Genomic DNA, 70,691 nt, shown 5'->3' on the forward strand with positions numbered 1-70,691 from the left:
GTCAAAATGATTCATGCATGTCCTGCAGTACGGTTTCAAAACTGGCAGTAATGCGCAAACAATTTTTTTAGTACTACCTATTGTTTGGTAGTTTGATTCTGGAAAAATCAACAATCGGATTCGGAATTTTAGATGGATCCCACATATATTTTCACTCCCCCAAAGGTTCACTTGAATCACTTAAAATGCGTGTAATTCCCATTTCTCCCATTCTATTCTGCCTACGTAAAAACGCCATACATCTTTCTTTTTCTTTTTTTTCTCTCTTCTTCTTCTTATTGACTTGACTAAGAACATCTTTGTAATTATTTGGTGTACAAGGAATCATTCGGCTTGTAGACCCATGTAATATAATAGGCACGCGTGCAAACGCTAACGATCAAACAGAAGCCTTGTCCTTGTCCTCGATTCAATTCTTCTATTTCTTTTTCCCCCTTTGTCAGCGTTTGCAATGCCTCAAATCATGCCACCAAGTGTCGAGGGGCACATGAATTGTTGAATGTTTCCATGTAATTTCAGCTTGGAATCCACTACTTCAAATAGTTTCAACTTTAGCAATTTTAGACTTGCAGTAGTTTGCATGGTATGTATTGCAGCCCTTTATGCTAAGAAATCCCCATTTGTTAAAAGATGAAAATTAGGTATGGAGTCCACTCCACATCGAACTTTAACAATCCGAACCGTCTATTTTGTAAATATCAATTCATAGATCATCCTTGCAAAAACTCAATTCAATCCAAACCTATTTACCTATTTAATTATCAAGATAAAATTTCATTGTTTCTTATATAACAAAGTATTCGTTAATTTCTTTGAACTCAATTAGATGTCTTAAACATTTCCGATTTGGCTAATATTTTGCAAGGATGATCTATGAGGTGCAACTTGAAAAATAGATGGTTCGTATCGTTAAAGTTCGATGTGGTGTGGACCCTACAACTAATCCCAATTTTTATAAAAAAAAAAAATGAGGATCCCTTCCTTTAAAGGTTTCCGTATATACTGATATATTTCCACCAAAGAGTAAAAGTACAAATTGGTTTCAAATTTGTCATTTATAAAATTTGAATTTAAGACCGTTCGCTTATAAGTAAAAAAGAATACCACTAACGTCAAAATGCTCTTAAATAATACGATTAGGATAATAAGTTTTTTTTTTTCATGTTTAAAAAATCATTTGGCTAGGCTTTCATTTAGGAGTTTAGTCAATTTCAATCTTAGCCAACAAGCCAATATATTCTTTATTTAACAAGAGAGCTACTTTAACAACCCAAAATGTTGGACTGAACAACACATTACCATTAGAGAAGTCTTATTACTCTCCTTTTTTCTTTTTTTCTGTTTTTCTTTTTTTCCATATAAAAGGGAACAACTGATGGTAAGCTACAATTATCCACCATTTTTGGGTTTGGATAGGCTATGGAAAATTTCATCTTACTCGTGACTGGAAAATTTCACCTTACTCGTGACCACAATCTAGTAGACTCACCAACTCTGAGTATGTATTATTACTCTCCTCAGTATGTAAAAGAAAGGGAAAAAACCTATTATAAAATAACTCTATTTATTAATTAACAAACCTCTTTTTTAGTTGACATTAACAAACCTTTTCTTATTGCACGTACACAAAAAAAGGAACGCGTTTTGTAGTTGAAATTGAACCCCCTTTCTTGTCGGATGATGTTGAACTTCCTTAACGACCCAACAACTTTTGCCAAAGGGTAACATCGTTTGAACTTTGAAGTCATCAACCAAATAAATTATTTTTAAAGAAAACTAATGAAAATGATTTGAAAATTTTGAGTTTTAACGATAAGGATAAAATATAGAGTAAAATGAATAGTACTATGATTGATTTTTCAGTGTAAAAATATGATTTTTCATTAAAATGAATATTACCAGAAGTTTTTTTGTTAAAGTTCCCTTATTTTTAAGCATAAAAGCTCTATGAGCAATAAATAAATGAGCTTTTATCACAAAGGATTCTTCAAATTGATACACCTTATCAAGATAGACTTTGGAATTGAAAATCAAGTAATGTAGTACTTGAAAATGGATATAACAAATCAATGTGGTCATTGCGTTACAATTTTGTCAAAAATTATGTTATGTGTTAATGTGACACAAAACTGAGTCCCACAAATCTAATTAAATATTGCCATGTAGATTAAAAATCTAATGATTTTGTTTATTAATTTTTATTTTAGGTTTAAATTATTTCTTTATTTTGAATAATTTATTCACGTAGTAATCTCTGCTAATTAATAAAAACACTCATTGTCAACCAAAACCCTATGAAATTACCAGTTTAACCCTCTAATTAAAACAGAACATGAATAAGAAATATGGGGCATAAATGCAATTTCACATAACCAAATTTTGCTGTTTTTTTTTTTTAAGTCTTATCTACATGTAATCATAACATATCTCTAATTAAAAATAAATAAATAAATAAAAAACTTCCCACTCCTACATTCTCTCTCACTCTCTTACTCTCTCACTCTCTCCTTCTATTTCAAAAAAATAAAAATAAAAAAATTTTTCACACACTTTATGTGTGCCCATATGCTAGTATTTATTAAACTTGTCAGACTCAGATATGTGCCACATTAGCATATAACATAATTTTTTGACAAAATTGTGACGTATGCACCATATTAGTGTATGACACTCATTTTCACAGATTACATTGATCGATATCCAATTTCAGAGACCATCTTAATGGAGCGAGTCAATTTCAAGACCATTTGTTATAAAAATCCTAAATAAATAATAGGAAAGATTGCACAAGAATTTAAATGCTAATAATTTGGAACTATAGATATACATAGGAGGCCTTTAAGGGAAGAGAGCCATTTTTAAAAGAAAATATGGATTAGTTGTGGGGTCCACACCACATTGAATTTTAACGATCTAAACCATCGATTTTTCAAGTTGCACCTCATAGATCATCCTTACAAAATATTTGCCAAATCAAAAATATTTGAGACATCTACTTGAGTTGAAAGGAATTGACGAATACCTTGTTCTATAAGAAACAATAAAAGTTCATGGTGATAATTAAATAGGTAAATAGTTTCAGATTGAATTAAATTTTTGCTGAATGATTTATGAATCAAGACTTATAAAATAAACAGTTCGAATCGTTGAAATTCGATGTAGAAGGTTCTATAACTAATCCTCATTTTTTGGAAAGAATTAGAATCCTTTTTCTTGAAATGCCCGTATATGCATACATGTGAATGTGCACTCCCGCTCCGAGTCCCGCTCCTGATCTTTCATTATTGTTGGTGTTAGTCAACAGACAAACCGGCTCAAAGCACTCAAGTCTCAAAGGCAAGCACATCCTTCCTTTTAAATTTACTCCAGTACTCATCTTCTTCACTGTTAAATCAGTTGACAGCCAAAAAGTTGGTGATCCGTGATCCATGCTCCTAGTCTTAGACCCCTACACTATATGTTAATACATTAAAATATATTATTATTTAAAAAATGTTGGATGGAAAAATAGGACTTGGATCCTCTCCTGAGCTAATAAAGAGGATTCTCCTCATCAATCATCCTTGGCCGTTGGATTTTTATCCAACGGCTACATACAGGGGGGTCCTTTAAAGTCATAATGATTGTAACCGTTGGATAAAAATCCAACGGCCAAGGATAATTGATGAGGAGGATCCTCTCCATTAGCTCAGGAGAGGATCCAAATCCGAGTAAACCAAACATACCAAACAGCAATGTAACATTATGTTTGAATAAAGAAAATAAAATTGAAATTGTGACAAAGTTAAAATTTATAATTTGACATCCCTTGTTTGGTTTATAAACACAGAAATTTAAAAAATTTTTGAAAAAAATAACTTGGAATTTATGACCTCTAATTCTCAAGTTTAAATTCCATGTAAATATGTATTATTTCTAAATTTCTATGAGTCAGCCTAAAAATAACAAATTTTGTATTCAAATTCCATTGTTTTTTTAGTCAACCAAACAAGAAAATTAAGAATTTTTAGAAAATAAAATTCTGTCATTTCACTTTGCGTCATTTTAAAATTCCAAAGCAATCTTAAATTTCCTCATCCAAACAGAGTGTGAGATATATGACATGAGAAAAAGTATTCAACCATACCAAAGAATGGTCATATTGATTTCTTAAATCGGCAAAACCATCTCAATCATATTTGCTTCTTCGTATGTATGGTGAAAATGAGATTGAAAATTTGTCATGACAAGAGCCAAATATCTTGATTTACTAATTCAATATGGTAGAGAACTTGAGTTTTATGTTTAAATACGTCAACTGAAACTTTGGAATCATCTCCAAAAAAATAATTATCGCCGAACTAGACTAGTGTTGTTTTCTTTTTTTCATTCTTGATTGTTAAATGTGATTCCAAAAATTTCCACTTTATCTTAAATATGATTGTAAGATTGTTAATATTTAGTTAAGCGAAGAGCAAAACTCAAGCGGATTTTAGCAGAGAAAATCCTAACAAAGGATCCGAATCCAACACTAAAAAAAATAGATCTAAAATAATTAAAAACAAACTTTAAATTAAGAGCCTGTTTGGTATCCTATATGAAATTTTTTATCATTTCTCAAAACATTTCTTAAAAATATTTCTTGAAAATAATTTTCTTTAAGATTCAAAAACTTGATTGGTTTACAATTTAAAAATTTTAACTCTTACGATTTAAACTAGACAAAGAGATCTAAAAAGAGAAAGTAGCAGAAGAGAGAGAGAGGCAAGAGGAGGAAAAAAAGTAAGAGATAATTGAAGGATAGAGAAAAAAGAGAGAGGATCGGACGAGATAGAGAGGAAGAGGAGTGAGATAAATAACTGAGGAAATGAAGAAAGTAGATTGGAGGAGAGACGAAAAAGATAAATAAATAAATAAAAAAGAGAAGAGAAAAAAGAAAAGAGAGAGAGATTTGGATGAGAGAGAAGGAGGGAGAGAGAAGAAATGAGTGTCTTTAAATTTAAAAACTAAAAAAACTCACTTTTTACGTTTTTAGATAATAGATTATATTTTTGAGTTAGTCTTGAGTTTAGTTGTTGAAAATAGTCCTACCAAACAAGTTTTTAAGGCCTAAAACTTGAAAATTGTTTTTTAGTTTAAAAAGTTGGATTCAAGTAGAGTACCAAACAATTTTTAAAATTATTTGGTTAGAGCAAAATAATAGCTATTTTCTTAGGGAGGTTTAACAAAACACTCCCGGTACTGTTCACTTTTAACGAAAAACCACATTTATACATTTCCCTAGTACTATTCACTATACCTTTAAAAAGGGTTTTTCACTAAAAATGAAGTTTTTTTGGACTTTTCGTTAGTTTTCCTATTTTCTTATGCATTCGATATGGAATTATATCTTATGTTGGATCAAGATTGGCAGATTGGACACGTGCAATGGTAAAGCCTAGTGCCTAGAGACAACAACACCGTAAACCCTACCGTTGTGACTAACGGTAACCATTGCTAATTCACATACTAAAACTAGAAGGGTGGACAATTGTCACATCCCGGCCCCAGGTCCACCACATCCCGGGCCTGCTCCACCATCGTAGCACGATATTGTCCGTTTTGGGCCCCGACCACGGCCTTACGGTTTATTTCTGGGAACTCACACGAGAACTTCCCAGTGGGTCACCCATCTCGCTACTCGCTTAACTTCGGAGTTCCGATGAACTCCGAAACTAATGAGCTCCCAAAAAGCCTCGTGCTAGGTAGGGATGGGAATATACATATAAGGATCACTCCCCTAAGCGATGTGGGATCTAACAATCCACCCCCTTAGGGGCCCGACGTCCTCGTCGGCACACCATGGCCAGGGTTAGGCTCTAATACCATTAAATTCATCACGTGTCGATCCTGGACGTATGTCGGGATCGGGGCGTGAAAAATTGTCACATCCCAGCTCGGGCCCACCACATTTCAGGCCCGCTCCACCACCGTAGCACGATATTGTCTGCTTTGGGCCCCAACCATGCCCTCACAGTTTTATTTTTGGGAACTCACATGAGAACTTCCTAGTGGGTCACTCATCATGGAAGTGCTCTCGCGCGCTACTCGCTTAACTTCGGAGTTCCGATGAACTCCGAAGCCAGTGAGCTCCCAAAAGGCTTCATGCTAGGTAAGGATGAGAATATACATATAAAGATCACTCCCCTGGGCGATGTGGGATCTAACAACAATCGTGGCGAAATCATTACCACTAGCTGTCCCCATTTTCAAAAAAAAATTCACATGCCTAGTATGTATATTGGACGCTTTTCATTGGAGAGATTATCATTGACGAAAATCATCCACACATATATTCGTATATAATTGGTTGTGCTTATGATTTTCTATCATATTAAAATGACTCCAACTAAAGGAAGTATCTCAACTATTATGATGCTAAGAAATCAAAGTTAAGTTATCCAACATTGGATTTCACCTCATGCAAGGATGACAAATGGGAGCGTTTGAAATTTGGTTAAATCACAACTTTTGCTTTTTGTGTTTTGATGTGCGAGAGCATGACTTTACGATTCCATGCCTAAGAGCAGTTCCACCCCATGCCCTTAGGCTAGCACCTGGCTTGAACAATGGACTGATCTCTCTATTTTTTGCTCTACCAGGCTGGCACTCAGCCCAAGCCAGCCATAGGCAGGCCCATAATTGACAAACCCATGGGAGGGCCCATTTGACGCCATGCTGATGTCAGCGTAGCGTCAGAAGGCATTTGAAATTTTTTTTTTTTGCACTAGGTTAATGGGAAGCATGCGCAACTGGGTGTGCGTCGTCGACAAGAATTAAGAGCTGAGGCTTGCATGCACAGGCACACTCAACGAACAGATGGGGAGGCCATGTGGCTCCTCCTGAGTTGTTTGATTTCCAACGGCTAGTTTTCTGGACCGTTGGATTTCCAACGGTAAAATTTTTTTGAATTTGACATTCAACGGTTAGTGACGTGGCTTGATCTAGACAGTCCGATCAATAGATCAACGGTCCACGTTTTTCCCCCAAATTTTTTTTTAAAAAAAGGCACAGCGGTCAAAATTATGACCGTTCGCCACATGTCAACGTATAGGCTGTTGGATTTGAATCTTTTTCAAATCCAACAGTCCATATTAATTAAATAAATTAAATTTTATAAAAAATTAATTAAAAATTATGAAAAATTGTTAAAAAAATACGAAAAAATAAAAAATTCTATAAATACCTAACCCTTATCTTCCACCTTACACCACATTTCAATATTTTCAACACTTTCTACCAAAGCTTTCATATAATTTTTTAGAGAAAAAAATGACTACGTGGAAGCTCATCGAAGATGTTACTTTGTGTGAATGCTAGGTTCACACTACTCATGACTTGATTACAGGTAATGAGATGGATAAGCGAGAAATGTGGAGTAAATTTGCAAAACCGTTTTGCGATGTACATGGAAAAGACGCCAGAAGTAGTCAATGTCTTCAAGGTTGTTGGAAAAAACTCAACGCATCCTTTACTTGTTGGAAAAACGCCATCTCTCATGCTTCCGGTAATCTACATAATGGGACAAGTTTAGCAGATCAGGTGACAATATTTTTATTTATTTATATATATTCCACCCCATCAATATTTTAATTTATTTATTTGTGTTACACCCACATTTTATAATATTGTCTTATACCCCATTTATAGACACTACAAGCACAAGCATTCTACAATGCAAAGAACCACAACAAATCATTCAGCAAATGGGAATGTTGGCAAATTGTCAAAGATTGCCCCAAATACAGAATTGTGGCAACTGGTCCAAAAGTTGTCATGCACGGCATAGGTTTATACAGTTCGCTAGAAGCAGACACGGCCAAACAAGAAGGCGACACATTTGAAGAGACGGAAGGGACACCTGAAGAAGTGCCGGAGACCCAACCGACTCGTCAGTCCCTCAGGCTTCAAGGTAAAAAGGCATCAAAGAAAAAAAGTAGTTCTTTCAAAAATGACTACACTAAATCTATGGACGAACTTGCTCGCCAAGGTGAATTTAACATGGCGTGAGAAGCGGCTAGAGATGAGGAAAAAGCTACTGCTATGGCAGCAATATTAGCAACTACTGAGAGACGTGATGTGGCGGCTGAGAGACAAAGAGAAATACTTAATCGAGAAAACGAGATGATTAAAGAAGCACTTAATCGAGAAAATGAGATGCTTAGAGAAGAAAGGATGGCTCAAGCAGATGGTGACACTATGAACAAGTCTCTAGTAGGACTGCCTCTGAATTCAAAATATTTTTAGACATTGGAAAAAAGAGACGTGGTGCGAAGGAGAAGAGATGTGGAAACAAGTCGAGGGGGTTCTAGCTACACAGATCCTAGCAACGAAGATCCTAGCACCATATATCCTACCTCCACAGACTTTGTATAGTTTTGTATCTATTTTTAGTACTTTATGTAATTTCGTCTTCATTTTTAGTACTGTATGTAATTTCTTACTTATTTTTACTAATAGATGTAATTTCTTATTTATTTTTAGTACTTTATGTAATGTCTTATTTATTTTTACTAATTGATGTAATTTCTTATTTATTTTTAGTACTTTATGTAATTTCTTATTTATTGGTAGTACTCTATGTAATTTCTTATTTAGTATTAGTACTTTATGTAATTTCTTTTTTATTTTTAAAACTTTATGTAATTTCAAATTTATTTTTTGTACTTTATTTAAACACATCAAATAAGATTACATAAACTCACCAAATAAACTTTAAAGAAAAAAATATACCAAATAAACTTAAAAAAAACACACTAAATAAGATTACATAAACTCACAAAATAAACTTAAAAAAAAAAACACCAAATAAAATTACATAAACTCACCAAATAAACTTAAAAAAAACACACTAAATAAAATTACATAAACTTAAAAAAAATACACTTTATTCTTCAACCACAAGCTCATTTTAATTATCTTCACCTTCTTGCAATCCCCACTGGTGCTCAATCAAGTCATTCTAGCAGCTTATGTGCCAGTATGGCTCTTGCACAGAAGTGTACCACCCAACAATCAATTCTTTGTAACGTCCATCCCATTCCAATGGCTTGTGTTGCACGGGATCTTCAGTCCGATCATGAGCATAGTAGAAACGTGTTCTTGTGTTGTTCATCGTATCCGACTCGTATTCATCGATGGCATCATAATCATACTCATCTTCCACAATCATGTTGTGGAGAATAATACACGTCATCATGATGGATCGAAGAGCCTTGACATCAAACATTCTAGCAGCAGCCTTGACAATCGCCCAACGAGTTTGCAGGATACCAAACAACGCTCCACATCCTTCCTACACCTCTCTTGACATTTTGCGAAGTGTTTTTCTTTTTCACTCTGTGGATGTGGAACTATTTTGATAAACGTTGTCCACCTTGGGTAAATGTCGTCTGCAAGGTAGTATGCTCCGTCATATTTATTGTCATTAACCCAATATGTGCATCTTGGCACTTTTCCTTGCAGCAGTTCATCGAACACTAGAGATTGGGCAAAGACATTTAGGTCATTCTGAGCTCCTGGAACACCAAAAAAAGCATGCCAAATCCATGACTCAAATGAAGCCACCGCTTCCAAAATGACTTTTGGCTCATTTTCTGTCGCCATAAGCTCCTTGCCATGCACTTGGGCAGGTTTTACAAGTTCAGTGCATACAGTCGATACTTCCAATCATGCTAGAGAAGCCTCGCATCTCACCCTTCCTTAGAAGCCTTCGCATGTCCCTTGGCGTGGGTTTCCAGAGATACTCATTAATTGCAGAGCAAAACTACATCAGGGACTCCAAAACAGTTGTTTTTCCCATCCTCCCGATCTCATTCACTTGATCTACAGATGTTCCATATGTAAGCATTCGCAAGGTAGCCGTAATTTTTTGCTTAGGAAGAAGACCTAGAACATGAAAAACATCATCTTTTTGCATAAAGTATGGATCATTGTTGCAAATAGCACTCATGATTTTGTCGAACAAACTTTATTGCATTATAAAACAACATCTAAAAACATGATAAGGGAATACACTATTGGGAATAAAATAATCTTCCAAGAGATCTTTACCTCGTCTTTTCCTTTTTCTATCAAAGTTTGCGGCACATCTGGGTTTGGCTATCTGACCCACAGCTTCCATGACACGGCGGGAATGTGAGGCCCTCTGCCTTCTATGGTCATCATCCTCATCCTCCTCCATTGCGAAAGCCTCATCTCCACCTCCACCTTCCTCGAGATTGCCCAATTCTTCCTATTGTGCCTACAATCTTTTCTGTTGCTCCTCAACCTGTTTATACACTCTCCTTGAAGAAGACATTGTAAGAACTCAAGATTTGAAAACGATGAAGAAGGATTCTGAGCTAAAAAGAAGGATTGAGTTTGGTGTGAGGATGGATATAGGGATGTAGGATTTATATGGACAAAAAAAAAAAAAAGGATGAGGTTCTGGACAATGTCATGTGGCATTACGTGATTGGTTGAAAATCTTATCGAAATCTTGGCTAAATTATTGTAAACAGATAGTGACACATGGCGCGTCGGGATTGGTTGAAAATCTAATCGGAAATCTATCCACAAAATAGTATGTTCGGATAATGACACGTGGCGTGTCAAGATTGGTTGAAAATCTTATTGAAATGTTGCCTAAATTATTGTAAATAGATAGTGACAAGTGGCGCGTCAAGATTGGTTGAAAATCTTGGAATCTATTTACAAAATAATACGTTCTGATAATGACACGTGGCATGACAAGATTGGTTAAAAATCCTATCCAAAATTAAAACAATTTTTTTATTTATTATTTTATAAAAAATTTAATAATATTTTAAATGGGCTAGGTGCCAGTGCATTTTTTAGACTTTGTGTCAATGCATTTTTTTAGGGGTGGAGATGCATTTAGCCTATTACTGTTCATTGGGGTCTATCATTGTTTACTGAGTGGATTAAATGAGCTGGGTGCTGACGCATTTTTTTAGGGGTGGATTTGCTTTAAAGGATTGTCTACAAACAATATCGGGCTAGTTTGGAAGCAGTTTTAAAATAATTGAAAGCGTTTTTGGTGAAAATATTTTTAGAACTAATCCTTTGTAAAAATGCAAGTAAATCCTAAAAAAACACTTAAAGTGCTTCTTGAAAAAAAGCACATAACTAGTGTTTTTTTGCAGAAAACACTTCAAGTACTTTTGGAACCCTAAAATATTTTCTCTAAAAAGCACTTTTAGTCATTTCAAAAGCAATTCCAAACAAGCCCATAAATGCTCTCATGCTTCTAGGCATGACAGTCTTGAACTCATCCCACTGCTTTGGTTGAGAAGTTACTAACTCGTATCAAAGATGAAAATATTTTTGCTCATCATTCTTAACTGATGGTGATACTCATCATCCTATTTATTACTATTGAATGGGTTTGAATTTTGAGATATATATATATATATATATATATATATATATATATATATATATATAGTTGATAGACACAAATCTCTAAATTTAAACTCATCCAATAGTATTAAGTAAGGTAGTGAGCATACCACCACTTGAGGGTGATGAGCAAAAATGCACCCTATCAAAGAGTATTCGACCAACAACTTACAAGGATCACTTACAAGGGTGGTGCTATTTACACACTATTTTTATCTCTCATACATCCCTCTCAATTTTCAATATTGAATTGATGAATTGAAAAATTTTAATAAAAATGTGTAAAAAATAAAAAGAAATATGAGAATAGCGATACACTGCTAACCATTTACTCGGTGAAGATTTTTTCTCTAATTTTGCACAATATTTAAGACACGTTCAAGTAGGCTAGAGGCTTCCTTGTTTTATGGTTGAATAATATTTAACCCAAAGTGAGTTGTCACTGAACGTTGATAGTACATACGTCCACGTGTTTTTTGCGTATGAAAATAAATGCATTGGCATATGTACTATCTACATGCATTTGTGCACACACACACACACTTCTCAAATCTTATTCAGTTTGCTAATGTTTTTCTTGTTGATATGAGTTCCCCTTTGAACTCAAATCTCATTGAAATGAATTAGGGTCTTAATTGGACAAGAGATTTACATATGATTTTAAGGCTTTGATGTATTTCTTTTAGGTGAAACAATATCAATTTTATTCGAAAAAATTACAAAAAATCAAAGAGAGCGTACTAAATTTTGATTAAATTAAGAGGTTCCTTAAACTAACAAGAACTAAAAATAGAAAATGGACCAATCTATACGCCACCATGTTGGCCGAAAAGTCATGTTGAATTTAAATTTTATGGTGCTTTTAGAGTTGATCATACTTTTTAATCTATGATTTCCTTTCTAATAAGCACCCATGTTAATGTATGATTATTTTAGTAAAGTCACATTGATCTATCATCATTAAGGCATCTTATTTTAATCTTCTTACGCCATCATTCCTTTCCTCCCTTTTTCACTTTCAACTTTCGCCTCAAAAAGAACTTCAACTACACGTCATCTCTTTCTTCCCATTTTACCAACCGCAATCCACCGTCCAATCCCGACCGTCGACCACAACCACCCAAAACCGAAAAATCCAACGGCCTGTTATTCCCCATCCAACAGTTGCAAGAATCCGGACCACCTCACCAATCAAACCTCCTCACGTGTCGCCCATCCGAGGGCCCCCCAAATTCATCCATCCCCAAAACTGGATAAGGACACTTTGTGTTTAATTTTAAACAAAAAGTTTAAAATAATTTATAACTATGTATGATAAACGAATAAAATGCAAAGATCTTTCGAATCCTTATCAAGAGGATCTAAATCCCCAAAAGCTCCTCAGCATTTCCATTTTTCCCGTGCCTACCCCAGCCAGAGAAAACCAAGAGTCAGGGGCAAAACCGTGTTTTCAATTTCCAACAGTACAGTTAAAGCTGGAGTTCTAGAACCAAAGCAAGCAACCGAACTGTCTCGTTTTTATTTTGTTAGGAGAAAAGAAGCTTTCACTAGATAGCGGGACTGTGACAATACTATCCCCCATTTTACTGTTACATCAAAACCTCCAGTACGCTGCCGTTTCGTTCCGCTCCTCCGCATTCGCTTTTTCTGCTCTTTTTTTCCCTTTGCCTTCTGCTCCTCCTTTTGATCGCCTCCTCAGAAGGAGCTCCAAATACTAAGCATTGAGTTTTTCGTGCTCGAAAACGGTAATTAAAACGGATTCGGAGGGGCATTTTTTTGACCAAAATAAAAAATAGAGCGATTTTGTCACACTTGTTCTGGGTTTTTTATTTTTTAATTTAATTAATTTTTTATTGTTGAAGTAAATAACGGTTAGAATTGGGATTCAGTGCCACCGTCTCTGTCGCATTGATATCTTAGTTTTTAATTTTTAATATTATTAAAAACTGCTTCTTGATATTATTAAGTTTTTGTATTTTTTTGGTGTTGCAGAGCACAAATCAGAGGAGCAGAAGCTTCACAGTGCAGACTGGCACGACAAGTCGTCGGGAAAGCTTTCCAATGTAAGATCTCATCTGGGTTAATCTCTGGTTGTTAAAGTTTGAAGCTTTGGGGGACCCTTTCTCTCTGAAATGTTGAACGTTTCGGTCGTCGGTTGACGAAATTTTAAACGGGTATCCGGTTGCTTGCTGTTGAAGCATATAGTGGGTCGCCACTTTCGAATTGACATTCATGTTGGTCGCTGTTGGATGATGTATAAAAGATAATACGGATGACATTGTATATATATTTTTTATAATGTGGTGGAAATGAAGCTTAGAATCGACGAATGAGCGTGACGAAGGGAATTAAAAACCCCTTAATCTTAATAAACTTTTAGTTATAATTAACTTTCTTTGTGGCTGTTGTCTTCCAGGGGTGGTTGGATTTAGCCACGAATGGCTTGTGGTTGCAGATTTAGGACGTGATTGGCGTTTGGGGGTGTTTGTATTTTTAATTATGGTTGTTTTAGCTTGTTGTTGCTGATGTGACCCGTAGTTAGTTAGCATTTCTTTATGTTTCTTTTTCTTTTTCTGAGGTGGTTGGGGTAATGTCCATGGTTTAGCTTCTTTTTGCAAACAACGTGGTAACGACGGGCATAATTTATGTTTTGGCAAGTGCAACAACCCTGTGTTTAACATTTAAATCATCTTGCATTTTGGGAAATAAGTGTGGCTTGGAGTACTTTAACACCGAGCTTGTTTTTTTCCACTTTCAGAATTTCGATGGGATTTTTCTGTTTGTTAAGCTTTGATTAATTGGCGGTTGGGTTGACAAGAGCATCGGGTGGAAAAGTGAGATAATGGGGGCAATTGGTGGGGAAGATCTAGTGAAGTGGGAGAAGATGCAAGGAGCAACTGCTCGTGAAGAGAAGATTCTGGTTTTGGTGAGGTTGAGGCCTCTGAGTGAGAAGGAGGTTGCAGCAAGTGAAGTAGCAGATTGGGAATGCATTAATGACACAACCATCTTATACCGAAACACGCTGCGGGAAGGGTCTACATTTCCAACTGCCTATACATTTGGTAAGAATATATTCATCTGTATACAGTGTACTCACTGTAATTTTGTATAGGTGTTTGAGTCTGAGTTTACAATGGTACATCTGCTTACCGTTAATGTCCAGCACTGGCCTTGGCTTGAATTTTTGGGAATGCATGGTTTTCTCATAGTTCATTGGTTTATGGGATACATCTTAACTATTTTATCTATTTATCTTTGTTCATATTTTTATGGTAGACAAAGTATTTCGGGGTGATTGCTCTACAAGGCAGGTTTATGATGAAGGAGCCCAACAAATTGCTCTTTCAGTTGTCAATGGTATCAACTGTAAGTATATAGATCTGTGTGTTGACGTCCTTCTGATACCTTTCTTTATGCAACTAGTGAAAAGTTTACACCAAAATTTTCTTTCTCAGCAAGTATTTTTGCATATGGTCAAACAAGCAGTGGGAAAACGTACACTATGAATGGTATAACAGAGTTCACAGTAGCAGAAATATTTGATTATATACATGCGGTAAGAATGATTACTAATAAGTTTGATGCTTTGCTTCTTTTCAATTTTATTACTTTCCTACTGTTTATTTGCAGACGTTAATAATATAAAGACAGTTTCTAATGCAAACCACACTAATATAAAGATTGCTATTTCATTCAGCATGAGGAACGAGCTTTTGTTGTTAAGTTTTCAGCTATTGAGATATACAATGAAGCTGTTAGAGACCTCCTAAGCATAGATAATACTCCGCTTAGGCTGCTAGATGATCCTGAGGTTGGTGCCTTCTGCTATTTTTATTTTCTTGAGATAGTTATTTTCATGTGTATATGAGTTTTGCTTTAACACTTGTATATTCTCATCAGCGGGGAACCATAATAGAGAAAATCACAGAGGAAACTCTGAGGGACTGGAACCATTTAAAGGAGCTCCTTTCTATTTGTGAAGGTAAATCATTTGAGAAAATACTGCATTTACCCCAAAGTATTATATCTTAATTATTTGAGTGTATTATTTCAGCTCAAAGACAGATAGGGGAGACTGCATTAAACGAAAAAAGCTCTAGATCACATCAAATTATTAAACTGGTATGCCCCTCCCCCTGGATTTTCTTTGATAAGGGTATATTCATTTCATATGCAGTGCCTTAGACTACTTTGCTTAATCCAACTTTAACTTGTAGGCAATTGAAAGTTCCGCTCGTGAGTTCCTAGGCAAAGGCAATTCAACCACCCTTGCAGCTAGCGTGGTATATATTAATTATTTCTAGATTGGATACTTGGTAGAATATATAAAATGTTCTGTTAATTTAATTTCATTGTTTCCATTTGCAATATTAAGTAGATATTAAATTCAGAAGTCATGGGTTTGTTGCAGAATTTTGTGGACTTGGCAGGAAGCGAGCGTGCAGCCCAGGCATTATCTGCTGGGATGAGATTAAAAGAAGGCTGCCACATTAATCGCAGTTTACTAACTCTTAGCACTGTTATTCGCAAGCTAAGGTTTGTATAATCCGTCCTTCCTTTATGTCATATACTTTACCAAGTTCATTTGACAGGCAAAGGTCTAGTAAATTATTATTTATTCTGGACATTTTCTTTTTAATTATGTTTATCTACATGCATGTGTACTAACCTGTTTTGAACCTTTGATTTCAAATCTGACATTTTTGTACGCAGTAAAGGAAGGAATGGCCACATCAATTACAGAGATTCTAAGCTAACACGCATACTGCAGCCGGCCTTGGGTGGTAATGCTAGAACTGCCATCATTTGCACTTTGACCCCCACACGAAGCCATGTTGAACAAACAAGAAACACTCTTTTGTTTGCTTGTTGTGCAAAAGAAGTGACTACAAAAGCACAGGTCAATGTAGTCATGTCAGATAAGGCCCTTGTTAAACATTTACAGAAAGAGCTGGCTAGATTGGAGAGTGAGTTGAGGATTCCTGGCCCCCCTTCCTCAACTTGTGATTACCCAGCGTTGCTTAGAAAGAAAGATCTTCAGATTGAAAAGGTAATGATTCTCTTTCTTCGAAAGTTTACAATTAGGGAATAATACCTGTCAATGGGAATTAAATATAAGCACAGTTATGGAGACATTTCTGAAGACCCGTGGCAGATGGCAATTGAAAGAATTTCATTTCAGAAGATAGGTCTGGAAGACGGTAGTTTAGACGTATTGAATAATTTGAATTTGCTTCTAGGAAATCTCCATGTACCTAGTATCTACACAATTTCATTATTTATTCTGTGCTTCTTATAAGATCATAAAACGGGCTGCTTTGACTCATGTACTCAGCTTAGGTGTAAGTGTGCTGTAGGCTTCGAATTCATCCATGCCCATTTTTGGAATCTGTAACCACGTTTTGATACAAGTGGGTGTCTAATTGAATGCATTTAAACCAAGACATGACTTGTGACCTTTTTCAGATGGACAAGGAAATTAGAGAGCTGAAAAAGCAATGTGATCTTGCTGAATCACGGGTGGAGGATTTACTGCGGATGGTTGGAAAGGATAACGATTCCAGACAAGTACATATTCTTGCTTATTTACTATGGAGTTTTATTACATGTTATATACCTTTGTTCTTCTAATTCTTGCTTGTTTCTTCTCTTTCAGCCTTCAGATAATCTCAATCCTAAATGGAACGCTGGGGATGTGTCAGATGATGAAGGCTCAGTATCATCAGGTGTGGCTGATCCTTATTATATGAATGGCGTCAGAAAGTTCAACAATCCTCATTTTGATGACAGAGACGGTGAGAGCAGTCCTGAGGAGGTATACGGACAGATTCTTGAGAAATTTAGATCTGATTCATGCCAGAGTGTAGAGGATCCCACAGGTGGGACTGCAGAAGATACTGATGACTACTGCAAAGAAGTCCGCTGTATTGAGATGGAAGAGTCAAGCAGGGACAAGAATTCTGGATCCCTTGCTTTATCTACTGTTGAAAATGAAGTAACATCTGGGGATGCAAGTTTAGCAGGTCAAGAAATGATATCAACCCCAGTGAATACAGATAGAGAAGGGAGTCAGATGCAAAATGGTTTTACATATGGCACATTCGAACAGAGACTACGTGATGTAAAAATGACGATTGATTCTCTTGGTAGTCCTTACCCTGAAGAACAATCTAGAAGCCTAAAGTTAACTAGGAGCTGGAGTTGTAGAGAAAATTTCACGGCTGGCTCATCTTCACCGGATAAATCGGAGAGAACCCCACCTAATTGGTTTGAGAAAAGCTTTCCTGGGAGACCAGAAGGTTTTAGCGGGAGGAAGGTTCCATTATTACATTATGATTCCAGCGCAAGGTTGTCAAGAAATGATTCTCAATCTTCCCTTGGGAGTGCCGTGGATGAGTTAGAAGGACGGACTGCAGATGAGGATATTGCCAGTGTTCATACTTTTGTCACAGGACTAAAGAAAATGGCCAAAAAGCTTGAGAATGACAGACAACTTGTCAACGGTCAGGTGAGAATGTGCCTTAATTTTGAGTTTGTCCACTAGAAAAAACCCCATCATTTTTTGTGTCTGTCTTTGCTTGTTATAATAATTAGATAATATCCTTGAAGGTGATAAGTTCATGAGAACTTATGCATGAGAATGTGAAACATTATGCATTAGTCTTACTCTCTCAAGATTCCCACTTTTTAAGTTCATAATTTTTATATCAACAAAGTTGGGGTGAGATTGCAACATTTACTTTTCCATGTTGGAGATAATCGATAAACTTAAAGACGTTTAAACGTTTCAACAGGTTAATGTGGCTTGCGTGGATGTGGAATTTTACAAATTCATAAATTATCTTAAGTTGCATGCCCTCACAACTTACTTACAAATAGTTATACTGTAATTTGCATTTATTTATTGTAAGGCATTTGGGCTAGTCAGCTTCTCACAAATCTGTTGCTTTATCTGTATGTGCGTGCTAGGACCAAGAGACGGGGGAAAAGTTTGCAAAGAATGTGAAGGATGTAGGAGTAGACCCAATGCTGGAATTATCAGAAACTGCTGATTGGCCTCTGGAATTTGAGAGAAAGCAGAGGGCCGTATTTGAACTTTGGCAAACTTGCTATATATCAGTGGTCCATCGAACCTACTTTTTCTTGCTCTTCAAAGGTGATCCAACGGATTCCATTTACATGGAGGTTGAACTTAGGAGATTATCTTTCCTCAAGGAAACTTTTTCCCGTGGAGATCAAGCTGTCGAAAATGGTCAGGCACTCACACTGGCTTCAAGGTTCACTCTCGTGTCTGTTTTTTCTTTCTTTTTACTCAATGTCGTTCTTATTTTTTGAATAATGTCTTGTTTCTGTGCTAACATCTATTTCGTGCACAAGTTGACTAAAATACTGTTCTGGTTTATGGCTGCAACGTGTTTATTTCGACACAGCATGAAAGCTATCGGTCGGGAGAGAGTAAAGCTAAGCAAGCTGATGCAGAAAAGGTTTTCGGCAGAAGAGAGAAAGAGACTCTTCCAGAAGTGGGGTATTGCACTGCATTCAAAGCGCAGGAGGCTGCAGCTGGCCAACTGCTTGTGGAGTAACACAAAGGATATGAACCACATTACAGATAGCGCCGCCATTGTTGCAAAGCTGGTGATGTTCGCAGAGCAGGGTCAGGCGCTCAAGGGAATGTTCGGGCTTAGTTTCACACCGCCGAAAGCAAGGCGTAGATCCTTTGGATGGAAAAATAGCATGGTATCTCTTATATAACATGCTGCTCTCATATAATATACCACTATACCACTATAGATAGGTGGTTTCTCAAATCATATAGGCCACATAGCGTTGTTTTCGTCATCAAAACTTGAAACAGATTGCCTACGATTATTTATAGGAATTGTATAAATCTTAGGCGGCATGCTCAGCTTAGAAAGCTATGTTGTGATTTTGGTAATATGGTTTCCTGGTTTTGTTCCAGCTTTCCTGAAATGTAGTTTTTTTTTTTAATCTTTGTGACTGTTGTGTGTAAAAATTATCAATAAATGGTTTGTTGTCTTTCCCTTAGCCTCTGTCTCATACGCTATCAGGTTTTCAAAAACATGTATTATACGTAATGTATGCTCGTGGTAATTATAATTTACGAATATTAGAATCACCAAAACAAGATGAGAAGTGTAGGAAGTGCACACTAAAAGTAAAAATACCTATCCAAATTTGCAAGGAAGAACAATTTTTGCCGTGTTGTTTCGTTGGTAATTGTCCACTACAAATGTATGTAATAAACGAGTCGGTCTGGGGCCTGTATTACTAAAGTTTTGACCCGTCTTGCCTCATACATATCCAAGCCCCGCCCGTCCTACCCCGTTTCTTCTCTACTAAATTCGAGCTCATCCGTTGCCCGCCGCGGTGATCCTAGACCTGTTTGCACACCCCTAAAACTATCCAAAACTGGTCTCAGAATCAGTTTATTAGATAACTCGTTGGGTTCATATCGAAAACCGAGAAAATACTGAATAAAACCGAACCGACCGGTTCGAACCTGGTTGAGTTTCGGTTCCTGCCCAGCCCTACCCAATTACGTTAACATCGTTCGGCCCAGAAAGGAAACGACGCCGTGTTGACAGCCAGTCATTTCGTCATCAAATTTCATCTGTAGAAAGACGTGAAACAAGGAAGACTGCAGAGAGAGGGAGAGAGAGGGAGGAGAGAGAGATGAGCGGAGTGTCAACAGCAGCGTACGTAGCTCGTCGAGCAGCTCAGAAGGAGAAGGTTCGGATCCTCTACAGGCGAGCGCTCAGAGACACTCTCAACTGGGCCGTTCACCGCCACCTCTTCTACCCAGATGTACTCGAGCTCTCGGGCCCCTTTTACAATCTTCATTATTCAATCACAACCATCCATCAACCATTGCATGCATTCGATTTCAATCGCTTTCTGATTATTTTTTGTTTTTTCAGGCTGATGCCCTCCGCGAGAGGTTCGAAACCAACAAGCATGTGGTTGGTCTCTTCCCTTTTATTCAATTTCCCAATTTTTTTTGTTATTGTTTTTGTTTCGATTTCGATTCGTTTACTTTTGAATTTTTCACATTCAGTTTCAAATTTTGATTTGTTTGGCTTGTCTGCATTTTCTGTATTGAATAAATGTACCCTTTTGATTGCTTTGCTAATGAATTAAGGTACCCTTTTGATTGATGGTTTGATTGTTTGATTGGTGTGGATTTACAGGAAGATCCTGACACCGTTGATAGACTCATAGCGAATGCCGAAGCCACTTACAATAAGTGGCGCCACCCCGATCCTTACATTGGTACAATCCCTTTCATAAATTGCCGATTTTACTTACAAAAATTCATTGCTTTTGCCCTCAATTGGAAAGCAAGGGAACAGCTTATATAAAATTCCAGGCATATAGGTTCTGTGTTTCTTGTTTGATGTTCTGGACCCCATTTTTTGCTGTAAGCTCTAATGTCTTTTAAGCTTTTAATATGGGTAGTAGTTTAGGGAGAGAGGATTTTGGAACTGGCATTCATTCTAGATTTGATGGGGTTTCAACCTCACCTCAAATTTTCTTAGTGCGTTTAAGCTACCTTATGCTCGAGAAATTATCTTGGATGATCAACAAACTCATCAGTGCTTAGAAAGTTATATGCGTATCTCTATGGTGGTCTATGTCTGTCTCTGGTTAGCTTGGTGCTCATATTAATTATTTATTTATTTTTGGAATCAATATTGTGGTGCCCTATTAAAATATCCCTAAAGCCATGTCTTTGTTCTCATTTGTATATTGATAAAAACTAGAATTGAGAGCTTGCTTTTGTAAATTCTAATAGGTTTGGTCTATCTTTATTTTACTTAATTAATCCATGTGTTTCCCAGATTATGATTTTACTAATGGTTTTATATATGGTCTCATCTTCTCCTCTCTCCATTTTGTCTGTGCAGTTCCTTGGGCCCCCGGTGGTTCAAAGTTTCACCGGAATCCTACTCCACCGGCTGGGGTAATTTTATTACAACTCATTCTTCGGTTTATCATTGTGCTTTTGAGTATTACTTCTTCACATCTATTTTGAGGACATCTACATTTTTTTCAATCATTTTCTTACTTGCTTTTGATTCACTTGTTGTGTTGTGTCTTATGTTTACTTTGTGTCTAGTAAACTAGTCACGCATTCGTTTTCTAACCAGAGGGCACAAGTGGAATTGGACAAGTATTCTCTTATGTTACAGTCGTATAATAGCTGGCATAATTATCATTTCTAGATGAGTACTCAAAACTAAGAGTTTAATTTGTTGACTTTTTGCTTTTATTTTTTACGTTCTATCGTCATCCTTTATTTCATTCAGGAAGATAAGAGTACTGTTATTGCCCAGTCTTAAAAAATGGATCCTTGAGAGTTTTCTTAGTTACCTACTAGTTTGTTTTAACTGACGTTCTACCATCATTCTTTATTTCATTCAGGAAGATAGAATACTGTTATTGGTCAAGTTTAACAGGATCCTTTAGAGCACTAATTTGCTTTCATAATTACGATTTTTTTGGTTTAATATTACCGTTGTCAGTCTCCAACAAAATGGTGGCTTCCTATTGCAAGTAGAAAGTTATTTACTTTTTAAAAAATTTCTTGGCATTGCATTGTTCCTGTTTATCATGCTATTCCCTCCTGGAACAATGCTGCACCTGGAATGGGTTTAACCATGGTGGTATTTGTTGTTTAATGCAGATTGAGATAGTATACGACTACGGAAAAGAGGATAATGACTAAAATTCAAATGTTTTTCTTCACAATAAATAAAGGTGAGCAATTTAATTATATACTTGATATGTGTTATTCGTTGTGGTTTCTTTAACACTTTTCAGTGTGGATACTCAGTTCATTGGCTTTCTTGAGTTTTCACCCTTTCTTCCGAGACTGAGAATCACACTTCTGAGAATCACACTTCCCTTCTTTCTAATTTTTACATGACGAGTGCCACATTAACAGATTAGTGACATCTTCACTAGACTGAGATTTTCCTCTTTCCTACTTCCAATAAATAAATAAATAGCTAAAGTGATTTGTGTAGTAAAAGCACAGCTTGTAGCCTCATTGTATTTTTAACAGGAAATCACAAATCTTGTGCTACCAAAACAGTCTTGTTCTTCTACCATCCACTAATTCAAAATCTTATTTTTCCACCTCTTTTAGTTCAATATGAACCAGTCTTCGCATCGATTTTATAGTCTTACACTGAAAATTTTGTTTTCTTTGTTACTCATCTTGCATCAACTCCTGCTTAATCTTGAAAAATTGAAGGAAACAAATTTGTACACAGAAAGTGAAGAGGGAGTGAAAATAGAACAAGGAAGAAAGAAAAAAAATGATATGAACCCAAATAGAGTTAAAGCAACAGAAACAAAGAGAAGGAATAACGGGAGGGAAATGATTGAGAAAGGAGACGGAGGGAGATGGAGGCAGAAAACAAAGGACTAGAGGAGGAAGGAGGGAGAGAGATTATTTCCTTAAACAAGTTTAAAAGGGGAAAAATGGATAAAGATAGTAAAGTACTTGTTTGGGTTATGTTGTTGAGTTATTTTGTGTAGCAATGTGTTTCCCATTTTAACACACATGAAGCATTCCCCCGTCATGCAATGCTTTTCTTCTTATTCTTTCTAATAAAAAAAAAATAATATGATGTTAAATGTTGATGTCTCTTATTTTTAACGATGCAGGTCAAGATGGAGAGTGACGATGATGATGAAGATAATTATTGAGGCCAGCATCTGTGACATGTTGCTTAAGCAAATGACGGATTTAAGCTTTGAATACTTTTAAATGCTTAGTATCTCCCCTTCAAGGTGTGTTTGGTGTTTTTGTACAATGCGGCATATGCTGCAGGATCAGGATAGGATTAAGCGTGACGCTTGATATGAACAATTTTCTCCTGTTCATGTAATTTGGATTCCCTGAACTGAGTTATCACCGGTGTGCAAGTACTAGACCTGCGGTTGGAGTCATGTAGTGTGGGTGCACGAGTGCATATACGTGTTCTATGTCCACACACATGCGCTCGCGCGCACACACGCACATTTGTTTGATAGGGTTGGGTTCTAGGCATGCATTTCCAGTAGTGAATTTAGCGGTTTTGGTCCGTATGAACTTCCGGATCTGGAATTCGCCTTTAGAAAAATGCAAAATAAAATGCCGAGGCAGCGGTCTGTCATTTCGAAATCGGTCTCTTTGTTAGAAAAATCTCGTTGCACATAGGCGCGTAGAGGTACGACTTACGACCTCATTTGGTATGTGTCTCTTCGATTGAACGAGTCCAGTCTCATCATTGTTAAGGTCGATCATTGTTAAGTTCATCGACCCTGGGTTAAGACACTTGTTCATTTTAAACGACTTTTCCGGTCGTCGTCCGCCCACCCGAAACGCCCACGAGACTGAGGAGAGTGTTGCTGCTGGTCATAAACTTGTACTCGACTTCCACTAATTATGACTAATCAGCATCATTACACTATTGAATTTGAAGGGTGACTAGGACACGATGTTATAATTAATATTTGACATTACCTTCAGTTTCAATTAATATTGAAATAACTTTGAAATTGGCATGGAAAACAATAACTCAAAATTTGAAGATGAGACGTCTCAATTTCAATTTCAAAGTGCTATCATTGTGGAAAACGTAATTAAATTGTTAAGTCTCCTAATACAGTCTCTTTCCTTTAATGGTGAAATTTGGCACATAATCCTAATATGTTATTTTCTTTCTTTTCATTATTAATGACTCGTGTTTACTGACAACCATCAATAGCAAGTGATGGATCATTGTGACAGATAGAGTATACCCGTATTCTTCTTCAACTCATTGTGTCTCCGTTCTAACTCTCCCATGATATCAGCCAATCAAAACAAAGCCAAGAAGGAACAGGGTATTTAACTCATAATTGGGTGATAATTCATGGTTAATTACCACCATCTCTTTCATGTTTGTTTAATTTTGAATTAAGTGATGACCCAACTAACTTAAAACAGATAATTTCCCCCCACTTATCTCGGCTGACCCATAAACAAAAAACCCACAACAGTTTCTCAGTGCCAAAACCATTTCTTCAGTTTCTTCTCTGTTTTTCTTCTCCTCTCTTCCAACTCCGCCCCGCGGCTGAAGATGGAGGAAGAAGGCATAAGAGCCTTCCGGTGGAAGTTCAGAGGAGATGCCAAGACCCGATGTGCAAGATTGTTTTCTGTGTTGACGTCTCTTGTCATGGTAGTTCTGTTCCTGTGGACCATTTGGTCCGAATCTGGAGTTGCAGACACGCCGGGGATAAAGCGGGAGTCGAACAATTGGGCATTCTGCGTCGGAGTTCTAACTATAGTTCTCGGTTTCTTGTTTTTGGCTGCTGGTCTTCCTTTACTTGCAAACTTGGTTATGAAACTCTCAGAACAATTGCAGAAGAAGCAGGAGGAGATCAGGAAGCCTCAAGCTCAAGGTAATGCAACCAACACCGAAAACGAGAATTTAATACAAAGCAGCAGGTGTTAGTTTCAGGCTAGGAGGAAACTTACACAACGGTTTCACACACCCACTCTCCTGACTCTCTCTCATCACATGATGAGAGAGATGATGAGAGAGAGCCTAGAGGAGGGGCGGGGGTGTATGAAACCGGGATAGTTAAATTAACGCCTTTTAAACTAATTAATGAAATTTCATTCATCTGAACTTCTCATCTTACTTGATTCCTAATGATGCAGCAGGGAAGCTGAAGACGATATGCATCGTCAGCCGCATGGTTGTGAGTATCGTCGCAATGATCATGCTGGCATGGGCAATCAACACTGGATTTAGGCTTGCAACTGAACCTAGAAGAGAAGGCAAATATTATCCTCTAGCATCCCCAGTTGGTGTCGTGACTATCATGTTTGGCTTCACTTATTCTATCATCGGACTGTGCATAATTGCAGAGCTAGCAGTGGAGTTGACAAGGCAGTTGCAAACGACAGAGAAAAATGAAAATGTTAATCAACAAGTACGCAAAATAAACGTCAAATCTTCTGTTTGACACTGCTTTAATACACCACACCATGTGTAAATAACATTATATTTTCTGATTTAAGCTGCAATTATGGCTCCAGGGCATCAGCTAGAAGAAAGGATTTTTTTTTTTTTTTTTTTTTTTTTTGGAGAAGAAACTATACCATTTTATTAAAATAGAAAAGTGGAATTACACAGAAGTGGATAAGAAATCCACCAAGAACAAAACAAGACAATCTCTCAAGAGGATATGATTACAAGTAGTAAAAACTCAACCAAAATCACTTTACGACTGTTAACATATCCCATAGTATGTGAGAAAGAGAGTAATTCTTAAAATCATTCGAAACTGAAGCCTAGAGGACTGCCCAATATCTTACTCTTCCCCATAGATCTGCTACCCCCGTACCAGAATAATCCTCAAAAATTCTTTTGTTACGGTCCAACCAAATGTTCCAAAAAACTGCCGACACCAGACAACCCCACAAAGCTTTAGCTTTCCTCTCAATTCCTAGAGCCTCAAAATTGGTACTTAGAAGCTCGAAACAACCCTTTGGAATGACCCAACTAACTCTAACCTCCCGAAACAATTTCCACCACAGTTGAATCGTGTAAGAACAATGGAGAAAAATGTGGTTGACACTTTCCTCCTTAGCTTTACACAAACTGCACCAATGGGGAGAGAAACAAATAAAAGGGCTTCTCCTTTGAATTTGATCACAAGTGTTGAGTTTCCCATTAGCCACTAGCCACACAAGAACTTTGACCTTAGGAGGAACTTTTGATTTCCAAATCTGAGAAGAGGGTGGAAAATGTTGCACAATCCCATTGTTGCTCAAGAAAGAGCGATAGGAATTGCAAGTGAACAATCTTGATAAGTCCAGTTTCCACCTTCTGTTATCCGCTCTTGATTGAGACAAGCAAACATTTTCCACATTTTGTAATAATCTAGCCGCCTCTTCTATCTCCACCTCATTCAGATTTCTCCTAAAATCAAAATTCTAGCTCACAGAATTGCTAGAAAGATCCACAAAACTTGAGATGTTCTGGTTGTGCACAAAACTTGAGATGGAAAGGATTTTGGTACCAGATGCTCTATCAATCATGTCCTATTATTTAGTTCCCTACCAATTTATGAACCATCCGGCAATCTACAATCGGCACTCTAAAAACCTAAGTTACCTATAAGGTTTGCCCTCCATGTCTAGCAAGAGTCAATGATTTGGGGATAGGCATGAAGTCACTAGCTTTCAATCAAAGTTAGCATTATACATCACTTAGCAACATTTATCTAGCTAATTGACTCAACGATTAGGAATAATACCGAGGCAACTAAGCTCTACCATAACCACTATTATCCGTACACAATCATACCAATGTTTGGAATAATACCAAAGGCAAGCAGCTAGTGTCACAAACTGAACCGCAATGTGTTTCCACCCCGCGCACAAACTGAATATCATAACTCATGACGCCTATTCCTATGCATAAAGCATTTTGAAGTAAATAGTTGGTGTCCATCTTATAAAATGCACAAACCATCCTTGTATGCTACGCTCACATTGCACCCACCAGAACTCTAATGTACCTACCTAGTTCAATATTTCCGTTTAGTATTGCTCTCATCTCTTTTTGTCAGTTCCACTCCAACAAAATTGCTTCGATATATTTCTAAATGTCTTCAAAGTTACTCAAGCAATTAAGTGAAACAGTCTTAGAAGATTATATGCTGAAAATACACGCCGTGTTATGTGAACATGTATAAACTAGAATAGATTTACAAGTTCAGCAAAGAACCCGAAGTTAGAACCCTGCTAAATGCTCCAGAGAAAAGGAAGTACTTCACTGTATGCAGATCAAATCCCTACTACATCAGCAATCACCATTTTCATTCTTAACCCCAATAAGAATGAATAGCACAGTTAAACACCATAAGTCCCGACATTTCCATTCTAAGTAGGTCGAGCGACACCTAATCCAATCTAAACTACGGGAAGGGGGATACGAGCACACACGCCCATGTCTATCAATTGTTATTAGCTCTCAATCAAAATTTCAAATCTTACCATGCATTTTGTGGTTTTAGACAACAAAATTACAAGACCAAGAGACCCATCAAACAATCAAATCAACAATCGAAACATATATACCAGAAATATGCATTGCCTTAAAATAAAAATGTCTCCATTTGATAACAAGGTATGACATAAACACTTAAAACCCTAAAAATTAGGGAGTTCCACATTACATATATGGAGCTAAAACCCCTTAGAGAAAAGAGAGTGAAATTTTGAAAAATTCAGATGAGCTTGAAAGGGAGAGGCCAAGGGGTGGACCTGGGGACCTCAACCTTGTCCTTAATGCGCTCGATCCTCTTCTCCTTCTTCGGCCGAGCGTTTCCGAACGACCCTTTGAATCGCTTCCCCTTCTTCGTCTTCTTGTCTCCTCGCCCGCACAGCATCGGCGCCCCAAGCACATTTGCTTTTGCAATTGCTGCTGCTGCCGGGGAGGAAGAAGAGGAGGTTGTGAAGATGGCGCGCTGCTCCGCCATCAGCACCCGCCTCGCCGCTGCGCCGCACCACTGCATCATCATCGCCATTTCTTCCACTTCATTCACCACTATTCTCTCTGACTATTCACAGCTGCTGTTATCAAATATTTTAGTTTTTAAGTGGGCTTCCGTTGTTCGGTTGTTTTGTGCCCGGATTGGATATAAAGCCCAAATCCATTATGTTCTAATAATACTACTAAGGGTTAATCTTAGTTTACTATCCTGAAGTATATTGATTTTCAACATTTGATACATGAAGTTTTTTAATCCCAGAAAGGTACCTAAAGTCATAATTTTGAAACAATCACATACATCCGTTAAGTTTCACCTCTGTTAACTGATGACGTGGCATCCACATGAACAATGAATGAATGTCACGTGTCAGCATGGGTCCACGTGAATATTAAAAAATTAAAAACTAAAACAATTTTGAATTTTGAATTTTAAAAACTAAAAAACTAATTTGAGTTCATCTCACTGTTTCTTCTTCCCCACCCAACACAGAAAATCACGATCCTTCCTCTTCCTCCGCCTCTCCCCCTCCCCTTCCTCCTTCGCCGGCACCGCTCCCCTCCCAGCTTTCTTTTCTCCCTCCCATCCAATCCAGTGACCAACCCCTCTTTTTTGTTCTCCTTCTATGCTCTCGCTTTCAATTCTTCTTCTCTACACGAAGACACCCAAAAGCAGGTACTCTCCATGTCGTCCTCAATCTGTCTCTCTTTATCTCTGTGATTTTTAAATTTTTTTCCTTCCATTTTTTGTGAATTTGAAGGAAGTTCAGAATCAAATCTCCGCCAACAAAAATTGGTTTTGCAAGATGTTAGGGTCTTCAGGCTAGATGTGGGTAGGGGTTTGATTCGGAAGCATCCAACGGTACGAATTTCGGGTCGGATTTGGGAAGATCCACGTTGGCATCGGATTTCGAGCGAAGGTTTGGAGGCCTTGACCGGATCTGGAGGAGGAGGGTAGAGATATGCGGCCTTGGGCTTGGTGTGTTGGAGGATTGGGCTCCATGAATAACTTCATGCGACGACGTCTCTTGGCTAAGGTTGGGTTTTGGGGTGTGGAGGATGGGGTTAGATTTTGGGATGAGGAGGATGAGGGTTTGGAGCAGGAGGTTGCTAGGGATTTGCAATGGTGAAGACAAAGATGGGTTGCTGGGGATTTGCAACGTGGTTCGAAATGGGGATGGGAAAACCCTTAGTTTTTATTTTTTATTTTTATTTTTTAGTTTTTTTATTTTATTTTTTTATTTTATGTCCAAGTGTGGCTAGCTTGAATTTTTAATTTCTATGTGAACCTCTTAATGACACGAAATGCCTAGTCATTGTCCACATGGGCACCACGTCAGTTAACGGAAGACTTAACAGTCCGACCAACAGATGTATGAGACTATCCTAAAATTAACACTTTAGGTATGGCTCTGGGACGAAAAAAACTTCATATACCAAATGTTGAAAACCACGAAACTTGAAAATAGTAAACTGAGATTTACCCTATTACTAATTACTATAAAGAAAATAAAAATAAAAAAATAAAAAACGAAGAAGAAGGGAGAATATTATGGGTGATGCAAACTACATTAGAGAATTATCTCCCTTTTTTCTTTCTCTTTTTGAAATTTGAAATAGTATAACAAAAAATCTATGCCAAATTCTTTAAACAACCTGTAAACTTTTAAGGCTATCTTTAATAGGCTGAATAATTTAGAGTCAAAAGTTATATTTGATTCTAAAATTGACACAATTGTTTGGTTAAAAGTAAGATCCTCATTGAATTACACAAAATATAATTATCATTTCAAAAAGTGATGACCAACTTTGTTGATGCACAAAATCGGGTCGATCTTGGACTAATTAAATCCGACCATAAATCACACATACATACAAGAACACAACGACGTATAGTGGTTCACCTCAAGTGAGGGCTATGGCCACACGGGTGTCGATCCAGGTTCACTATATAAAATGAGAGTTATATTGTATATGGAGGCTTGTTGCTGGAGAGGCTATGTTTGTCATCCTCCTAAAGTGAGGGTGAAGGATTCCTTTTATAGACTAAGAGTTTCCCTCCTCTCATACATACATCATGGGCTATGTAATGAGGCCCAAATATTGAGACCATATATGGTACGACAAGAGTCCCCCAAGTCTTCACTCAAGAGAGTTTTTTGGCTAAAGACTTCAAATCCAATCCATGTGTAGGCCGAACTCAACATGAGGCGGTGCTCAACGTGAAGCAATACTCGGCAAAAAGTAGAACACATTGCGACGCTGTTCGACTAGAGGCAGTGCTTGCGGCGAGGCTGTTGCGAGGTTAGAGGCTATGCTCATTGCTAGACAGTTCAGCTGGTGGCGTTCTTCGTTGCGAGTATACACTTGCATCATTGTGCACTCACGATGAGTTGATTCTTGACATAAGCCAGATTCGCTTGTCGAGTTCACATATTGGTTCTATGTGTGGGTCCACAAGTCAGGTTCACACAGTCAGGTCTTTAAGTCGGGGCCATACCTATGGTCTTTGAGTTGGGTACACAAGTTAGGTTCGTGAGTCGAGATCCAAGCTTAAGGGTGTCTGAACTTGTGGGTGTTCGATCTCGTAAGTGCTCGAACGAATGGGTGTCCGAGCACATAGGTGTCCAAATGAGCGAGTGTTCGAGAAAGTGGGTGTCTAGTCAAACAAGAGATCACCTTCGGACCAACTACAAATAGTTGTTGTCATCATCCAATGGTATACAATAGAATTCTTGCTTAATGACTATTTTATTTCAAATAGTTGCTGTCATTTTTTCTTCGAAAGATTTGCACCTAACATGTATTCAACGGCCATAATCTATATCTTGACGAAAAGTAGTGACGACTAGTTCTAAAATCTCCTACAAATGCATACCTTTCTTTTTATTCGAAGTACATTTAATCCATTTAGCCTCGTTACAATATGGAAAACACTCGTAGTCGAGCTAGGAAATCAAAAGAGCAAGAGGTCCTTCATTTTCTCATGAAGAAGATATTGCTTGAAGATACTTCTACTGTGGAATCAACAAGGAGAACCTCGATGATGGTTTTTTATATGGTTTACGATTCAAAATTAAATAAAAAAATTAGCTTTAGGTTTAACTATTTTCAATGCACAAGAGTTAAAAAGTTAAAATGCACATTGAAGATGATATAACTTTTGAAGTCAAATTTGAAGTCAAGTATGACTTTATAACTTCAAACTTTATGCCTAAACATTGAAAATAGCCGAAGATAAGAATACAAGAGTGAAATAAATTATTAAATTAGATACAAATATGTAATACCGAAGCACAACTATCAAGTGTTTGATACAACACGATCTATAAGTTGAAGTTGAAAGTTGTTAAACATCACTTGTCAACGACAATGATTTATATTTTTAACACATTATCAATAAAATTAAGATTTTTTTAGCACATGAAAAAACTTAACTTGCTGAATTGGTAGATCCTTTTGGCTTTTTTTTTTTTTTTTTTTTTTTTTTGTTTTTTCATACAAGGAACATTATGCGTTAAATTTATCTAAAATGTGTGGAGGGTGATTTGAACTTCAAGAGAATAAATCCGTTCAAATCAATGCGCCTATTCGCGCATCTAAGTATTAAAAGATTCCTCAATCAGGATAATCAAAGTGCCATTCACTACCAATCATCATTCAATAATATGTTTTTTTTTTTTGTTGAACCATCATTCAATAGTTTAAAACTTTTAATTTTTTTTATTGTCAAACGCAAGATCGACTAGCCCTCCTCTAAAAATGCGTCACTAAAATCCATGGAATTTCTCATTGCCTGTGAGTCTTTCGAACTTGGGATTTTCGGGTGGCACCAACCCTAGCTTCGACCGGGGTCGGTTGCTGTGTCTTTTACTTTATCTTTTCCTTCTTCTCTCCCTGCCTCTACTGCTACCTCTTCCAAATTTTCACTATGGTCTCCCCATTTCCTTTACTCCTAAAGGTAAACCTCTTCCCTGCTCATCCTTGATCCGATCTTCAGCCATGTTTCTTGAGAAGATTGTGTGTAGAGTTTCGGTGTTTACACCGGCTCGGGTGTTACAAACACCACCACTTTCTCCTTGTTGTTTGTCGCTTCCGGCAGTGTCGTTCGTGGATATCCACGAACTTCATACTAATAATCGGCTTCGTTCACTTGGTTGCCGATTATCCCTTATTTATGGTTGTGCTCTAGTAGCAAATTTGGGTTGGAGGTGGCATCTGTGGAGGCGTTACTGGACAGAGGATGGGAATCAGCCGAAGGACCTGTTTCAAAGGGTGGAGGTGGCTATAGAAGCTTCTGGTGGAAGCTGTTTGGTTTCTGGGCCTTATTGTTGCTGGGCCTTTTTTCTGTTTTAGTATTGTCTTAGGCCTTTTTTGGTTGTATTTAAAATGTGTGTTGAGCCTATGTTATAAGGTGTGTTTTTTTGTAATAAAAATCTCCTTTGACCCTAAAAAAGAAATGGGCGGTTGTTTTAGTTTGGGTCATTGGGTGTGGTTCGAAATCAAACACATTTCCATTTGTGAGTGACTTGGACTCGGTGGATTAGCATTAGCCGTTCCTTTCACCGCCATCTCACAAAACAGAAATAAAACATCTTGTTTTAGCAGAAAGAGAGAGCTTGCAAGCTGCTGCAGCAATGGAGGTCTGTGGAGCCACTGCTCTCTCATGGACCCACACTGTCTCCACCTCTCTTCACGTTTCTCTGCCCCTCTCTGTGAGTAACTCACTACCCACTTCTCCAATTTCTCCTTTGTTTTGTTTTTAATCTTTTTTGTTTTCTGGGTTCTTAGAAGTGTGGGACTAGGAGGCTCAGTGTTTGGTGTGCCTCTGACCAACCCCAGAAGGTAATGCTCTTCAAACTATGAATCCTTCCAAACATGCACACGTACATTTCTGTTCATATTTATACAAATTTACTTGGTCGATTCAGTATTTACTAGAATTTAATACTTTGTCACTGACACAAGCGATATTCTAAACTATTCTAATTTTCCGGGAGGGGGATTCGAACTTGGGCGTAAGGAGGGCGCACATTGCCCTCACCAACTGGACTTACCACATAACTAACTTAACGTTTACCACCTCTTTGCATTGCAGTTTGGTCCAGAACTTGTAGGGATTGGGCTTCACAAAGTTACTTATCATCAGCCCTTTTTATCTAACATAGTGGGTGATGATGAGTGATAAATCAGATGATTAGGATGATTGCATTTATGTGTGTGGTTACAAAGTTGGAAAGTCACATGAATGTATTTGAGCATTTATAGGTTGCATTTGCCTGTTGGAGATTGACTCCTTGTAGGTTGTCTTAGGCAAATCAGTTGACTGTATCAATAACTGGAGCTACGGGTTTTATCGGGAGAAGATTGGTGCAAAGGCTGCATGCAGGTTATGCTCATTCTCTTCTCCATTATTATAGAAATCTTGCGGACTTATACGCAGTGTTTCCATTCTGTTGTGTTTATATTTTATTTTCGTGCATCCACCTCTGATTAATGCTTGTTTATGTTATTAGATTATTTCCCAATGAATATTGATTTGGTCCTTATTTTTTACTGGAGCTAGCAAGAAGGGACATGCATATCTTTCAGTATTTATGCATAACAAGGTGCATTTACAACCAAATCAAATGATTTCAAGGTTGTGGTGCTGCTTGGTTGCATTAACTAAGACTATGTTGCCTAATACTTATTGTCTATGAAGCCGAAACTCATACTACATGTGCATAGTTTCACTAGCTAAATGTTCTTTCGATCCAATTTGTAATGCAGATAATCATAGTGTGCATGTCTTGACACGGTCCAGATCGAAGTCTGAGTTAATTTTTCCGGGTAAGAAGGTAATTTACACTTGTTGGCTATTTTCTCAAATCTTTTGAAATCTAGGAATAGTAAGTTTGTGCACATGATTCTATGAATCCAAGTTAAATTTGACTCAGTTAGATTTTCTGAGGACCAAGAAATTCAAATTCATGTGAATCATTTGAAAGTGGAGCTGCTCTATTGTTCCACCAGTGCTTTCCACCAGTCACTTCCTCATTACATCAAAAGCAATGATATATAAGCAGCTAGTGTTTACTTTTCCAACACTTGGAAGGATAATCAACTTCTAGAAAAAAAAAATCTGCTTTTTAGAATGGGTTAAACAGTTGGATATCTGTCCAACAGCCCCTCCTTCATCCCAAAGAATAAACTCAAAAACTAAAGGAAGAATTATTTTATGTATACTTTAAACAAATTGTTAGTGCGTCTTGTTGTTTGGTGCTTGATGGGGTTTGGAGAGAGGTTGTTCCTCAAGCCATTGGTTCTAGTATTGATACCCCTGTTTTCTGTTAATTTCTACTGTGCTCCTGTAAGGCCTCATTTGGTTCAGTTGTTGTGTGAATGTCATGTGAGAAAGAGTGTTAGTGTTTCATGTTAAATTATTCTTGATATACGTTGTTGGGCTTGGTTCCTAATAGTTAAGCTTTTGGGGACATGGTAACTTAACAAACAAATGATTCTATTTGTTTATTATGAAATATAAAAAAATTGCCGAATATAAGTTGTTACACTTGTATACAGATTGAAATAACCCCAATGCTTGAATCATTGTTAACTGCTGGTTTATCGTCCAGGGTAATATTGAGATAGTCTTCTCTATTGGGTTAACACTTGAAATTTTTCCTGCCATCTGTAGTCAAGGACTTTCCAGGAATTGTGATTGCAGAGGAGCCACAGTGGAAAGACAGCATTCAAGGTTCAACTGGTGTCGTAAATTTGGCTGGACTGCCCATAAGCACAAGATGGTCTCCTGAGGTTGGTACCAGTGGTGAATATTTAAACTTTATAGCAGTAAAACTGCCATGAATTGACGGAACATTGCTGGCTAAGGTCATACAGTATGTGATTCATGGTGTTTCAATATCAGAAGTGAACATATGTATGTATGCCTAGAAGTTACTAACTTCTAATTGGACTGTAGATAAGGAAAGAGATCAAGACTAGCAGGATTAGAGTCACATCGAAGGTTAGTAGGGTTTCTTACACTGATTATTTCATGCGGCTGTCAAAATACAAATCACTTTAGTTTTTGTTCCTTTTCTTAATAAAGAGAGTATTATTTAACCAAAAACTGATTCGGCCTTTCAACTGGTTGTGAAGGTCATAGATTTAATAAACAATTTACCAGATGCAGTTCGACCTACAGTCTTGGTTAGCGCAACAGCTGTCGGTTACTATGGTCCGTTCAGTCTCATGCTTTTTATCTATTAAGTAACTGCATCATCCTATTGCTTGGTTTGCATGAACTTTCAGTTATTTTTCTTGCTGTGCTAGTATTCATCTGTAAAACATTGTAGGCATTTATGCGGAATTTATTCTTCTCGATCATTAGATTCTGACTAAGCATTTCAATGCCCCATGGAATTGGAGCGTCCTTGGATCTGCTAGTTAATCGATAAAGTTCTTAGATAATTGATAAATATCTTAAGTGATACATTTCTGATGTCGGAGTGAGTTAGAAGACCATTTAGTAACTATTATATATCATTGTGCTGAGGCAACACTCATTATCTCCCTATAGCTGGCATATGATTTTCTGTTACTCGAGACTCATAATCCAAATTTAAGGAGCCTCTTTAAAGTTACTAAGCTCATTTTCCTTTTTGGATCTTGTTTAATTTTTTATTCATTATGGTCAGGTACTAGTGAGACACAAATATTTGATGAGCAAAGTCCGTCAGGGAACGATTACTTAGCTGAGGTAAGCAATGGAATTATTTTATTATGTATGTTTTATGCATAATCAGTTTCAAAAAGAATATATGAAAGCCTAATTGACGTGGTAAAAGATGCTTAAAACTTCTAAGATTTCCATTATCCAGTATGTTTTGAGACTATTTAATTATCTGACTAATGACTGTCATACTAAATAGATGTTGAATGCATAGTCAGATTGATCAACAACATAGCCAATGTAGTTGGATCAAACTGATTACCACCCTGAAACCCTTTTGGGGATGCTACCTCAACCTCCTTTAGGCTTTGTGGTTACGGATGACTAATTTTCTGAATAAGGTTTTAATTTCCAGGAAATTGAAATAATAGCTTCTTGGTATGTCCTTTGGTTGTGATAAAAGTAACTTTTTATTTTTATTTTTTAAAAAATTGACATGATGGAAATAATTAAATGGAAAATTGAACTTTCTAATTTCAATGGTGCTGTACGACCTGAATAGGTAGAAGAATTCCTGATTACTTTGATCATATTTAATCTTGGTTTTAGAGTTTTAGGATCACTGGCCAAGGGCTATTGCAGCTCAGATGAATTATGTTTATGTTTTCTTTTTAGAACTCATTATGTTTATGTTTTCTTTTTAGAACTCATAGACGTGGTGCCTAGTGTTATTATGAGTTGTAGAATGGACTTTTGGACGTATTGTCAGTCCGGCTAAATATACACTCTATCACCAACACAGAGCTTCCAGTCCATGACGGAATATCACATCATCACTATCGCAACTTCTCGTTTGTGCAAAAAATTGTCCTCATCTTTAACTCGCATCTAAGCCTTTCAGGATCTTCAACTAACATGTAAGTCATTTCAGGTTTGTAGAGAATGGGAAGGAACTGCCCTCAAAGTGAATAAGGATGTTAGGCTAGCGCTCGTTCGCATTGGTGTTGTTCTTGGTAATGATGGTGGAGCTTTAGGTATGCTCTATACTGTGAAACCTTAGTTGCAATGTTTGCTCACTAACTAGACTTGCTAAAATTGACTTCGGTTTGCAATTTTTCTGCTTTATGTTTGATTATACATTGACCAATCTGGTTGCACTGAGGTTTGCATGACCTCGTAATTGTATCAGGCTGTTCTATGCATAATTATCTCTAACTTTCAATTTCTGATGTCATGTTAGAAAAATATACAACAACAAAGCCTTTTCCCACTAAGTGGGGTTGGCCGTATGAATCCTAGAATGCCATTTCGCTCGGTTGTGTGCCATGTCTTCCGTTAGATATTGGCAAAAAAACATTTAAAATGTCACTCGATTTTGTTACAAATTGTACATATCTATAACTGTGGTTCGTATGACACTAATAATCTCAGTCTGCCTCACCCATGCTTACACCTTTGAGCATTTGCAGCTAAAATGATCCCTCTCTTTATGGTGTTTGCTGGAGGACCCTTGGGCTCTGGAAAGCAATGGTATTGTCCTCAATTCTGTCCGACGGGTATCAGTCAATGTTTTACTACTAACACTTTCCAATTGCCACTTTGAAAGCAAAGATCGCTCTGTTTAGCTAATCAGACAATATGACATCGTCAGTTAAGTTTCATTTTAGATATTTATGATCAACCGAGGATGTCGGGTTTTTAATAAAGAAGAAACTAAAGTTACTAAAGGTTTCACACGTACTGATTGGATGGCATTTATTAGTTTATTTTGTCCTTCCTGTCAACATCTTGGATAATTGATCCTTTTCAATATCGTGTAGGTTTTCCTGGATTCATCTGGATGACATAGTGAACCTGATATATGAAGCCCTCTCCAATCCATCGTATAAAGGTAAAGATTCACTGCTTATTACTGATTTGAAGTGACACAAAGAACCAAAGGATTGATATTGGTTTCATCTAAAGTTTGCTGGCACGTGGAGATAACTACACTTATAAATAGTTCGAATACTCTTTAAGAATTTCAATAAACGAATTAATGATGATATGTGTTCACTCAACAATCTCGTGTGACACTGGTTCTCGAAACTTTTCAACATATTGAACACAGTTTTTACCTAAATCTCAGGAGTTATCAATGGAACTGCACCAAACCCTGTTCGATTTGCAGAAATGTGTGAGCATTTGGGAAATGTCTTGGGCAGGCCCTCATGGCTGCCTGTACCGGACTTTGCCCTGAAAGCAGTCCTTGGAGAAGGAGCTTCTGTGGTAAGAATTTCTTTATTTTCTTTTCAACCCCTTTCCTGATTTCATATTGCTGAGATACATAACAAGGTCGTTGCAGGTTCTGGATGGGCAGAAGGTGCTTCCAGTTAGAGCCAAGGAGTTGGGTTTCTCGTTCAAATACTCGTATGTGAGAGATGCATTACGATCGATTATTTCACAAAAGGCAGCCTAATTTGGCGGAGGAAATATCTGTAGTTTTTCATTCTTTTAGGCAGTGGGTATCACAATCTCCAAAACCTACATGAAAGATGCATCACGATCAGTTATCGTAAAGAAAATGTTGTAACAAGTTGCAGAGGAAACATCTTTGTTTTTCATTCCTTTAGCTACAAGGTATCCCAGATTATAAGAATCTCAGATTTAAGGAATCAGGTGAAATTTTGGTCCTTGTGGATGCTGTGGATCTCTTGTTTAAGTGGTTAATGTATTATCTGAACACATTTTCAAAGTGTCATATATAAATTACTCCTAGTTCTTATTTGAGATACGCCAATTGAGTAGGCATCATACCACGTCAACCTTTTTAGTATTGTTTTGCCTGCTTCGATTGCCTATACCATTGGAGATGCTTGTGAAAAATAAACGGATCTAATCCGTGAAATTTCATGTGAAGTGTATTGTTTGTAAAATGCTACCAAACAGGCCCTTATAGTTTATGACTTGAGTTTTAAAGTTGATACCAAACAAACCCCTTCTGTAATCGTCAGGACATGTAGAACGAATTAACGATAGGTTCTTTTTTTTTTTTTTTTTTTGTTCTTTTGTGGGTCAAACGATAAATTTTGTTAGATTAACCATAGACGGTTTTTGTTGCAATGCAGGTGGATTGCAAGGGGAAAATAAAAAATAAAAAATCCAAATGCTGCACAAACTAAAACTGTATTTCTATCCTCAGTTTTGACAAAACCTACTGTTTTATCCAACGGTACAACATCTAAGACCAGTACATAATTTTGTTATATTCACCCAATCCGACGCAGATAAGGTCAGATGTTGTGGGACAACATAAGTTAAAACCAACACATGGTTTGATAATCCGATCCAATCAACCCCTCAGCGAGTACTTTTTCCCGGTAAACGGCTGGAACTTAGGCTCTTCTTTCGCTTCCGGCTGCTGCTCTTTCTTAGTCTCTTTTGCAGCTTCCTGCAGAATTGAATAAATCAAGAGTGATTTATGATCAGCATCACAACAAACTGGCAACGTCGGTAATATAATTCCAAAGTTAGTTGATGGACGTCATGAAACAAGAGAACCAAGAGTACCTTTTGTGTTTCCTTTGGAGAGCGACTGGCATTTGCTCCAAAAACAAGTTTTCCCTGAGCCTGACGACTGGTAGCTTGTGAACTAGATCCCATAGAAGGTTGTGCATTTCCATTGGTGACTGCAGGTTTCTTGTCTTTGGACTCTGAGGAAGAAGCTGGTGCTGGCTCATATTTCAAAGGTTTCCCATCCAAGCGTCTTCCAGATCCGGTAAAAGGGTTAAATTTAGGTTCAGCATCAGCAGGATCCTCTTCAACTGCAAGAAAAACAGAAACTCATCTAATTTCTTTCTGTTTTCCTTTTGGACAACGGAATACTATTATGTTGAAATACATGCAGTGTTCAAAATTAACAGGACTAAAACTATGTAATTTCTGTGACTTGAAGAAAACCCTAGTCACCATATGCAAGAATGTTTATATTTTCCATTCCAGCCGTCAAGCAGAAAATGTAAACATTTTTTCAGTAATTGACAATTTACTGGTTTTCATTGGTGAAAGTTTTCTACCAATTTCTCGAGTGTCAAAAAGTTGAATAGTATGAGGATTCTGTCAAAATGCTCAATCCATAAGGTTTAATCAACAATTTGTTTGTCAACTGTAGCAAACAATGCGGAAGATCTTAAAAATTAATGGGGATGGCCAAGTGGCAGTGAACTTGGTAAAATCTCAGGCATTCACCAAGTCTAGCTTCTTCCTAAATGAATCCCATAGCAGGATATTTCAATCTGTATCTGTGTAGCCTCTAGAAGTATGTTCATCAATGAAAATGTATAATACCTACGTCTAACTACACTAGAACAATATGTTCCAATACAAAGCTGACATACATGAGACGAACCAGATAAGCCAACTCAACCTCAGAAAAGAGCAAGGACAGAAAATAAATAGCTTTGAGAAAGAAAAGGGAACAATAAGGAAACAATAGGGGAATCCAATCAACCACAAACCAAGAACTTTAATAAACAAATAGAAAAGCCGGAAAAATTATGCCAGCCATGCTTATGGCCATGAGGAAAGAAATCTGTACCTTGAGCAGTTGCCTTATTTAGAGGGCCAGATGCGGCTGGCTTTTCAGGTTCCTTATAGTCAAGTGGAGGTGCAAAGTCTACCTCACAGTCTGTCTCAATAATAGTTATTGCGTGAGAAGGCTTCGCATCTATAATATCTATATAGTACTTCTTGTTGTTGTATGCTACCATAATACTGTCCCCAGTGGTTAAGCAAGAAAAATTCCTCAGCGTCGTCTCCAAGCTGCATTGCAAATAAGATGCTCAACTTCTTTTGCATCAGAACTTTATTTTTATTTTTTTTGAACAAACAAATGTTACCTACACTAAGGGGGAGGGGGTGGGCTTAGCCTCACAATGGGTTAGCAATAATGTGGTTCAAAATCGTCTTTGGCAAGAATCGAACCTAAGACCTCTCACTTAAAAGTGAAGAGGAATACCACTAGACTGTAGTACTAAGTGGCCTTTTGCATCAGAACTTTAACAGAAAACTTAAGAAACAAAATCAAGAAATGATCGTCACAATAAATAAACAGTTTCAAAGAATGAACATAGAAGAGGTACTCAGCATAAAATAGACAGGCCACTCACACCACATATTACAAAGAAACGCAATAATTCAACAAGACACGTTAACAAGTCAAATACGCATTATCGACTCGTTTGTTGTCCTCAAAGTAACAGATCATATCAATTCATTTCTACGTTATAACAGTGATTCTATTTACTCTTATAATACTGATCTCGCTTCCTCCTTTACAAGAAAACTTTCCCTCTAAGCACACAAATCAAAGAAACAATGGATCAATATCTTAATGTAAAATAAGGATATATTGGAAAAACAAAAATATTCCTAAATCCCATAGCTAGGTTTCCCCTAAATAATTGAATTAACACAAGTACAACAATCGCAGAGACATGTTGGAATAAAATACCACACACAAAATTGATAAGAGGAAAATAATGAATAATGAATATCGAATAACACCTTAAAAAATCTTCTTTTCCAAGAGAAAGAAATAATGAATATGGAATAACATATGAATCATTTACTTACATAGCTTTTGGATTTGAGATATCTAGAAAGTCCTTTGTATGGGGTTGTAATTTAACATATGTTCCCTTCGGCAGAGTTGCATTTTTCACTCGCACAATATCACCTTCTTGCAAGAGCATATTCTCCATCATCTAAGAAATAAAAACGCCAAAAGGTAACAGCTCAAGTTAAAGATCAGAAAGCATTTTTGGCTGCAAAATCAACTGCAAAGTAACTTTAACAAGTAAAGCCGTGCATATATTAGAAGTTTAGAACACGCTGAATTCTTACCCAATATGGCATATAGATCATGCCTTCTTCTGCAATGAACTCCAGCACCCCACAATGAGAGACCCGTTCAACAGATTCATTTCGAAGCTCAAACAACATTGGATAATCAATGTGTAAAGATGCTGTATTATGATCAATATTAACATTAATATATTATAGTTGGCAAGTAATACGAAATAAATTCATCTGACAAAGAAATCTTCACAACAAAGGACTAAAGTAAAACAACTCACCAAGACGGTCAAGGGCTGAGGGAGGCATTATAACTGAAAAATAAGCAAGATAAAAAAAAAATTACGAATACACAATAAAGGGAAAACCTAACAAAACTAAGCTACAAGTTGGAGACTTACTTTTGTCACCACTTTCAATTTGTGGCTGAAAATAAAAGGAAAAATTTGATATCAGAATAAAGGAATTGAACGAGTGAGAACAAAGTACTGACAATCACGGGGGAGGGGGAGTTCATCCAGTAGAAAACCAAAGCCCAGTAAACAAGTGTTATAAATTCAACCACAACTACAAAATAATGGACCCAGAACTACAAAGAAAAATGAAACTTCTTCCAAACAGGGGAGAGAAAGAAAAATGGAAAGGATGCCTTTAACTAAGGACAATAATCTATCCTTTAACAGTGCTGAGATATATACATATTTGAAAATTCCAACCTTTTCAATGAAAGATGCAGGATAACATCGATATGTCTGCTCAAACGATGTCCCATGATACCCGTATCCATAAAAATCCTGCAACAAGATGGACAAATTTTAACAAAAATTCAGGGTTAATCAAGAATACCAGGTTATAAGACTTTCATGAAATTTGAATGGAGAACAATGCATGAGCACAATCTCTTCAAGTCCCAAAAACCAACCAAAATAAACGGTAGCAGTTAACATACTTTTATTCACAAAAATGAGAAGGAAAAAAAAAAAAGAAGAGATAATAATATCTAAATTGGTCTGCAATAAGTTAATAGCAGATGACTAGCATCAGTCTTAAAGAAAAAGAACCCATAACTAGTAACTTCTTGAATCACATGACAATGCAAAGTAGACGGTAAGCTATGGGTTAAACTCAAAACTACTCAAACAATTAGTATCTCAAAAGCTGAAATCAGCATTAGTCATACTGAACCAGGGGTAAAGACTTTAGTAACCTAACGTAATACACATAATCGATGGTTGTAAGTTAAAAATGAACTAATATAGTCAATAATATACTCATCAACCCAGAAAACCATCAGCTGCCCGTTGGCACTGAGTTTCTATTCTTTTATATAAATAATGAGATATAGTAAACTAAACCCATACCATATTGAGTGAGTACAGATTTGAACACTGGTTATCAACCTCCGAAAGCTCCCTATCAAAACAAAACAAAAACAATGCTCAATGTACTTACACGAAACCAAATAATCAACTACTGAAACTATCATGAGTTCATAAATTGAAAACAATCAACCCTAACAAGCAACTAATGCCAGCATCAAGGTACTCATAGTATTCAATGGTTCCAATTTTTTCAACTCGTATCAAAATTTCCTTTGTATTTCTCATTGTACAAAATTCAGGCTACAATGAATGAAATAAACAATTACATTCATAAAATTAAGAAATAAATAACCACATATCGTATTCAATTTCTGAAAACTGATAACTAATCAATGAAATACTGGAATTGCAGATAACCACTACTCAAAACTCAACCTAATATTTAGTTTAATTCAAAAAAAAGAAGCAAAATTTGATGTTTTTATTCAAAAGAAAACGATATGGTCAAAACAGAAAGAGAAATTTGAGGGTCTTTTGTCAGGCAGGAAAAAATTGGATGGATCTACAAGTAGTGAAATTAGATTGTGAATTGGAAAACTAAAGGCGAAACAAAACGGTAAATAATTTGAAATTTAGGGTTGAGAATTTTGATACCGTCAAACGTAGAGTGGAGGAGGAGCAGATGAAGAAGCCACAGTGTCCGTCTGTCTGGTTGCGTTTTGATCTCTGTCGGGAAGAGAGGTAGGACGATTGAGCATGAAAAGAAAAGGCTAACATGCGCCGCTGTGCGTTTGTGCACGCTATAATTATTGGGTGGCAGCCCAAGTCCAAATGTCCTTTGGGCCATGCAACTTTAGCTCATCTGCCACCAACTCAATGCTTCTGTTCTTTTGTTCCCGCCTTGTGTTGGTTTCTAGTTATTGGACCACAACTCATGCCCAATTCAAATTTGGATATCATTGGGCTATGTGACATGGGCCCTTTTCCCCTCCAGTCTTCCTCGTATCTGAGTGGAGAGTTGTTAGGTCATCTCCAATCGAATGGGCTAAACATAGTTCTGTTCAGAATTATTTTAAATGAATTATGGCAAGCCATATTTATATATCATCTCCAATCGAAGGGGTAAAAAACATAGCCCATCAGTAATTTATGTTATAAATAGGCAAAAGTTAGAGAGATAACATTTGCTAGTGACAGGAGCGAAGCAAGTGTAAAATATCACATTGTAGCTATAACACAAGAGGATGACAGATAAAAGAGGGAGGGAGAGATGCTGATTTTATTGATCTTTTCTTTTCGCAGTGTCATTTGATAGCACACGGAGCGCTCTATTTATAGAGCAACTCCAAACAAATGTAATAATTACATCTTGAAAAACACAACACACTTTTTGAAAGTATCACACAAATACAATCATCATTCTTTTCCCAAGTCCATATTGCTGTGCGGGCATTCATTCATTCACCAATATTTACAACACTCCCCATTGGATGCCCACATATCAACATCAGTTGCCTCGTTAAAACCTTGCTTGGAAAAACCCAGTGGGAAAAAACCATAGCGAAGGAAAAAGAGTACAACTTTACCTGGATTGTTGATATAGTGTTAAGTATGCTTACGTTGCCTCGTTAAAACCTTGATAGGAAAAACCCAGTGGGAAAAATCCTAACCGAAGGAAAAAGAGTACAACATGCATGTATCATGGATGCTTCCCTTGATATGTGTCTCTCCCTGATTCCACATTCTTTAAATTTAGTTGATTGGTAAGTCGACGTAATCCGATACTTTGCACTAACTTCCGAAATGTGCACTTTGGTAGAGATTTGGTGAATAGGTTTGCTAGATTTTCATTGGAACGAATTTATTTGATTTCAACAACTTTAGCCTTCTGAAGCTCATGTACACTGAAATTTTTTGGAGATATGTGTTTAGTCTTATCGCTCTTGATGAATCCTTCCTTCATTTGGGCAACACAGACTGCATTATCTTCATGGATGATAGTTAGATTGTCTGTCTTCGAAAGTAGACCACATGAATTCCTGATATGATGGATCATTGATCTTAACCAAGAACATTCACGACTTACTTCATGTAAAGCAAGTATTTCTAAATGATTTGAAGATGTAACAACTAATGTTTGCTTTGTTGAGCACCATGAGATTGCAGTATCTCCATTAATGAACACATATCCAGTTTGTGAGCGGGCTTTATGCGGATCAGAGAGAAAACCAACATCTGCATATCCAACAAGGATCTGGTCATTTGTGGATTTCTCTAAGTAGAAGAGACCCATATTTGTTGTCTCACGAATGTATTGCAAAACATCTTTGACTCATTTCCAATGAAAAATTGTTGGAGCAGAGCTATACCTTGCTAACAAGTTAACTGAAAAAGCTATATCTGGTCTAGTACATTGTGCTAAATACAATAAAGCACCTATTGCACTTAGATATGGTACTTCTTGACCAAAGACCATTTCATCATCTTCTTTTGGACGAAATGAATCTTTCTTAATGTCCAAAGAATGAACGACCATTGGCGTGCTGAGTGGATGAGCCTTGTCTATGCCAAATCGCTTCAGGATTTTTTCAATGTAAGTTGATTGGTGGACCAAAATTCCATTAACACAATGCTCGATCTGCAGGGCGAGACAATATTTTGTTTTTCCAAGGTCTTTTATTTCAATTCGATTTTTAGATATTCAACAGTTTTATTGAGCTCTTCAGGGGTTCCAACTAGGTTCATGTCATCGACATATACTACCACTATAGCAAATCCAAAATTGGATTTCTTAATGAACACACAAGGGTAAATGATATTGTTGGTATACCCTTCTTTGATCGAATACTCATTGAGACGACTATACCACATTCGTTCAGATTGTTTTAGCCTATACAATGATCACCTTAATTTGATTAAGAACATACCTCGTGGTTTGTTACTTGTTTCAGGCAACTTAAGTTCTTCTAGGACTTTCATATATATGTCAATATCTAATTCTCCATATAGATACGCGGTGATGATATCCATAAGTTGCATGTCAATTTTTTCTGAAACCACTAAACTTATTAAGTAACGGAACTTAATTGTGTCAATTACAGGAGAGTATGTCTCCTCATAATTAATTCCAGGTCTTTGTGAAAAGGCTTGTGCAACGAGTAGTGCTTTATATCTTGCAATCTCGTTTTTCTCATTATGATTTCTTGTAAATACCCATTTGTAATCCACGGGGTTTACATCAGGCGGAGTTTGGACTACTGATCCAAAAATATTTTGCCTTTTCGAGGAATTTAATTCTGCTTAGATTGCATCTTTCCACTTAAGCCAATCATGTCTCTGTTTACATTCATCAACAGAGTGGGGCTCAATGTCATCGCTTAATATGATTTCAGTGGTTACTGCGAATGCGAACATGTCGTCGATGATTATTTCATTCTGATCCCACAATTCATTAATACTAGCATAATTTATGGAGATTTCTTTGCTTTCATGTACCTCTGTCTCTTCAGGGACATGTGTCTCATCAAGGACATTTTCTTTTTCTGGAAATACAGAATCATGAATTGTGGATTTGTCATTCATTTTCTCTTCCTAAATGATTTCATTTGGATTTAGTTGTGCCTTCGTCTTTCTTTTTCAATGGGCTGAATCTTTTGAACCTGGGGGTCTACCACACTTCAGGCATGCACCAGATGAATCATTCGCTGCCACTTTATTTTGTCTAACAGGGACATCAATTCTTGCAGGTGCATTTGCAGATGGTATATGTGATTTTGTCACTTTCATAGCATCATTAAATGCATCAGGCATTTGATTAGCAATACTTTGAAGATGAACGATTATTTTCACTTCATTTTCACATTGAGTGCTACGTGGATCAAAATGAAACAAGGTGGGTACAACCCATGTTAACTCATGCCGTTCTTCTGGAATGGTCTTTTCTCCCCTAATGACGGGAAGACTGTCTCATCAAAGTGACAATCAGCAAAACGAGCTGTAAATATATCACTTGTCAAGGGTTCCAAATATCTAATGATAAATGATGAATCAAAACCCACATAAATTCCCAGTCTGCGTTATCGGTGCAATATGCAAATAAACAGCACAACCAAAGCCTCGTAAATGTGAAATGTTTAGCTGATGCCCAAACACGAGTTGTATTAATGAGTATTGGTGGTTGGCTATAGGTCTCAATCGAATCAATGATGCAGCATGCAAGAAGGCATGTCCCTATGCAAAAACTGGCAATTTTGTTTTTAAAAGCAGAGTGCGAGCTATTAATTGAAGTCGTTTGATAAATGCTTCTGCTAGATCATTTTGAGTATGGACATGAGGAATAGGGTGTTCAACATCAATGCCCAATGTCATGCAGTAATCATCAAAGGTTTGAGAAGTAAATTCACCAGCGTTATCAAGTCTAATTGACTTAATGGGGTAATTTGGGAAATGTGCTCACAACTTAATTATCTAAGCAAGAAGTCTTGCAAAAACTACATTTCGAGTAGACAAGTGACAAACATGTGACCCGTTATGTCTCGACTCGCGAATAAAGACTATTCACGAGTTAGGGTGTGAACGATATCTTAGCTATAGAAATAAATTCTACAACCAAGATATGGTGAAAAATAAAATAAAATTATAACAATTACACCATACATCAACAAAATCTTACATACAAATTTTTAAAATACACAGCGGAATAACTATAGTGCACAGATTAATTCATAACAAAAGTACCAACTAAAATAATAATTGAAATGAGTAGCTCTTGCAAATACATAAAATGTATGCCATGAGATGCATGGAACATATGCAAATAAAATGGATGAATGTACTCACTCCCTTCTAATCCCGTCAACACATATCTAAGGCACCCAAGCCTGCACGTCTCATACCATGCTTATACCACTTAGCTCTGGATATGTTAGAATATGAGTTAACTCCCGTTCATCCCTTAAACCCAATTTCTGTAGTTAAACTCTCAGTTTCCACTTTATTAAACATACACTTCCTCCGACGCCCAATTGTATATTCAAGCTCTGCACCTGACGCCTAACATATACAAGATTTCATTATTTCTATAATCAACCAATTTGTGCACTCAAGCCCTACACCCTACGCTTGACAGATACACGGTTCATTATTATTCAAGGAAAACTTCAGCCCTTGAATATCCTCACAACTCAAACACTTTACAAACTCAACACAACTCTTTTTCTTGCTTTGCAATGCATATGTATATGTCATGTTCACATAGATATCAATACTCACACTTTATCTTACAAGTCTGCAAGCTTCAACATAAATCAAATTGATTAGTAATAAGAATAATATAATCATAAAATCAAATTGATTAGTAACAAGAATAATATAATCATAAAATTAATAACAAAGTAATAATTTATAATCCATCATATAAAATGTTGCCCGTAGACCACTCCGTATATGTTTTTCCAACGTCTCGTCCATCATGGTCAGGCAACCTATTTTCATTAGAAAAGAATAGACATCCATGTAGAGAAATAATTTTTAGAGTGAAATATATGTCTCAAAGGCCACAAGGCATGGAATCATGTTTCTAGCTTTTCCCTTTCCAAACATCATCTTTTATTTTTATTTTAGCCCACCACTCCTACTTCTTCTTCTTTAATATAGCTGAAACTATCAGCTGTTCGAACTGGGATATAAGTCAGCACATAGATTAGATTGATCTAATTTTTGGATATGTTATAGAGGAGATGATAAGGAACAACTTTTATGAAGGAAGTGTTTCAATTGGAGCTACGAAAAATGGGGTTTTGGTACTCGTAACATGGCCGTCCAGTTTTCTGCGGGATTAGAGACTGAGTTGGTAATTTAAACATATTATAAGATCGCACCGTTGGATTTTCCTGAAATTTTGATATATCATGTTAGAGATAAAGCCGAACAACTCTCATGAAGAAAGTATTATGATATAATCTATGGATGATGGTGTTTTGATCTGTTAAATAGTTTGGACGAATTTCTAGTTTTTGAATATCTTTCTTTTGATAGATGAAAATGATAGTAGTTTGATGGAAATATTTGTTGGGTAAAGTCTCATGTATTTTTCTGGGATTTGTCTCACACTCTTGTACATTCTTGTACATCATTCTCAAGTGAAAATAAATGGAGATTTTTTATAGTTTGGTGGAAGTGCTTCTCACGAAAATGATCTCAAATGTAAACGCATAAACACACAAGATTTAAGTGGTTCACCAAATCGACTACATCCACTGGGTTTTGCTTTCATTGTATTTTACTATATATGAGGGCCTTATAAATACAATGAAAGATGGCTTTAAGCCCTAAGAACATGTAAAAGAAAAATAGGAAGGTAATATGAAAGGGAGAATGATTTTTTGTTGGAGTTGTTCTTTTTCTTTCTTTCTTCTTCTTCTTCCTCTCTCTTTTCTTCTTCTTCTTTTCCTCTATGTCCTTCCGTTGTTTCTTTTATCCTTGCTTTATGTAGATTTCATGACATCTTCTTCTCCAAAGAATCTCCGCAAGTGTGACAATGGAAAGAAAGCAAGTGTTGTGCTAATCGTTACCATGAAATGTGTTCCAATCACAAAGCAACAATTGTTGTCCTAATCAATAGCAATGAAATGTGTTCCAATGGAAAAATAACAAGTGTTAGATTAATCATGAATTAGTGAATATCATGCAAGGTATTCCTTGCATCCAAAGGCCACGTCCAAACAATTTGGAGAATGAATCCTCACCAATTATCAACCATGATATGTGGTCCAATAGAAAAACAACAAATGTTAAGCTAATCATTAGCCCTATTATGTGTTCCAATAGCAAATTACCAAATGTAGTTCCATGATATATGTTCCAATACCAAGTCACCAAGTGTTGTTCTCATAATTAACAATGAAATGTGGTCCAATAGACAAACAACAATTGTTAAGCAAAACCTTAGCTCTAGTATGTGTTCAAATGGCAAGGAGACATGTGTGAAGTTAATCAATATTATGCAAGGTGGATACAAGCATCCAGGGCCATGTTCATCTCTAAGGAATATGCATCTCACCCGTTCTCACCTCATTGGAAAATTTGGAATGATAGATTGAAGCATTGAAGAGAGAATATAGACAATTAATTGAAATTCCCCTAGGCTAGTGAGTAAGCACTCTAAAACAACAACATATTGCCACATGCATGCCAACACATACACATACCTAGCTATGGCTCTATATAGACTCACACCTCTCCAAGGTTTAGAGGTGAGTAATCTCTCTAAATTAACTCAACTTGCCAACTCACTCCTACTTGGTAAAAATATCAAACTAAACTCAACGCCTAGCCACACGTATAAGCCAAAGGCTTCGCACCTCTACACCCTAATTATTAGCTTCTATTAATTACCAACTTCCACCTTAACCTATAGTGACTAACTCCTCCTCTTTATTCTCTAATGATTGCCAAACACCACTTAGCCTTTGTGAGAAAAATCTAGCCAAACTCATCATAATCCCCTTCTCCAACTCAAACTAAAAATATCTCTAATTACATATGAGCATGAAGTACTACTAGCTAGTTTTTGAAATAATTTGTAGCAAAAAAGGATTTTAAATTGAAAGTATTTCACATATCGAAAGTAGGCACAAAAATAAATCAAATAAAATCATTACGTAGAAATAATCACCCACACACACACACACACACACACACACACACACACACACACACACACATATATATTTTTAATACGAGGTATTACATGACCATCGGGTAGATGCATCAACCAAAATCATAAAATATTGAAATGGTCCACAAGATGGTTGAATAGGCTACAAATATCCCTTTGAATTCTTTGCAGAAATGATGGAGATTCAACATCAACCTTTAGTTGTGATGGTCTAATTACCAACTTTCCTTGAGAACAAGCCTTGCAAGGGTTATCATTTGAGATAGTAATGTGTCTGCTCAATAATGGATGTCTATTAGAGTTGGTAATGATCCTACACATCATGGTGGATCTTGGGTGACCCAGACAGTTATGCCAAAGCATGTAAACTTTTATATCAATGAACTTCTGGTTCATGACAGTATGTGATTCAATTGTCTTTATGTATGTATAATACAATCCACTCGACAAACCACACAACTTCTCCAATATACACTTCTGGGTGTCATTGGAGGTAATGCATAGATACTCCACTTTTTATGCACTTTTAGTTTCAATGTGGTATCTATTTAAACGTATGTCTTTAAAACTCAACAAATTTCGAGTAGATCGAGTAACGTACAACACATTCTGTGTGGACAATATTGTTCCATTTGGTAACATGATTTGGGCTTTCCCTGAGCCTTCAATTACGTCTGATTGGCCTGATATTGTTATTACCTTTACTTTTGTAAGCATCAAGCTTAAGAAATACTTTCGATCTCGAAGTATTGTATACGTGGTTGCGCTATCTACATTACAAATATCTCCGTCATTTCTCTTGTTTTGAGAATGACCATAGTTTTTATCCATGCTTTCTGAGTAAGGAAATCAAAGTTAATTTATTTATAATAAAAGGAAATTGACATGCCACCTTTATTGATTTTGAAATGCAAGCATTTAGACTACTCAAAATGAGAAGAGTATATTAAATAGAAATGATTCAATCGAACCAATACACTTCATTCCCTCTTTCCATAATGAAGTCTGAGACATCTAGGTGGGTTGTGTTCAGCTGCCCTGATAAGTCACACACTGGATCAGGTATATCCATTGGTCTAGCCTGGTCGAGGAAATTGGTCTTGACACCCTTCTCTTTGAGAAAGGCTTGATATAGATCCACCAGATGTTTTGGGGTACGACAGGTACGCACCCATTGCCCATTGCCACCACATCTATGGTAGGCCCCTTTAGTGTTTCTAGGAGCATTGTTCATATGAGCTTTGCCTTTGTGGCGATTTACATTTTTGAAGTTTGGGCCTGAATTATGCCTTGGAATCTGGTTGTGAAATTGAACACCATGATTCTTGCCTTTCCTGTTTCACCACCTCGCCTGTGGCCTCGTCCTCGTTTGTAATAATTGCCACGAAAGGATGTGGTGTTCATTTCGAGGGAAGCAACATTCACTTCTGGGAATGATGCAGATCCAGTAGGTCAGGACTGATGATTCTTCATTAGAAGCTCATTCTTTTATTCAGCTACCAGGAGCATAAATATCAACTATTTGTATTTAGTGCAGCCTCATTCTCTATACTGCTGCTGCTGGAGCACATTGGAGGCATGAAAGGTGTTGAAAGTCTTTTCTAGCATATCTTCCTCAGTAATGTTTTCCCCACAAAGTTTCATCTTGGAGCTAATTCTGAACATCACAGAATTGTACTTAGCCACCGTCTTGAAATCTTGGATCCTCAGGTGAGTCTACTCATAACGAGCCCTTAGAAGAATCACCGTTTTCTAGTAATTATATCTATTTCTCAATGCCTTCAAGAGGGTTAATGGATATTCAACCGTTAGGTATTCGCTCTTTAGTCCTTTATCAAGGGGGCGACGGATAAAGATCATGACCTTCGCCCAATCTTGAGAAGATGCACTGTTCTCCTCCTTGATTATTTCTCCAAGATTCCCTGCCTCCAGATGGATCTTAGCATCCACTACCCAGGTAAGGTTGTTTTTCCCAGTAATGTCTAGGGCAACAAAATCAAGTTTTGCCAAGTTTGCCATTTTCTTTTCTGAAAGAAAAATGAGATATGTAAGAACTTGCAATAATATGTATTCTGGAGGGATGTAGTGTTATAACTTCTGGTTCTTAGAAATTTTTCATTTTGATCTTCAGGCCAAAATGATAAGCACTCGAAACTTCAGGCTCGAGATTTACATGATTAATGAGGAGGGCCATTGTATCGCACCATTCTCATTAAAGCAAGCATAGGATGAGCGATTATTCAGCACCACTCAAACAGTAGGAAAATTTAAATATGCAGAGCAGGGTGGGCGATTATGCCGACCACCTAAAATTGCAATAAAATTAAATTTGCAACTCAAGATAGGTGATGATACCGCACCATCTTGGATTGCAGTAAGATTAAATTTGTAGTTCAAGATGGACGATTGTACCGCACCATCTTTGATTGCATTAAAATTAACATAAATAAACATTGGGTTAGTAATAAGGAACTACACCAAACAAGAAATCAAAAGATATAAGTAATTGTTAAATTGAGAATGAGAAACAGGCATGGTGCTAGCAGTTCATTGCGAGGGTACATCATGCAGGTGAAGCAGAGGAAGAAGAAGAACAATAAAATCCTTGAAGAAAGTATTTTTCGGTGAAGGGAGATGAGAACTGGTTAGAGAAACGTGTTATAGATAGGCAAAAGTTAGAGAGATAACCTTTTGCTAGTGACAGAAGCGAAGGGTGTAAAATACCACATTGTAACTATAACACAAGAGGATGACAAATAAAAGAGGGGGAGAGATGCTGATGTTATTGATCTTTTCTTTTCGCAGTGTCATTTCATAACACAATGAGCGCTTTATTTATAGAGCAACTCCAAACAAATGTAATAATTACATCTTGAAAAGCACAACACACACTTTTTGAAAGTATCACACAAATACAATCATCATTCTTTTCCAAAGTCCACATTACTCTGTTGGTATTCATTCATCCACCAATATTTACAACAATTTATTATTTTTAAGTTTGTTCTTAAACTTTATTGGTTAATTGAATTATATTAGAATAAGGTTATCCAGACATACCTTAAGTGCCATTTGTCTCTAAATGAATAAGTCTCCAGATTTCTTATTTTTACAGATTTCTTATTTTTATATAATCTCAATAATTTTAATGGATAGAATTTTCAAGTGACGCATGTTGCCAGTGTTCTAAAAATGGGCCTAGGCGGCCGCCTAGGCGCTGGACAAAGACCGACCGCCGTGATTAACTTGTTATCGATCGCAAAATTGAAAAACGTATTAGGGGAATGCTGGGTAGGTTTAGATGGGTTTAGGCAGAGTTATGAAGGTCTAGGCGAGGCTGGGCGGAGGCTAGCAGGCCTAGGCAGGCATATGTTAAGTCGCAGGAGTCTAGAAAAATTTGTGAATTTGGAAAATTATGTTGCAGGGTGCAAGGAAGAAGAAGATGGACAAGTGGGGACCACCATCTTCTTTTCAATTTCAATGGACAGGATGAGTTCTTTTGGTCCCACCATCCCTATTTTGGTTACATGCAATGCACGGTTTCCTAATCTCATTATTTTATATTCTTTTCTTTTTTTTTCTCACCTAAATCAATCATCATTTTTTAATCTATTTTTTTGGTATTATTTTATACTCTTTTACCTTTTTAAGACCACTTATATTAGAGTGAGGTTCCTCCTTGAATCCTCTTTGTGAGGATTCCGAAGATCCTCAAATCACATATGTTCATCGTATATCGTGCAGTCATAAATCATTGTAAATTTTTTTTTATTTAAAATTGAATGTAAACAGTACTTGACAAAAACTGGTCACAGAATGCACGATGAATGAATGTGATTGGAGGATCCCTTGGATCCTCACAAAGAAGATCCGACAAGGATCCTCTCTCCTTATATTCAAGGCCGGTCCAGGCCCTGTGCAGGCAGGGTGACCGTCCGGGGCCCAAAAGAATTAGAGGCACCAAAATTATTAGTGTGACATATTTATATACATTTTCATAAAAGTATAAATATATAAAATTTGGTTTATATACATTTTCAAAACACCATGTGTGCTTATTTAAATTTCAATTTTTACAAATTTCTTTTCATAACAGTATAAATTTATAAAATTTGGCTAAATGATTAGAAGTTTAATTAGAAGCAATGGTTTTTGTATTTAAAATTAACGAGAGGTCCTAAGTTTGAAATGCTACGTGCATGTTTATTTTTTTCAATTTTTACGAATTTTTGTTTGGTTGTTAATTTATTTTTAATTACTAGCTAGTAACTGTGTGGGTTGCTATTTTTAAACATTCATTCCAATTCAAGTCTAATCTTCAACAAAGGGTAATGCGTAGACTAAATTTTTAGACCAAATTTGCAAATCATATGACTTGTCATCAAAAGGTTTAATTTGGTGCCCATTCATTACTTGTACATCCTTAAAAACTCGAAAATATCATTATATTTTTAATCTTATATTGACGAAGTTAATAAATAAGAAAAAACACCTCACAATTTATACAAAAACATTTTAAAAGTTCAGATGGAAGACAAAACTCATAATCTATCTACTTGTAAGCCTGAAGTTTTTTAGTTTCCTTCTCTCGATACAAAATACATTAGTTTTTCCGTTTTTCTAAATTATTGAGTTTGAAGTGATTTTCTAAATATAATTTATCAATATCTTATGTGCAAAAACAAATAATTTTTTATATGAAGTGAGGGCACATTTTTTTACGTCGCTCCGAGCCTCAAAAATCTCTGGACCGGCTCTGCTTATATTAAATACCCTCCTCACATGATATGTATATTATTTTAAAAGAAAAACATATCATTATATATTATAAAGAAATTTATTTAAATCATCCTAGTCCACATAGGCGCTAGGCCCCGCCTCGTCGCCCAACTAGCACCTAGTTTTTTTTTAGAACCTTGTGTGTTACTAAATGAGTAACTCTCCATATTTCTTATCTTTATATAATCTTAATAATTTTTTGGATAGGATTTTCGAGTGACACTTGTCAAGGTGTAATTGATTATGTAAATTTCAAATAGGTTTCTTATCTTCACCTTCCAATGTTAATAATATGGATTACACCAAAAGGTTTGTCAGTTTTATGTATTTAATTCTATAAATTATGTTGCAAAATAATGAGTATGCGCAACAAACGTGTTAACATTTTTTCTCTTCTATCTAAAGAACAAAAAAAGATATAAGAAAGAAAAATTTAACACAAAAGAAGAAAAAGGTTGAACAAGAAGGCGGAAACATAAAAAGCTAGCATCTAAAGAAATAAATAAATGGGAAATAGACAAAAATGACCTTTTTTTTTAATCTTGGGACAAAAATAGGACTTTTCGAATATGTAAACAGCACACATCATGCTCAACAATAGGACATAAATAGGTTTTTCCTACACCTTAAATGACTTAATTGCCCTCGTACATAAATAGGTTATTTCCTTCCTTTTTTTTTTAATTTCTCTCTCTCTACTCTATCTCCCCGTCCCCCTCTCTCTCTAAAATTGATATTGATTGGCTGTTCTTAGATTAGTGAAAGATAATGGAAAATCCAGTTGGAAGATTTGATTTTGATTATATATGATTTGGCTGGAAGTGATAATTTTGCAATAGAACTTTGTTGAAACTTGAAAAGAAAAAAAAAGAAAAAAAAAGGGTCCCCTTAATGATTTATTTGTAGAATGTTTGTGTTTGCTGATTGGCCATTTTGGGAAATGAACATATTCCTGTGCTTGCAGTTGCAAATTGCAAATTGAGGATTTTCATCCTCAAATCATCATCTTCTTTCCCAAATTCGAAGTCTCATTCAAAACCCATCTGGGTCAAAACCAATCTGCAATAAAAAACTTTCAGATGTCGAAAAAAATCCATTATAAAAAACTAAAGACACCATTTTTTCTACTACAATCTCTCTGTCCTACCGTCGACAAACGCCTTCTCCCTCTAAGTTTGAAGAAAATCCAAAATTTGTTATCTGTATCAATATGTGCAACGACGTCGGTTTTGTTGTGGATGTGCATCGTGCAATTAACAGCGTTGGTGGATACGTGGGGGACTAGATTCTAGAAATCTCTTAAAGAAATGTAGTTTACAAATCTTTCACCTTAACCTAGATTTTGAAAATCCCATAAAAAATCATCTATTCCCAGTGACATGCACACAACATGCTAACGACATGCACATGATACACTCACATATCTGAGTCAACCCAAAAACCCAAAGCTCAAAGTTCTCTCTCTGAAATTAGAAAAATGACGTCATCACCTATGATGTCACCACTATATACACCACATGCACATCATATGTACAGTACATGCACAGAATTGGAGATCGAGTAACGAGCTACCTTTTGCATTAATAAGAAACTTTAACGACAACCTATTGGTATTGTGGATACAATTAAACATAATTGTTACGTATATAAGGTTACAATGGCAATTTAAAAAGTCTTGTTACATATATCAACCAGCACTTAATCGTGCACGTAGAAAACATGATATTCGTTGTTGTTATTTCGTGAACACGCATGACCCTTAACTACCTCTAAGTTTTTTCTTAATTTTGTTTTTTGCCAAGGCCAACTAGTTGTGGTCATACTCGCTAAATTCCGAGGCACAACATACGTGCATCATAACTAGTGAGCATTCCCACTTCTCATATTAAAATGTAGCCATGCACACCATATGCACATACACATTACGGAAAAAATTTCACAAATTTTTGCAATTTAACACTTGAATTAGAAATGTTCCATCCCAGCTTTGTAGCACGTCAAAAAGTAAAGTTTATTCCACAACTCATAGGCCCCAACATGAACACAAACCCTAATTTAACTTCTAAGTATTAATTCATCTTACAAACAACCCATTTATTCCATAAATCAATGATGTAGAAACTTGGAACTAAACACCCAACCTTACTATGCATGTCGAAGAGTTGCTATAAAAAATGGAACTTTCCGGCTAAAATAGAAAATATGGTATAAACGTCCTATCTTTAAGGATGGAAGAATTTGTTATGTTTGATTATGGAAGAATAACACACATAGCTCACAAATCTAAGTTCAAACCCAAAAACCCCAACCTCACTCTTTTCACCTCTCTCGCGCATCCCTTTGTTCGAAATCAGAGGTATGAAGTCAACCCAAAACCCAGCTCATTCTTCTCACCTCTTTTTGAACTTCCCTCTCTTCGAAATATGAGCTCAACCCAGAAACACAGAGCTCATAAAGTTCTCTCGACATGCATCTCTTCCAAATGAGAAAAGTGATGCAATGACGTGAGGGTTTTTAGTATTTATATGTGGGTATTTTAGTAATTTTGGTAATTTCAGTTTTGTGCATGGTGTGCATGGCTTGTGCATAGCCAGTTTGACCTATTTCTATCCCAAGATTAAAAAAATAGGTCATTTTTTTGTCTATTTCCCTAAATAAATAAGCAATCAAAGAAAAAAGGTTTCCATTTGTTCTTAAATTCTCCAACATACTTTGGGGCATTCCTTATTCTTTTTGGCCTTTCTTTGGGACGACACTTTGGTGCTTAGTAAATTGATGTTGTTGCATCAATTTTTCTCTCTTTAGTTTCGATTGCCTCTTTTCTCACATAATATAATACCACCTCTAAAAGTAAAATCCTTATGTAATTATTTGATAAGAAAAATAGATTGAGGCATATCTATACATCTATGTCTATAAAATCAAATGAGATAGATGAGAAAGAATTTGATTAGAGATAATTGGCACCGTACCTGCAACGATCTCGAACCTGAACGAAAGTGAGAAACATCACAGTGGATAAAGAATGAATGATAAAGCTAAAACTTGAGTGAAGAAGACCAATAATGAAATTTTTTTACTCTGTAATTAAATTAAGACAGAGGTTGGAAAGTGATTTATGGCCGAAGAGAATTTTGCTATATTAATTGAACTTATGGGGTAATCGGAAGTGGGAAAAGGATAAGTTTGTAGAACGTGGAGATTTTTCTTTTAGGTTTGAACCCCATGTTGGCGGTTATCTATTTTATCCCGCAAAACTTCTTCCGTTTGTCGCATATATTCTCATTACGTGGCTTTTTTTTGTCTTCATTATTTTAATTTATTCATTTTTAATTGCCTAAACATATTGGTGATAGCTATGTCATTATAATGATGATATAAAAATTGTCAAGCTAAAAAATATTCTTGAAAAATCTGAAATTGATATCACGTGTTATTCAGGACATTAAAAGTGTTATTTCGTTTGAAACATTAATGTAATCACTAGTAGTATTTCTTATTCATTATTTGCCATTCTTATTAATGAATCACGAGACAAGTCTTCTAATAAGCAAGTAGCTCTTGTACTATGCTATGTGGATATGGGTCATGTAAGAGCACTTTGTATGTATTAAGCATGTTGTAGATACTAAATCTTGCTCACTCAAGTTAGCCATTGATGATTTCTTTTCTAGACATAGATTAAGCATATCCAAATTGTGAGGGCAAGATTGTGATGGGGCAAGTAATATGAAGGGTGAGATCAATCAATGACCTTAAAACACTAACTTTAGATGAGAATGAGTTTGCTTTTCATGTTCGTTGTGTTGCTCATCAACATCAATTAGCTCTATGGTGGTTGCAAAGAATCATTCAGAAATTGGAGATCTTTATACTATTATTTCTTATGCGGTGCATGTTGTGGCAACATCTTTTAAGCTCATGATATTCTTTAAGAGAAACATGCTATTACTATTCCAAAAGAATAACAACGAGCTCTCAAGTGGACAACGTTTGAATCAACAAACTATTCTTAAGTAGGCTACTGATACACAATGAACTCTCACTATAGTTGTTTAATCACTTTGGTTAAAATGTAATCATCAACGATAGAAGTACTTGAAATTGTAATAATAGATGGATTAGGTTCTGCAAAAAAAAAAAAAAAAAAAAAAAAGTTAAAGCAAGGATTCAATTGACTTTATTAATTGTTCAACTTTTAGGAATCACTAATGATTCATCACATGCATTACAAAAGAAGTATCAAGATATTGTGAATGCAATAGACTTAGTCAATATATGCAAATGATGAGGGTGAGGGGCTAAGAATCTTTACTTCATGAAGTTTCTTCCTTTTGTGACAAACATCATATTAAAATTCTAATGTGAATGATATTTTTTTCGAGTGGAGGGAGACCAAATCTAAAAGCTCATCTTATCACAAACTTGCATATTATTGTGTTTTTATTCACTGATGTCATTGATTCATAGATAAGCAACTTATTGAGTTAAATGATCGGTTTACTAAGAATATTACCGAGTTACTTCTTTGCATGGCATGTTTAAGACCAAGTAATATAGTATACGCTTTTGACATAGAAAAGTTAATGAAACTTGTCCGATTCTATTTCCAATTAATTTTTCATATTACCATCCTGAGTTACTCAAAGAACAACATAGATCAAACTTTCTCGTAATGTACTTGCTTTGACACTAGCATTTATCCTACTAGTTGCAACCACAAGTACAAAACGAGTTTTTCTGCAACGAATAATGTGCAAAACAACTTACGAAATCAAATGAGTGATTTATGGATGAACAATTGTTTTGTCGGTTATACTGAGAAAGATATTTGGATGAAGAGACATTATGCAATCGTTTCAAAATAAGAAATTATGTTGGGGAAAATTACAATTATTGTGAATAGCTAATATTATCAATGCATATGTTTTGTTTTATTATTTTTTTTTATTACTTTGAATATAATATATTATGATGTTCTGGTTATTACTTTTGTAAATACTATCGGTTTATTATTTATTTATGGAAACTCTTATTGATACTCCAAAAATATATTTGTGCACTCCTCATCAGAGTATACTGCTTTCTAAATACGTTGGTTCAGGAAAAGGGCTTACACAACATGTGTACACTGCCACCGTAACTTCGTCTGCCAATATTTCAAAGACATAAATTTTTGTTCACATAGCTTTATATCATTGAGATAACACGTCTTAATGTCGTAAACTAGCTAGTATGATATAAGTTGCTCTCTAGCTCCACACACCATCAAAAGTTAGGCAATGTTTGCCAAAACATTGTAAGATATCATGACTCAGTTTCACAATGGCAAATCTCTAATCCTATCTAAGATGTAAGGCCATATGTTTGGGCCCAAAATAATATTATTGGGCCGAGTGTAGGTTTATGTTCGGCCCAAAGCTGTTTCAAATATACTATGGGCTGCATAGTGGTCCTGGGCCATTCAACAAGGATGGTTGAGTCCTATCGCAAGAAGGAGTAGTTCGGATGAGCAAAAAGGTCGAAGAAGTCCTAGTGCAATTTGGATTCTCGACCAACAATGAATATGGCCTCAAAAAGGGGGTGAGTTCAAAGTCCTAATAGGGGTAGGATTGGTCGAAGTGGAGTTGGAACAGAACAAGAAGTCCCAATCCAAATATGATTTTGACTCGATCTCAAGGAGGATTTGGTGCTATAAATACAAGACATCATGCAACAATCGGAGGACCTCTAATTCAGCACACAACTGCCCTGCACAAAACCTCTCAAACATCTTGAGATTTTTTTTTTCTTTTTTCTGCCGACACATCTTCAGTTTAGGTAAATAACACTGTGAAAGTAACCAGCGAACACCTTCAGTTTGGATAAACAACACTGTTGCCGTAGAATCAGCCAATCGAGGAGCACCTTCAGTTTGGATAAACAGCACTGCGTCGAGGTCGACTGGTTACCTATCCAAGTCTAGGTCGAGAAGGGTTTTCGAATCCTTATTGGCAAAGGTCATCTTATTAGCCTTCTCGGTGAAGTAAGGTGTTACGAGTTACGCCATTCGGCGCATTGAACGCCGAGTGATTTTATGATTGGATAGTCACAAATAAGTTTCAGAGTTCGGCATTCTGACGGTCGAACCACATTCACCATCAAGACATACATCACCTTTGAATACTTGTGTCCGTACAGTCTAGTGTCGATTCGACGTGCTTATACTCTCACGAATATAATCACTGTGACCAAATCCGACACCGACGATTTGTGACCAAATCCGGCACCGACGATTTGTTCCTTCCTCAGCCGTAGTCGCAAGATAAAGAAGTCAGCAACGCACTCAACGCAACATCAACAAATTTTACTCCTCGGCCGAGCTCAGCCGATGAGTTGGCACGCCCCGCATTCAATCGAAGGACGTAGTTAGCTTATTAGTTACTCGGCATGCGCATCACGTAGGTTTTGTAATTTTTAGAACCAACACCATCAAAGCACCAATCTGAATGCTTCAATTTCCAAGGAGGTGTGAGCTAACTATGAATCGTGAGCTTTGAATCAAATAGGGTGAGAAACATGAGAAACGCCAAGGAAACTTGGACACAGTGTCTTGTGATCCTCAGTAAACAGTCCAGATAACATTGCCACTTGAACATGGCTTGCGTACAATATATATCTCATGCCAATATCTTAGTAAGCAGATTGGGTTGCTAAAGAGGATGTGGTGTCTCCCTTAGCTCTCCACATCCCCATCGTCTTTGATTCTTTTACCAACTCCAAGATTGGTCTTTGAGGACCACCTTATTTCTTCTTTTTCAGGTTCTCATCTTCGTTGGTAGCTTTTTATTTCCTTTTATTTTTCCCTACTCTTTCTACTAATTCATGTAATGTCTTGTAACACTCAAATTCATTCAATTCATCATTCTCCATCAAAAGTTAAACGAGAGGCCATTATAGAATTAACCAATACAACAATCTCGATCAGAAAGGAAAATATTTGGTTTCTTACGTTGAAGGAATCTCTTACAAATAAATCACAGTTCACACGTGTAAAAAACTTTTCCCTTTATGATTGTTTTAAGTCAGTTTAGTATGTGTGTTAGTTTGTGAGATTTGCAGTTCAAGAGAGAGCCCGAGCTTTGTTGTTTTAAAAAAGTAAAATGTTCCCTACACTTGTATTATACATATCAATGAATGTTCCAATCGACACCAGCAGATTCAATACAGGTTTTAAGAAGTAAAGTAATACTAAAAGTAGAATCCACCCAGAAGAGAGAACAAAAGCCACTTTATCACCAAGTGCTTGAGCTGACCCTGCAGTTTGAGGCCATTTAAATAAGGTGTTGATCAGATCATGCATGAGAGTTGACAAGCAAAGCATCCATGTCCACAGCAGCAGAAAGCCTTAATTATATTCCGTCTTGTGACACGTATGGTCCAGCGCTCCCTGTGAATCTTCTCCACAGTTGAATATGCTCATTCGCCACTGTCCGTTCTTTCTGTTCAGATTCCTTTCCATTCAAAAACAAAAATTATCTTGGTGCGATTCTTGACAATTTCAATTTCAACAAGATCGATATAGAGGGAATCGACTGACATATAATCTGTACATGTTCGCGTTAGTTACGTGCTCCATTGTGAATTGGAGCGGCCGGTACAAACTATATATCGTGAAGGATCTTCGTCACTTTGTTCAATTATAGTCCACCTGAAAAGTGCAAACCACCATGAGCAGAATATCGAATCTCCACTACAAAGTATGAACGCATGCATCAGTTGTTTTAGCAGAAGTCACTTATTGTTATACCAGCATCGACAATCCTTCATCCAACTTTCAGAAAAGAAAGCATAAATATATTAACTCTAAGAAGTTATCTGCGTGTTTTGTTTCCTATTACATATGTTCTGAAGTCTAGTAATCGGGCGAGTTAATTCTTGTACCTCATCATAGCAGATAAGAGACATCCAAGTCAGAAAGTTTAGCCAAAACTTTATATCATGACACTGTTTCACTGTGGAAGTAGTAATCCTATTCAAGGTGTAAGGCTACCAAAGCACTGGTACCATAAATAATTGTATACCCAAGTTGCGAAACACCATGAGAGCAAGACTCGATGCCTAATGATCCGAAATAACAATCAAATTAACAAAAAGGCAATTGCATCTACTGCACCATTTCTTTCTTGAACATGTACCTTGCTTGCGCTTTAGTCTTTCTATCCCAATCTGTTGTGTTATCTTGTGTTCCGTCTCCATGGCATAAAAAACAGCAAGGGAAATCGAATCTGCAGTAAATTATTTGAGTTCATACTCCTCCAGCAAACGAATCAGCAAATGAAACTACATAACATAAATAGCAATCTCTACTCAGAAAACTATTCCAATCTCATTGATCAAATCACGTATGAATTGACAAGAGAATTCGAAATAAGTGAAAGCGGTTCATGCCTACAACAGTAAAAGACTAATATTCTCTGCGAAAATAGATTCAGCGTTGTTCGCTCCAGCTCAAGAATCTATACTTGGATCTTCTTCATAGCTGATATGCTCTTGCTATCTTAAGCGTCTGTATGTGATGTGAGCCTTTGTTGTATCTTGTTTGTTTAGATTCCTTTCCATTCAGAACTAAAACGATATTAATCTGATGGGAAACTGTTTCTTAATTTAAAAAGGTTTTCTTAGTCAATATGATCCTGAGATTGACATGATTCCTCACTTTAATCTTTGAAATTGAAAATCGATAGAAGTGGGTTATGAGTTTATCCACTATCAATCATTTTGGTCATTCCATAAAATATCTTTGTTAATGGAAAAGCAAGTAGAGGGGTTTACTGAACAAAAATACCCTCAATTTAAAGAAGATTTTTTTACGTAATAACCAAAATGATTGACTGTGAACAAACTTAAGGACAATTTATATCAATTTTCAATCTCAATAACCAAAATATATAGTTATGTCAATCTGATGGCCCACTTTAGCCAAAAAGATAAAGGCATGTATTCTTCTTTCCAATGTGGTTGGTAAAATTCTACTCCTCAATTACCAAAATTTGCGGAAAATCGCCACAAGCAAACCTGCAGGGATCACTAGATCGACAAAAAAATAAAAATAACAAATAAAAATAAAAAAGAATTTAACGAGATCATGAACCGATAGACAAAGAGATCTGTAGAAGATCGCTTAGAGGGCACAAAATCTCATCAAGGATCTTCTGCACTTGTCCAACAAAGCTGCATTATGCATACTCCATCCCATACGTCCCACCCCAAACCACCATCAACGGAATGACGATGCATCTCGGCTTCTAAACTCTTGTCCAATTGTTTTCTTCCCAAACACGTACAAGGAATTCATTTTTGTTAAGGTGTTGAGTTTCTACTAATGCATCTCAGCTTCTAAACTCTTGTAAATTAATGTAATAGTTTTGAACTCCTCTTCATTCTTTTAATAACAACTAACATTTACTTATACACTTTGTGTGTATAAACACATTTTTTGGAAAATGAGAAGGAGAGAGGGGGAGAGGGGGAGAGAGAGAGAGAGAGAAAGTGTGGGGGTGAGGGGGAGTGGGTATTTTAACATCATTTGTAGGTGAAGCTTCAATAAAAAACAGTAAATTTTAGATCTGTAAAATTATATTATTGCCCATTATTTTTTTTATGTGATAGAAGATTAAATAATATTTTCATCATCTTTTGGTTGATAAATAAACTTTAATTAATTAACAGTGACTAGTCTTCCATTGTACAGTTGCTGAGTTTCCCAAGTTTCCAACTTGCATCTTTAATTTTCGTGCCTCGCAAGTCACAAGACTCACAACCACCAGCTTTTGAATAAAACATGTGTCACAGCCAATCTTGACCACAGCATGCCTCGAGACTCGATGCTACAAGCCTACAGCATAAGCCCACAAAATTGCGGTCATGGTCAAGCGAGTACAATTTCTATAGAATGTGTGCATTAAATTCGAGTCAAAAAACCATTTTTATTTCATTTTTTGAAATAAAATTGTCATTTGATGCATGAGGTCTTTCATGAAATAGATTTATCATCATGACACGTTCTAGTTTGAAAACGGATTCATCACGATGAAGCGTTTCAGACTAGTAATGTAATAGTACTTGGAAAAAACCTTAAACAGTATTATTCGATGAGAATAGTAGAAGGGAAATTTTTTTTTATTGTGATCGAAACACGAGTAGTACATTATCTGTTATTAGATAAGTGGTGGAAAATTTAATTTTTTAATATACATATCTCATCATTTATATAATAACATGTGGTGTACATTTTGTGTTTCGGTCATATTAAAAAATCTCAAAAGGCAGAAGCAAGCAAAATGATTGGGGGGCAGAAAACTATTGAACCAAAAAATAAGAAATTTTAGTTGTGACGGGAACACGGATAGTACACTAAGTGTTTTTATGTAAGTGGTGGAAAATTTTAATTTTTAAGTTATTAACCTTGTAACACACATATTCTACTATTTATATAGAAACACGTGATGTACCGCATCGTGTGACGATCAAAAATCCAGAATATAAAGACACAGCTGGGCCCATAAGCCATGCTCTCAGAATCTCCTTATCCAACCCTTTTGTAAACACACTGACCCCATTCCATTTCTTTTTTCTTTATCAAACACTTCAACACTACCAAACCCAACCGCCACAAAACGCCATACCAAATAATTCCAAATTGTTTTATTGTAAAGAACACACTGTAGAATATAATTTATTTATTTGATTGATAACACAAGGTACAAATATATACAGGTGAAGTCCCTTGGTGTACAAGTAAATTTAAACTCACATGAGGACCGAAGGTCAAGGAATTCCAACAAGGTAGGAGAATTAATTACAGCAGTCACAAACATGGAGTAGTCAGGACTGAGGACTTTGAGAACAGAACTCACCCAATCAGCATTAGAGATAGGTCCATTGATAGCAGCCAGAGAGTCAGCGATAAATTTAACCTGTTAAAGATAGTTTGAGATGGACGAGCCCTTCGTAAGCACCAAAAGATGAAGTCGGATATTGGTGGCATTGGCAAGAGAAGCCTGAGAAAAGTGTGCATGAAGACACTCCCAAATCGCTTGAGAAGAGGTTTTGCCGATAGTGGTTGGAATAATAAGTTTAGAAAGAATGGAAATCAAATAGCTGACGACCAGCTGGTCAGTATGAAATCACAAAGCGAAATCTGAATTAGGCTTGACGGGCTCTTTGTCAACATCAGGAAAAGTAGTGGCAAGGGTCTGAATTGTGCCGTCCACATAATCAAATAAATTGTGACAAAAAAAAAAGAATGGCTTCATCTGACAAAGCCAACTAAGGTATTTGAAATCAGTAAGTTTGAGAAAGTGAGCAACGCTAGGATTGGAGTGGCCATGGGTGAGAATAGGCACGGTAAAAAGAAGTTTAAGGAAGAAGAAGTTTAAGAAAAGTGTTTGAAGAGGGGGATGGTTAAGGGAGAATAAGGCTAGGGTTTTTGCCAGGAAAGAGAAATCTAGAATTATAACTGTAATTGATTTAATTGATAACACAATGCGCAAATATATACAAGTTAAGTGACTTGGTGTAGCAGGTGGCCCTCTACCACAATAATGAAGAGAAGTATTGCCCTTGCATCACAGCGTAAGTTCGAACCCCATCGGTTTACTAATCTAACATTTAATCTGACAAATGTACCATTTGACAAAAAAAAAAAAAACAAGTGAAGGTATACAAGTAGCTAGCCACAGGATTTTACATAACCTAGCCCAATAAAATCATAACCGGATTCTCCTACACTAACACATAGCATTACCCAAACCAAACTGCCCACAAATTTCTTTTTTAAACAAGACATAATTGTGAACAATGGAGTAGGATTCCCTCCCCTCTTATTCCTATCACATTCCCTCCCCTCCTCTCACACTTTATTTTTTGTTTTATTGTTTTTATTAAAAAATCAATATAAGATGTTGACGTAATTTAATCGTAACCGTTCAACTAGGAGAGGAGGGAATGGGAGAAAGATCAAGAAGGAAGAGAATCCTCCTCTATGAACAATTCTAAACTACAGCAAGCAAAGAGAATTCGAACTTGAATACAAAAAGTTCAAAAACAAGACTTTAATCAACTGACCTAACATGCAAAGAAAGAAGGGAATTTTAACAAAACACTACCGGTATTGTTCACTTTTAACGAAAATGACATTTTTATTCAAAAAAGTCATTCTTGGTACTATTCACTTACAACATCTTCTTATCATTTTGATTAAAACTCAAAGTTTTCAAGCACTTTTTATTAGTTTTCCTTGCTAAAGCAATCAAGAACATCATGAGTAGCACCGGTAAGAAAACACAGTAACATGCAAAGGGAAAACAAAAGGCAAAAAAAAAAGATTTGGTTCCAAGACAATTAATATCTGAAAAAGCCAAACACATTTTAAGTCTACTAAGAAACATAGGAACAGGGGAAAAAGGCCCCAAATTTACAAAAGGGCGGATTCGGCTCCCATTCCCCCTACTTTTTTGCCACAAATTACAAAGGACTCTCTCTCTCTCTATCACGTCCCTTGCTCTTCATTAAACATTAAACCAAAAAAAAGATAAAAATAAAAATAAAAATAAAAATTTAAACAGACCACCCCCAGCAGACACACCAACATCAACCTAAAGGGATGTTTGAGACTCTTAAGCACAGCAATAAGACCACTGTTCTTCCTCGCTAACGGGAGCAGCAGCCCCCGCCGAATCAGCAACAATGTCGCCGTAATCATCCTCGCTGCAATAGTAGAACCCATGGTTATTCATTGCAGTCAGGCTACAAGAAGAAGCTGACACCAGGTACGGCATGTTGTGGAAGGACCGGGCCAGGCTGGTGGCCACAGCCGCACTGGCCATTCCCCCATCGTCACCCTGCCCGCACTCCTCCGCGCGGTGCTTCAGCGTCTCAAACATGAGCTGGGGCTCATGCTGCATCACCCGCAGGACGTCCCCACATGACGGCCCTGACACAGCTCGCGTCACCGCGAAGCTGTGGGGACCGTCGCTCTGCGAAACCCGAACAATGCTCGGGCCACCGAAGAGGTTGTGGACTCCTCCGAGCGCCTCCTGATAAGCCCCGCCCAGGAACATCCCCAAATAGTACTTTTGCCCACCGCCATTATTCCCACCATTGCCTTCCAGCTCATGCAGCGGCAAGCTAGACCCGCCGCCAATGAACTTGTCGATTTTCCCGTCACTGTCACAGGTCAAGTCTGACAATACTCCCCTCACCGCCGGCCGCTGATCGAGGCGGTGAATCGGGACTATGGGGAACATCTGCCCAATACCCCAGAAGTCTGGAATTGAAGTGAATACCGAGAGATTCACATGGTATGTACGGACAGCGTCAGATGCCCCGATTGCTTTCGAAAACGTATCACAGAACCTATCGACGGTGGCTAATTGCTCAATACCGACAGACCCTTCTTTGAATTGTTCAACACTCCGTTGTTTCAACAGATCAGCATACGTCAAACAAGCCTCGTACTCACCTCTGATAGCCGCGGCGGAGAGGTTCAGGTAATCGGCACGAGCTTCATCCGTCAGACCCTCAATGAAGTACTGATGCTCAAAGGCGGACATGGAAGGAGCATCATCACAAGCACTGGAAGAAATAGCCTCAAATATGAGAACCGAGTGGTGGGAAACCAAGGCTCGGCCGCTTTCACTGCAAATCACCGGGTGCTTCACGGACCTCCGTTCACATACGTTCCGAACCGTTCGGACAACGGCGGAGGCATACTCTTCAAGGCCGTAGCTGACCGAAATCTCCGAGTCACTAGATTTGGATCCATCGTAATCAATACCCAGACCGCCTCCAATGTCTATGACCTTCATGTGGGCACCGAGACGGACCAATTCGCAATATATCTGCGACGCCTCGGATACGCTATCAGCGAGCAGGGCCGTCGAAGGGATCTGAGACCCGATATGAAAATGCAACAACTGAAAGCAATCAAGCATACCCAGCTTATCAAGCTTCTTCACAACGCGTAAAATCTGAGTGGTGGTGAGTCCGAACTTTCCCTTCTCGCCGGAAGTCGAACCGAAATGGCCCGAATGCTTGGTCTTGAGCTTGGCCCGGACGCCAATCACGGGTCGTACGCCGAGCTTTTGGCTCAAATCAACAACCAAATCGAGCTCCTCCTCTTGCTCAAGAACAATCACAGTGTTCAAGGCGAGCTTGCGGGCGAACAGAGCCAGAGAGATGTACTCAAGGTCTTTGAATCCATTGCAGATGAGAAGGGCGTCGGGATTACCTTTGCACAAGCAGCTCATGGCCAAGAGGAGCTCCGGCTTCGACCCGGCTTCCAGTCCGAACCGGAACGGGGACCCGAACTTGACAATGTCCTCCACGACGAACCGGTCCTGGTTGCATTTTACCGGGTACACGCCCTGGTAGTGGGAGCCGTAGTTGTGGGACCGGATCGCCAGATCGAAGGCGCCCTGAAGGGACTCGAGCCGGTCCTTGAGCACATCAGGGAGGCGAACAATGAGCGGCAGCTGCAACCCAAGTCCGCACTCCGGTTTTGAATCCGAAACCTTCTTCACGATCTTCAGCAGATCGATCTCCTGGTGCGGCAGAGTCGCCGTCCCGTGAGGACGGACGGCGACGTTGCCGGAGGAGTTGACGGTGAAATAGGGCCCACCCCAGGCATCGATTCGGTAGAGGTCGGACGATAGGGAAGGGGACCAATGGGAATTGTCGGCGGCGGTGGTGATGGTCGCCGGAGGTAAGCCTGAGAACGGCGACGCGGGAAGAGAGCTATCCCCGGCGAAAGCGTGGCCGGGAGGCGCCACAGCAGCATCCACGCAACTAGCCAGGGCCGGCATCTCTTCTTCCGCGACGATTAATCAATCAAAAAATGAGATTAAGATAAAAAAAAATTAGAGAAACTTGGGGGTTATGGTTTAAATCGTTGAATTGTGAGTTTGTAATGAATGGGGGCTTTAAAACCCGCCGAGGCCGGAGCCCCGGCTACCCCCACAAACGGAGCAGTAAAGGGGCCTACGGAAACCTGTCAGGAACCCAGAAACCCTTCAGTCAGATCTGAAATCCCCACGCCGAAACCTCAGGGGAGAGAGAGAAACGTTTCGGAATGAAGTGGGTGAAATTGTGCGGCCCAGAAAACAGGTTTTTAAGCACCGAAATCGGACCCAAACATGCAGTGCATGTCACAGGATAAGGACGAGGGAATGGCTTTTGTGGGTTGTTTGGCACCTGAGAAAATTGGAAAATGGAAAATAGGCACCTAAATTTGGGAAATTTTATTTTCCGGGAAAGGCCGAGAAAAGTGCTGGCAAAATTAGAAAAAATAAATTGATTCTTGAGTTGGAGACGTTTCTTTTTTTCTTACACGGAGGTTTTCAAGAAGCCTGAATTGTTAAGGGGCGAGATTTGCATGAGAGCCCAGGGGCGTTTATATA

General features: G+C 37.1%; 7 protein-coding genes and 1 long non-coding RNA gene across 9 annotated transcripts in view; 5 read left to right on the forward strand and 3 right to left on the reverse strand.

The window, feature by feature from the left end:
- Positions 1-12,935: 12,935 nt before the first annotated feature.
- On the forward strand, positions 12,936-19,467 carry LOC137725986 (kinesin-like protein KIN-7E). The gene is made up of 15 exons (XM_068464834.2): positions 12,936-13,166; positions 13,414-13,484; positions 14,180-14,483; positions 14,698-14,787; positions 14,877-14,977; positions 15,119-15,232; positions 15,322-15,403; positions 15,476-15,543; positions 15,639-15,704; positions 15,833-15,957; positions 16,135-16,471; positions 16,888-16,989; positions 17,078-17,929; positions 18,391-18,698; positions 18,852-19,467. The coding sequence occupies exons 3-15, from the start codon at positions 14,264-14,266 to the stop codon at positions 19,171-19,173; spliced, it is 2,787 nt and encodes a 928-aa protein (XP_068320935.2). The 5' UTR covers positions 12,936-13,166; positions 13,414-13,484; positions 14,180-14,263; the 3' UTR covers positions 19,174-19,467.
- A 583-nt stretch (positions 19,468-20,050) lies between these two features.
- On the forward strand, positions 20,051-23,354 carry LOC137725466 (NADH dehydrogenase [ubiquinone] 1 beta subcomplex subunit 9). Its single transcript, XM_068464155.2, has 6 exons — positions 20,051-20,247; positions 20,361-20,402; positions 20,631-20,712; positions 21,348-21,403; positions 22,127-22,200; positions 23,116-23,354. Exons 1-5 carry the CDS (start codon positions 20,116-20,118, stop codon positions 22,166-22,168), a joined length of 354 nt encoding a protein of 117 aa, XP_068320256.1. The 5' UTR covers positions 20,051-20,115; the 3' UTR covers positions 22,169-22,200; positions 23,116-23,354.
- An 828-nt stretch (positions 23,355-24,182) lies between these two features.
- LOC137722177 (uncharacterized) lies at positions 24,183-28,058 on the forward strand. 2 transcript variants are annotated; one of them, XM_068461150.2, is made up of 2 exons: positions 24,183-24,876; positions 25,142-28,058. In XM_068461150.2, the coding sequence occupies exons 1-2, from the start codon at positions 24,555-24,557 to the stop codon at positions 25,444-25,446; spliced, it is 627 nt and encodes a 208-aa protein (XP_068317251.2). In that variant the 5' UTR covers positions 24,183-24,554; the 3' UTR covers positions 25,447-28,058. The 2 variants fall into 2 exon arrangements, with proteins under 2 accessions (XP_068317251.2, XP_068317246.2); XM_068461145.2 differs by having other exon boundaries at positions 24,188-24,876; positions 25,139-28,058.
- LOC137726725 (small ribosomal subunit protein bTHXm) lies at positions 27,566-28,109 on the reverse strand. Its single transcript, XM_068465681.2, has one exon. The coding sequence runs from the start codon at positions 28,015-28,017 to the stop codon at positions 27,718-27,720; it is 300 nt and encodes a 99-aa protein (XP_068321782.1). The 5' UTR covers positions 28,018-28,109; the 3' UTR covers positions 27,566-27,717.
- A 184-nt stretch (positions 28,110-28,293) lies between these two features.
- On the forward strand, positions 28,294-29,303 carry LOC148697108 (uncharacterized). Its single transcript, XR_015963066.1, has 2 exons — positions 28,294-28,656; positions 28,742-29,303. It is a non-coding gene; the product is annotated as an uncharacterized LOC148697108 (long non-coding RNA).
- A 2,335-nt stretch (positions 29,304-31,638) lies between these two features.
- LOC137726602 (epimerase family protein SDR39U1 homolog, chloroplastic) lies at positions 31,639-38,410 on the forward strand. The gene is made up of 14 exons (XM_088694876.1): positions 31,639-31,941; positions 32,176-32,695; positions 32,772-32,825; positions 33,294-33,369; positions 33,753-33,812; positions 34,660-34,778; positions 34,945-34,989; positions 35,124-35,202; positions 35,663-35,724; positions 36,569-36,671; positions 37,107-37,167; positions 37,458-37,528; positions 37,766-37,905; positions 37,982-38,410. The coding sequence occupies exons 2-14, from the start codon at positions 32,618-32,620 to the stop codon at positions 38,093-38,095; spliced, it is 1,062 nt and encodes a 353-aa protein (XP_088551002.1). The 5' UTR covers positions 31,639-31,941; positions 32,176-32,617; the 3' UTR covers positions 38,096-38,410.
- Positions 38,411-38,783: 373 nt separating this feature from the next.
- LOC137725465 (ubiquitin fusion degradation protein 1 B) lies at positions 38,784-43,589 on the reverse strand. Its single transcript, XM_068464154.2, has 10 exons — positions 43,449-43,589; positions 42,834-42,885; positions 42,189-42,266; positions 41,874-41,898; positions 41,754-41,786; positions 41,521-41,642; positions 41,251-41,381; positions 40,214-40,437; positions 39,187-39,440; positions 38,784-39,067 (listed from the first exon to the last, which is right to left on the reverse strand). Exons 2-10 carry the CDS (start codon positions 42,834-42,836, stop codon positions 38,969-38,971), a joined length of 969 nt encoding a protein of 322 aa, XP_068320255.1. The 5' UTR covers positions 42,837-42,885; positions 43,449-43,589; the 3' UTR covers positions 38,784-38,968.
- A 24,050-nt stretch (positions 43,590-67,639) lies between these two features.
- LOC137724462 (arginine decarboxylase) overlaps positions 67,640-70,691 on the reverse strand; it is a 3,105-nt gene continuing 53 nt past the window's right edge. The window contains exon 1 of the mRNA XM_068463202.2: positions 67,640-70,691. This exon is cut by the window's right edge and continues 53 nt beyond it. Coding sequence (XP_068319303.2) covers positions 67,911-70,097 — 2,187 coding nt within the window. The 5' untranslated portion in view covers positions 70,098-70,691 and the 3' untranslated portion in view covers positions 67,640-67,910.

Source organism: Pyrus communis, chromosome 5 (genome assembly GCF_041283825.1).
Source record: "Pyrus communis isolate YQ-2024b chromosome 5, ASM4128382v1, whole genome shotgun sequence".
NCBI lineage: Eukaryota > Viridiplantae > Streptophyta > Magnoliopsida > Rosales > Rosaceae > Pyrus > Pyrus communis.

What these genes read in the sequence shown, in the direction of transcription:
- LOC137725986 (XM_068464834.2), top strand. Translation starts at nt 14,264, where the DNA reads ATGGGGGCAATTGGTGGGGAAGATCTAGTGAAGTGGGAGAAGATGCAA. An exon ending in TCCAACTGCCTATACATTTG is followed by an intron (nt 14,484 to 14,697) that starts GTAAGAATATAT and finishes TTTTTATGGTAG; the next exon opens with ACAAAGTATTTCGGGGTGAT. An exon ending in CACATCAAATTATTAAACTG is followed by an intron (nt 15,544 to 15,638) that starts GTATGCCCCTCC and finishes TTTAACTTGTAG; the next exon opens with GCAATTGAAAGTTCCGCTCG.
- LOC137725466 (XM_068464155.2), top strand. Translation starts at nt 20,116, where the DNA reads ATGAGCGGAGTGTCAACAGCAGCGTACGTAGCTCGTCGAGCAGCTCAG. An exon ending in GCCACCTCTTCTACCCAGAT is followed by an intron (nt 20,248 to 20,360) that starts GTACTCGAGCTC and finishes TTGTTTTTTCAG; the next exon opens with GCTGATGCCCTCCGCGAGAG. An exon ending in TCGAAACCAACAAGCATGTG is followed by an intron (nt 20,403 to 20,630) that starts GTTGGTCTCTTC and finishes GTGGATTTACAG; the next exon opens with GAAGATCCTGACACCGTTGA.
- LOC137722177 (XM_068461145.2), top strand. Translation starts at nt 24,555, where the DNA reads ATGGAGGAAGAAGGCATAAGAGCCTTCCGGTGGAAGTTCAGAGGAGAT. An exon ending in CAGGAAGCCTCAAGCTCAAG is followed by an intron (nt 24,877 to 25,138) that starts GTAATGCAACCA and finishes CTAATGATGCAG; the next exon opens with CAGGGAAGCTGAAGACGATA.
- LOC137726725 (XM_068465681.2), bottom strand. Translation starts at nt 28,017, where the DNA reads ATGGCGATGATGATGCAGTGGTGCGGCGCAGCGGCGAGGCGGGTGCTG.
- LOC137726602 (XM_088694876.1), top strand. Translation starts at nt 32,618, where the DNA reads ATGGAGGTCTGTGGAGCCACTGCTCTCTCATGGACCCACACTGTCTCC. An exon ending in CCTCTGACCAACCCCAGAAG is followed by an intron (nt 32,826 to 33,293) that starts GTAATGCTCTTC and finishes AGGTTGTCTTAG; the next exon opens with GCAAATCAGTTGACTGTATC. An exon ending in GCACAAGATGGTCTCCTGAG is followed by an intron (nt 34,779 to 34,944) that starts GTTGGTACCAGT and finishes ATTGGACTGTAG; the next exon opens with ATAAGGAAAGAGATCAAGAC.
- LOC137725465 (XM_068464154.2), bottom strand. An exon ending in AATTGAAAGTGGTGACAAAA is followed by an intron (nt 41,787 to 41,873) that starts GTAAGTCTCCAA and finishes CTTATTTTTCAG; the next exon opens with TTATAATGCCTCCCTCAGCC. An exon ending in AAATAAGGCAACTGCTCAAG is followed by an intron (nt 39,441 to 40,213) that starts GTACAGATTTCT and finishes TTTTTCTTGCAG; the next exon opens with TTGAAGAGGATCCTGCTGAT.